Source organism: Schistocerca nitens, chromosome 12 (assembly GCF_023898315.1).
Source record: "Schistocerca nitens isolate TAMUIC-IGC-003100 chromosome 12, iqSchNite1.1, whole genome shotgun sequence".
NCBI lineage: Eukaryota > Metazoa > Arthropoda > Insecta > Orthoptera > Acrididae > Schistocerca > Schistocerca nitens.
Window position 1 is genome coordinate 85,377,476 of NC_064625.1, and position 72,089 is coordinate 85,449,564.

At 45.8% G+C, this 72,089-nt stretch overlaps 3 non-coding genes across 3 annotated transcripts; 1 reads left to right on the forward strand and 2 right to left on the reverse strand.

Annotated features, from left to right (window-relative positions):
* Positions 1–43,419: 43,419 nt before the first annotated feature.
* Positions 43,420–43,494, forward strand: Trnas-cga (transfer RNA serine (anticodon CGA)). The gene has a single exon. It is a non-coding gene; the product is annotated as a tRNA-Ser (tRNA).
* Positions 43,495–44,300: 806 nt separating this feature from the next.
* On the reverse strand, positions 44,301–44,373 carry Trnav-aac (transfer RNA valine (anticodon AAC)). The gene has a single exon. It is a non-coding gene; the product is annotated as a tRNA-Val (tRNA).
* A 389-nt stretch (positions 44,374–44,762) lies between these two features.
* Positions 44,763–44,835, reverse strand: Trnav-cac (transfer RNA valine (anticodon CAC)). Its single transcript has one exon. It is a non-coding gene; the product is annotated as a tRNA-Val (tRNA).
* Between the last annotated feature and the right edge of the window lie 27,254 nt (positions 44,836–72,089).

The window sequence follows — 72,089 nt, forward strand, 5'->3', positions numbered from 1 at the left end:
GACCCAATTCCCGGCCGGTGAGCGAGTTTTAAATATTAGATGGGCGCGCGGTCACTCGTCTCAATTAGGCCGGCATATTGCCTGCTGCCTCCGACCTGGCCCCGGGGCCCGGCCCGGTAATTGCATGCCTAAACAGTTGGACAGACGGACGCGTGCGCCGAGCTGCGAATGCGTCACTGGCGCTACCCTGGGCCGTACGCCGCTCTAGCCCTACCAGTTCACATACGCGCCACCTGACTTGCTGCGAATAGGAACACTACAACACCTTCCCTTCCTATATCCGTTCTGCTACTCCGACAGTAGCAAGTTCGCAATGTTGTCGGCTTCTCGTGCATATCCACCGACGAGCCAAAACATTTTCAGCACTTGTTTTCAGAATGAGACCATTCTGAAAACAGCCGCCCAAAATTGTGGCTAAACCATGTCCCCAGTATCCTGTCTTCCAGGAGTGCTAGTCACGCGAGCTACGCAGGACGTTTAGAGGGTAGGAGGTGAGGTCCTAGGCATGAGTCGTGCTCGGGTAACTCATTTGGGTTTGGTTGGGTTGTTCTGGGGGAGGAGACCATACAGCGAGGTCATCGGTCTCATCGGATAAGGGAAGGACGGGGATGGAAGTCGGCCGTGCCCTTTCAAAGGAACCATCCCGGCATTTGCCTGGAGCGATTTAGGGAATTCACGAAAAACATAAATCAGGATGGCCGGACGCGGGATAGAACCGTCGCCCTCCCGAGTGCGAGTCCAGTGTGCTAGCCACTGCGCCACCTCGCTCGGTAACTCATTTGGTACAGCACTCATTCGCGGAAGGCAAAGTTGCCGTTTTCGGGTCCTGGTCCGTCACACAGTTTTAATCTGCCAGAAAGTTCCATCATGACCACTGCGTACCGCGTGGTGTCGAGGAAACATGACGTGGTCAGCTGTTTGCGTGCTATCGTCGTGAGCATCCACGGAAAATGGTCGAAGGATGGCCAAACAACGAGGACGCGACAAGACACACGCCATCACATCTACATCTACGTGATTACTCTGCTATTCACAATAAAGCGCCTGGCAGAGGGTTCAATGAACTACCTTCAAGCTGTCTCTCTGCCGTTCCTCTCTCGAACGGCACGCGGGAAAAACGAGCACTTAAATTTTTCTGTGCAAGCTATGATTTATTTTATCGTGATGATCATTTCTCCCTATGTAGGTGGGTGGCAACAGAATGTTTTCTCAATCGGAGGATAAAACTGGTGATTGAAATTTCATGAGAAGATCCCGTCGCAACGAAAAACGCCTGTTTTAATGATTACCACTCCAATTCACGCAGCATGTCTGTGACACTATCTCCCCTATTTCGCGATAATACAAAACGAGCTGCCCTTCTTTGTACTTTTTCGATGACATCCGTCAGATCCACCTGATGCGGATCACACACCGCACAGCAATACTCCTGAATAGGGCTGAGAAGCGTGTTGTAAGCAGTCTCTTTAGTAGACCTGTTGCACCTTCTAAGTGTCCTGCCAATGAATCGTAATTTGCTCTAACCAGAATATTATCTATGTGATCGTTCCAATTTAGGTAATTTGTAATTGTAATCGCTAAGTATTTAGTCCGCAGCTCGTGGTCGTGCGGTAGCGTCCTCGCTTCCCACGCCCGGGTTCCCGGGTTCGATTCCCGGCGGGGTCAGAGATTTTCTCTGCCTCGTGATGACTGGGTGTTGTGTGCTGTCCTTAGGTTAGTTCGGTTTAAGTAGTTCTAAGTTCTAGGGGACTGATGACCATAGATGTTAAGTCCCATAGTGCTCAGAGCCATTTGAGCTAAGTATTTAGTTGAATTTATAGCCTTCAGATTTCTGTGACTTACGCCGTAATCGAAATTTAGCTGATTTCTTTTAGTACTCATGTGAATAAGTTCACACTTTTCTTTATTCAGGGTCAATTGCCACTTTTCGCACAATACAGATATCTTATCTAAATCATTTTGCAAGTCGTTTTGATCATGGCTTTACAAGACGGTAAACGACAGCATCAACTGCAAACGGCCTATATCGTTTATATAGATCAGGAACAATAGAGGGCATAAATGCTTCCTTGAGGAACTCCGGATATTACACAGAACATGAAGGTCGGAGGCTTGTCCGCTCTGTAAATCAGGATAGGTGGCGATCTGGCACATACTATGACAGAATGCAATGCTGGTGTACGCAAAGAAGTTTCGTAGAACATCGTCTTGCCCACATTTTTCAACATGGGGGTTCGCTGCGTGTTGATTCGGAGACATCGTGAGTTATGACTGCTGTGCGTACTAGATAGTCCAAATTGGGCTGCGGATCAATGGAAAAATGTCATCTGCTCGGATGCATCACTTTATTACATCAGGTCGATGGGCGTTCCCCGATACGCAATCGACCAGTCGTAAGTATGATCGAAACGCAGACCGCGCTTCGGTCCCAGAACGGTGAAGACAGTATTATGGTGTGGGTAACATACAGTTGAGCTTCCATGAACCAGTGGTTGTAATCGAAGGCACCATGGCAGGTGTGTACTACTTCAATATTATTGAGGACCATCTGGATACTTTCACGCTCGACGCCTTCCCAGATGGCGATGGCCGGCTGCTGTGACCGAATGGTTCTAGGCGCTTCAGTCGGAAACCGCGCTGCTGCTACGGTCGCAGGTTCGAATCCTATCTCGGGCATGGATGTGTGTGATGTCCTTAGGTTAGTTAGGTTTCAGTAATTCTAAGTCTAGGGGACTGATGACCTCAAATAGTCCCATAGTGCTCAGAGCCATTTTATTTGAACCAGATGGTGGTGCCATGAGTGCAGCTACTGTCGCGATGCGGAAACTGAGCGATTTATCTAACATCAAGCATTTCCGAAGCGGCTAATTTTGTAAACTGTTCGCATACCACTGTCGTTACAGTATAATGTGCATGGCAAAAGGGCGTTACCCAAAACCATCGCCGAGGCCATTGTGATGCATCACAACCATAGACGAAACGGGTGAACCACGGCTGCAGAGATGTGTACGAATAATCAGATGAGCAGTAGTTGAGCAACTGACCGCCCATATGAACCAAGTGGCTACCAACAGCGTTTCTTCAACGGTCGTTTGGGGACCATTGCTGGGTGTGGGCCTCCACATCAAGCGCCTGGTTCATGCACCCATACTACGGATTGAAACGTCTGAAAACAACCACCCTGTACCCAGAAGGGAGAATTATGGTTCGTGGAATGTTTTCGTGGCATTCACTAGGTAGTCTCGCTTTTCTGGAAAGCATAATGGATCAAGAAAAGTACGCATCTATCCACGGGGACCATGTCCACCGCTACATGCAGTTTGTATTTCCTCCACTCGGAGGACTCTTCCAGCAGGACAATGCAACATGTCACACAGCTCGCAGTGTACGTGAGCGGTTCGAACAGCACCAGAATGAGCCACCAAACTCCGCGGATTTAAACCCAATCCATACGCTTGTCGGTACCTTCCGTAATCGCACTGACTCTCCACCTGAAGATCACGCAGCAATCCGGCCTGCAAAATGTGGTTACTCAGGCTTTTGGCAGGTGTTCACATTAATTTGACTGGACAGTGAAACACGCATTCTCGCTTAAAATCGTAACAATTGCAACCTCTCGTTACCAGTAAGAGGGCAGTGTCACCAGTTCGATGGGTATCGACCGACTGAGCATCAGTAGAGATATCGAAATGTAAATGGTCATACTAAGTTTCGGGCTTAGCGTAACATTCAAGCCAGGAAAGATAACGTTAATGCGTTACCGACCTGTGCTGAGTTTACGATTCAATGTTGAGCTGTACATCGTCCTTCGACACGCAAGATCATTTGGGTCGTCCGTTTGAGGAAGATAAGGAAAAGCAAATTTCACATCCAGTTAAGCACCACACTGTTCGCAACATTCTGCTGCCTCTTCTCTACTTCGATCTTTTCCCCTCATAACGCAGTTAGTACACTGCGTGTCGGATATGTCTTGCATGTGACGAGAGGATGATTATTAAGTCATCGGTCTCGGATTCCTGGGGGTTCATATCCTCGCCCAGCCACCCAGATTTGAGTTTTCCGATACCTCCCAAAATCATGTCCAATGGCAGAATGGTCCCTTTGAAAAGAAGCCAATCGATTCCTTATCGCATCCTCTTCGAAGCTATGATTTGACGGCATCCCAAAACGACTTCGGCGCCAATGGTAACATAAACCAGATATTTATTTTTTACTTTCGTGTACATAGTCCGGTCTATTGTAGAGGTCGATGCTTTTCAGTCAAAACACAGTGATCCGGAAATGGAGTATTAGAATTACTAGTCAAGGCATTTCACTTAAGAATCTGCGAAAGCCGACCGAAAAATGTGTTTGGGATTAAACCCATTTTCATCTTGCCTCGGGGATAACATGATCCAATTTTTTAAAAAGAAAATGAGGACCTTGTGTTTTATGTGTAACCTCGATGACATCGTTGTGTTGCAGTGTGCCTGCAGTATACCTGGATCAGAATAACGAAGTGACTGTCAGCTTGTTGCTTACAGGACAAATTCCACAGCAACGATCAGTCGGAACACGAGTTTGGTTACACCTTCCGCAAGGTGCACCGCCGTCACATCACTCTGTCGCCTCAGCTGCCAGTCAACAATCAGCTACGGAGGAGAACAGCGGTCACTTTTGTTTCACTGTGGTGTATGTTTCTTTTACGAAATGGGTAAAGCGAAGTGTGAATTGGAACCCAGCTTACATCATTAAACCCGCGCGTGTCTTTAATGTAAGTAGGGTTGCCTGTCCTGAGGCAGATAAAGAATTTTCCGAGCCATTTTTATTTCGCCCACCCTGCATATTGCACTTGCGCGTATGCTGCGAACAAACGACATCCCTCCTTTCCGTGTTCAACTATCGGCCACGTCGTCGTTGTGATCAAGGTATAGTAAACTCAGGCTTCGTACCTTCACATGACTATAGGACTCGTTATTACTGGTTGCATGAGACGTCCGAACTGAAGGAAGAGAAGGGCTTGCGTTTTGTTCCTCTTAATAGCACTTGGTCCAAATTAAAACCCACAGGCGCTTACAAAAATAAAGAGTCGAATTAGCTTCTGTAATCCTCCTATGTATTCCGAAGCCACAATACTACTTACTATGTTGAAAATGCACAAAGTAATTGGCGGAAACCTGGCTTTTTGGCATTTTGGCACATGTCTACACTTGATTTGTTGAACAACAGTCCTTTCCTGTAGTATGCTGGTCACCACTTACGGAAGTTGTAGATATCTTCAGTTTCTGTTAGCTTTACAGTGAGCTCGCGATGTTAGGAAGCACTTGCAATGATTTCACAACTTTCTTTCACCTTCTACACTCGATGAGCTCTTCTGGTTACCCGTTTCACCATGGAACATTTCCTCTCACATACTTTATACAAATGCCCACGAACAGGAAAAAAAAACTGTTCTACATTAACATAGACAAATGTAATGTATTGCGAATACATAGAAAGAAGGATCCTTTATTGTATGATTATATGATAGCGGAACAAACACTGGTAGCAGTTACTTCTGTAAAATATCTGGGAGTATGCGTGCGGAACGATTTGAAGTGGAATGATCATATAAAATTAATTGTTGGTAAGGCGGATACCAGGTTGAGATTCATTGGGAGAGTGCTTAGAAAATGTAGTCCATCAACAAAGGAGGTGGCTTACAAAACACTCGTTCGACTTATACTTGAGTGTTGCTCATCAGTGTGGGATCCGTACCAGATCGGGTTGACGGAGGAGATAGAGAAGATCCAAAGAAGAGCGGCGCGTTTCATCACAGGGTTATTTGGTAACCGTGATAGCGTTACGGAGATGTTTAGCAAACTGAAGTGGCAGACTCTGCAAGAGAGGCGCTCTGCATCGCGGTGTAGCTTGCTCGCCAGGTTTCGAGAGGATGCGTTTCTGGATGAGGTATCGAATATATTGCTTCCCCCTACTTATACCTCCCGAGGAGATCACGAATGTAAAATTAGAGAGATTAGAGCGCGCACGGAGGCTTTCAGACAGTCGTTCTTCCCGCGAACCATACGCGACTGGAACAGGAAAGGGAGGTAATGACAGTGGCACGTAAAGTGCCCTCCGCCACACACCGTTGGGTGGCTTGCGGAGTATAAATGTAGATGTAGATGTAGATTATAAAAATGTTTGTTCACCAAAGATACACATACCAGGATCTTACAATATGTCTTTTGCCCAACGCAGCCGTCAGAAAACAAACTTAGCTCCTCGACATTTTGGAGTGCATACTCCTTTATAACATCAAATCGGAAGGAGCACACTTCATATTGTCCTTTCTCCGACTCATTGCTCTTCATGTTATGTATACAATTTAGCAGTATCTTTCAATACATGGCATATGCACTGTGTATTACGTATTCGAAAGAGGGCACGCGAAGATAATAATTTAAAAGGCATTATTCCAGCAGTAAAACCCTTTCAATGATGACGTCGCTGTAACTAATTTTGCGAAAACACATTTACAATGTCTAGAATAAAGCCCATGCCCTGCAGATAGGTGTATCTATGCGTAAAGGATTTGGTATCGCTCTTAACTAACTCTGTCTAAATTTGGAGTAAGGCCCGTCCAAAAACGTCTGTAACAGTTGTTACGGGCCGTGTACTCATACCATTAGAGTAAGGAAACTGAACGTTTCCTTCTCCTGGCTTGACCACCCCTAGCTTTCACTTTATACCTGACGTCATCAGCACCAACGAGACGTCACGCTTTTACCGTCCTTCGTTGTCCCAGCTGAACAATGGCTAGCAATGCAGTGTTATACACAAAAAACCTTGTTACTGGTGTTGGCAGCTACACTACTGGCCATTAAAATTGCTACACCACGAAGATGACGTGCTACACACGCGAAATTTAACCGACAGGAAGAAGATGCTGTGATATGCAAATGATTAGCTTTTCAGAGAGTTTAGGAAATATTTAGAAAGTATGTTTAAAGTTTGTTGGCGCCGGTGGCGCCATCTACAACGTGCTGACACGAGAAAAGTTCCAACCGATTTCTCATACACAGACAGCAGTTGACCGGCGTTGCCTGGTGAAACGTTGTTGTGATGCCCCGTGTAAGGAGGAGAAATGCGTACCGTCACGTTTCCTACTTTGATAAAGGTCGGATTCTAGCCTATTGTGATTGCGGTTTATCGTATCGCGACATTGCTGCTCGCGTGGGTCGAGATCCAATGACTGTTAGCAGAATATGGAATCAGTGGGTTCAGGAGGGTAGTACGGAACGCCGTGCTTGGTCCCAACAGCCTCATATCACTAGCAGTTCAGTTGACAGGCATCTTATCCGCATGGCTGTAACGGATCGTGCAGCCACGTCTCGATCCCTCAGTCAACAGATGGGGACGTCTGCAAGACAACAACCATCTGCACGAACAGTTCGACGACGTCTGCAGCAGCATGGACTATCAGCTCGGAGACCATGGCTGCGGTTACCCTTGACGCTGCATCACAGACAGGAGCGCCTGAGATGGTGTACTCAACGACGAATCTGGGTGCACGAATAGCAAAACGTCATTTTTTCGGATGAATCCAGACTCTGTTTACAGCATCATGATGCTCGCATCCGTGTTTGGCGACATCGCGGTGAATGCACATTGGAAGCGTGTATTCGTCATCGCCATACTGGCGTATCACCCGGCGTGATGTTATGGGGTGCCATTGGTTACCCGTCTCGGTCTCCCTGCGAAACCCTATATTTCAGCAGGATAATGCACGACCGCTTGTTGCAGGTCCCGTACGGGCCTTTCTCGATAAAGAAAATGCTCGAATGCTGCCCTGTCCAGCACATTCTCCAGATCTCTCAGCAATTGAAAACGTCTGGTCAATGGTGGCCGAACAACTGGCTCGTCACAATACGCGAGTCACTACCCTTGATGAACTGTGGTATCGTGTTGAAGCTGCATGGGCAGCTGTACCTGTACACGCCATCCAAGCTCTGTTTGACTCAATGCCCAGGCGTATCAAGGATGTTATTACGGCCAGAGGTGGTTGTTCTGGGTACTTATTTCTCACTATTTATGCACCCGAATTGCATAAAAATGTAATCACATGTCAGTTCTAGTATAATGTATTTGTCCAGTGAATAGCCGTTTATCATCTGCATTTCTTGTTGGTGTAGCAATTTTAATAACCAGTAGTGTATTTAACTGGAGCGGTCATCAGCTGCCTGGATGCCGCTCCCGGCCGCCGCTCGCCGCGCCAATTGCGAGTCAGAGCGCATGCGCGGCACAGGCGCCCTTTCGCCGCCCCTCCGTGCCTTTCTTGGCCGGTAGCACGTGCGCGCCCACGTGTCCCCGCGCGCCGCCTGGTTACCATTCCGGCGCGCGTAATCAGGCTAATTGCCCGCGGGCTCCGCTGAATGCAAACGGCAGGCGATCGTCCGCGCCTAGCGGGACCCGGCCGCACTCTGCGTGTCCACGCATATCCGCCACTCTCCGACATCAACATTCAGTGGGCCAGGAAAACGACACTTCTTAAGCAGATAAACTGCAGTAAAGAGAATGTAAGGTCAATAAAAACATTAACTCACGCTTAATAGCGTGTTGGTAAATCATCGGACCGCAATACAGCGGCGATTCTGCGCAATTCGACAAGTCCTTTGTTGACCTTCCTGGAAGATCAAAACTGTGTGCCGGATCGAGACTCGAACTCGGGACCTTTGACTTTCGCGGACAAGTGCTCTACGAACTGAGCTACCCAGGCACGACTCATACCCCGTCCTCACAGCTTCTGCCAGTACCTCGTCTCCTACCTTCCAAACTTTACAGAAGCTCTCCTGCGAACCTTGCAGAACTAGCACTCCTGAAAGAAAGGATATTGCGGAGACATGGCTTAGCCACAGCCTGGGGGATGTTTCCAGAATGAGATTTTCACTCTGCAGCGGAGTGTGCGCTGAAATGAAACTTCCTGGCAGATCAAAACTGTGTGCCGGACCGAGACGCGTGAGCTGGCCGCGGTGGTCGAGCGGTTCTAGGCGCTTCAGTCCGGAACCACGCGGCTGCTACGGTCCCAGGTTCGAATCCTGCCTCGGGCATGGATGTGTGTGATGTCCTTAGGTTAGGTTTAAGTAGTTTTAAGTCTAGGGGACTGATGACCTCAGACGTTAAGTCCCATAGTGCTCAGAGCCATTTGAACCATCTTGAACCGAGACGCGAAGTAAAGCTCTGAGGTCGGGGCACGAGTCGTACGTGGGTAGCTCAGTTGGTAGAGCACTTGCCCGCGAAAGGCAAAGGTCCCGAGTTCGAGTCTCGGTCCGGCACACGGTTTTGATCTGCCAGGAAGTTTCATATCAGCGCACACTCCGCTGCATAGCCAAAATCTCATTCTGTCCTTGGTTGGTTTCCGGAGGTACGTGGCACCAAGCTGGCACAGTTTCTGTGTAGGGCCCTACAGCGTCTCAGATCACTTCGTTCTGGTTCACACTAAGAAAATGTGGTGGCCAACACATAAGTGTAAGTTCAATGTCACGCCCCTCAAATTACTGTGCCACTGCCTGGCTTTGTGACACGGTCAATTATCCTGCTGGAAGATGCCGTCTTTGTTGAGGAACACTTCGATCACGAAGGGACGCAAGTGCTCCGCAATAATGTTCACGTATCATTCCATGTAGGCTTTCACGACCGGCGTCTTCATCAATAAACACTTCCGGGCTAAGTTGCCGTGGTCGATCTGTAGAACTTCTTCTCCCTGACGTTTCGTTCTCAACTACGGAGAACATCTTCGGAGGTGAGTCAACGACTGGCTGCTAGAAGCTGGGGCCGCCGCTTATATGGATATCGTAGAGGGCGCCACCGCACGTCACGTGGCGTCGATGTGCAGCTATCTCTGGCTATCGTCTGTTCTCTCGATTGCAGGCAATCGATTGTCACGTGATTGATGCAACGTCGACCGCCATATCTTATCCAATTTTAATCCTTCTTCTTTACGATTAAAATTGTATTGATGTTTGTGGATTTCAATTGCCTCTTTAATACATACGCGTATAATAATGTGACGTCCTCGCTAGCACGCTTGTTTCACCAAATTTTATTTCGTGATCTCCATCCTTAAAAACGTGTTCCGCTACTGCCGATTTGTCGATATGTCCCAAGCGACAGTTTCTTTTGTGCTCCGTCAACCGTGTATTGATGCTTCTTTTTGTAGTTCCTATGTAAACCCTGCCACAACTGCACGGAATTTTATATACCCCTGGGGTGGCTAGGGGGTGACGAGCATCTTTTGTTGATCTTAGGCATTCACTAATTTTCTTAGTAGGTCTGAAAATGGTCTCTACGTGAAACTTGGCTAGTACTTTCCCAATGCGATCCGTGATATTATGGATGAACGGAAGAAATACTTTTCCAGCTGATGGTTGTTGCTGTCTCTAATCGAGAGAACAGACGATAGCCAGAGATAGCTGCACATCGACGCCACGTGACGTGCGATGGCGCCCTCTACGATATCCATATAAGCGGCGGCCCCAGCTCCTAGCAGCCAGTCGTTGTCTCACCTCCGAAGATGTTCTCCGTAGTTGAGAACGAAACGTCAGGGAGAAGAAGTTCTACAGATCGACCACGGCAATTTAGCCCGGAAGTGTTTATTGATGAATGTTAACGTAGTCCGACAGCTGTTACTCTCCCAGGTTCCACGGGAGCCCAGGTTAACGTCCCTCACAACCTAACGCTGCCCCCATCGACCTGTTTCCACAAAGCGATACACGTTTTGAGAACCCATTTGCCCGAATGACAGCGTGTCCGGACTCGACCTTCGACCTGATATAACAAGACACTTATTTGATCGGAACAAACGTCGAGTTTACCATGATCCATCTAGGTCTGACGACCCCGTTCCAACTTCAATCGTCATTGACAATGTCGCTGGGTCAACATGGGAACACGTACGAACCGTCTGTTACGGATCTCTCGTCGTTGCATAGTCCCTCATGCGTTTTTCATGGATACCCACCTCAGCAGCATGAATACAGCCGACCATATTTGCTGTTTCAGAGATGTTCGTTTCCAGAAGCCAGGCATAATTAACTGCCCTTTATTAAAGTCCCTTGCGTTAGTGAATTTCTCCATTACTAGATTTTTCCCACCACGAATGCCTCTATTCCTCTCCACGTTGTTGTTGTTGTGGTCTTCAGTCGCGAGAATGGTTTGATGCAGCTCTCCATGCTACTCTATCCTGTGCAAACTTCATCATCTCCCAGTACGTACTGCAGCCTACATCCTTCTGAATCTGCGTAGTGTATTCATCTCCTGGTCTCCCTCTACGATTTTTACTCTCCACGCTGCCCTCCAGTACTGAATTGGTGATCCCTTGATGCCTCAGAACATGTCCTACCAACCGATCCCTTCTTCTAGTCAAGCTGTGCCACCAACTCCTTTTCCCCCCAATTCTATTCAATACCTCCTCATTAGTTATGCAATCTACCCATCTAATCTTCAGCATTCTTCTGTAGCACCACAATTCGAAAGCTTCTATTCTCTTCTTGTGCGAACTATTTATCGTCCACATTTCACTTCCATACATGGCTACACTCCATACAAATACTTTCAGGAACGACTTCCTGGCACTTAAATCTACACTCGATGTTAAGAAATTTCTCTTCTTCAGAAACGGTTTCCTTGCCATTGCCAGTCTACATTTTATATCCTCTCTACTTCGACCATCATCAGTTACTTTGCTCCCCAAGTAATAAAACTCATCTACTACTTTAAGCGTCACATTTCCTAATCTAATTCCCTCAGCATCACTCGACTTAACGCGAGTACATTCCATTATCCTCGTTTTGCTTTTGTTGATGTTCATCTTATATCCTGCTTTCAAGACACTGTCCATTCCGTTCAAGTGCTCTTCCAAGACCTTTACTGTCTCTGACAGAATTACAATGTCATCGGCGAATCTCAAAGGTTTTATTTCTTCTCCTTGGATTTTAATACCTACTCCCAATTTTTCTTTTGATTCCTTTATTGCTTGCTCAATATACATCGGGGAGAGGCTTCAACCCTGTCACACTCCTTTCACAACCACTACTTCCCTTTCATGCCCCTCGACTCTTATAACTGCCATCTGGTTTCTGCACAAATTGTAAATAGCCTTTCGCTCCCTGTATTTTACCCCTACCACCTTCAGAATTTGAAAGAGAGTATTCCACGTTGTATGTTTTCCAATCTCCGTTTCCCCCTACAGTTCCTATCCTCTCCAGCTCCCTCTACTACCACGGAGGTTATTCCCTCAAGTGTTAACATATCTTCTGTAACGCTGTTCCTTCTTCTTGTCAGTGTGTTCCGTATCTTCCTTTCCCCGCCGATTCTGCGATCCACCTCCACATTCCTTACCTCATCACTCTACCTAATATTCTACATTCTTATGTACAGCCACATCTCAAACGCTTCGATTCTCTTCTGACCAGTTTTACTACAGTTCATGACTCTCTGGAATCCTATGCTGTAATCCTATGCTGTAATCCAAACGTACAACAGGAACATTTCTGGGGGTAACAGCGAAATTACGATCCTTGCTCTGTACATTCAAGTTGATTGCGTTGAATTCCTTCACGCGAAGGTTGACGACCGTGGCAGCCTCCTCCATCTGCTGCGCCTTCTTTATGAGACGTTCAAACTGGACAAGTTGACAGGACGCTGATTTCTTCCTAGTGCAATCCGCTAAGGAGCAAGAAATGCCATCATCTCGCTGCAAGTCTAGTCTGGTTAGAGAGTTTGCTATAAGAAGGTATAGAGACAGCAAGTCACTGACGCACGTCACGTACTCTCTCCCTGCCCAGTGCTAAGCTAAGCTCCCTCGATGTTTAATCCTGTCGGCCGATCTGAAACTGGCGTAATTTTTAATTCTGGCGAATACTGGAACCACGTATTCTTCTCGTCATTTCAGCAAGAAACAGAGAGAACTGAGCATTCTTCCCTTTCTTTGTCGAAACTTACCCAGTTTTCTAATATTCAAGTACATATCCTCCCCGTAAAGTCTTCTAATGCAATTCTTCAGGCTCTCCCGACGAGCAGTTGTCATGTTGAAGAACCGCGTTTATGTCGTTATTTGCGTCTTTACTGCACGATATTACAACTGCGCGACTCACGGTCTTCCTCAGGTGCCGTCTGATGCTGATTCCAACGGAAACGAGTCCAGTATTTGTGCCGATGGTGTGCTGGGCGCTCCGTCTGGGGTTCGCGCCGCGTCAGGCGCTCTGGTGTGCGATCCGTGGTGTGCGCTGTCCAATAGCCAACGACTATAGTGCTTTGCCCTAGCCGCGGCTGTTCCGAAGACTGTGTGCGTACTTCGTGATTTGTGATCTGAGGTTTTCCCGGCGTACAGAAATCTTGAAAATTTCTCGGGTATTCAGCCGGGTAGCGTCGTCCAAAAGGCGCGATGTTTCTGCAAGTCCTAGCCATCTTCAGGCGTTCTTGTTGACACCAAGAACGCCTGAAGATGGCGCCTTTTGGGCGACGCTACCCGGTTGAAACCCCGAGAAATTTTCAAGAATATTTCGTGTTTATTATCCTTTGTCAGTCTTGCTGTGTGAAGTTCTGAATGACGTCCAAATCGTGCTAGACATTTTATCTTCCGACAGTCGTCATTTAAGCCCTCCTGTGTTCCTGGACATGACATCAAGAGCGTGTTCCATTCACCCACCAAGATTAGGCCTCTGTTGGGGGGGGGGGGGGGGGTGACGGGTGACCTGGGTCTGCCGAAACCTGGCGGTTACCACATACCATGTGAATGTGGTATGGCATACGACGGCCAGACGACTAGGACCGTTGACATCAGGTGCGAAGAACACCAAAGGCACACCAGACAGACTGGCGACTACGAGCATTGTTTATAACTCAGTCATTCTATGAACTACAGTGATGCCAAGATTCTAAAACGAACATTGAGATACTGGGACAACATTATAAAAGAATCTGTTGAGATTGTCGCGGAGAATCTCAGTAACCGTGACATCGGATTCCAGCTGAGCTCTGCCTGGAACCCGACAGCCGGCCGGTGTGGCCGAGCTGTTCTATGTGCTTCAGTCTGGAACCGCGAGACCGCATCGGTCGCAGGTTCGAATCGGCGTTGGGCATGGATGCGTGTGATGTCCTTAGGTTAGTTAGGTTTAAGCAGTTCTAAGTTCTAAGGGACTGCTGACCTCAGATGTTAAGCCCCACCGTGCTCAGAGCCATTTGAACCATTTGGAACCCGACACTCAATCTTCTGAAAACGCAACGAAGGCAACATTAAGACCACAGAGGACACAACTGTGAAGCTGGAGTTAGAGAAAACTGCCCAGTACCTGTAATAAACAGCTGCTCTCATCTTTTTTTTCTTTCCCCTCTTTCTGGAAGTGTGAGGGGGAGTTTGTAGCCTTGCGGCTTTTACTCCCCTGTGTACGTGTGTGTATGATTTTTTCTGTACTTTTTTCGTGTCTGTGATATGTGATGACTGTTCTGTATGTGTCTGGTATTTGCCTGAGGTTGGCGAGATGTTTGGTGTTACATGGGCAAGGAGCAGGATTTGGGATTTGATATTGGGATTTTCTCGTCAACTTAATCGTCGAAGATCGTCATAACCTGTAATAAAGGACTCACGTCAAATGGTACCTCAGACAACAGACCCAGTACCTGACGACGTTCTAACGAGTCTCGAATGGCAGTCCGAACACCAGCGGCCTGAAAATAAGACTGCAGCCGCTCCTAGCGGCTGAATAAATTTCTAGATGGAAGATTAAAACACAGATCAACCGAGAAAACAGGAAGAAGTTGTGTGGAACTATGAAAAAACTAGTAAAATATACAAACCGAGTAGTCCACGCGCAAGATGGGCAACATCAAGGAGAACGTGAGCTCAGGAGCGCCGTGGACTCGTGGTTAGTGTGAGTAGCTGCGGTACTAGAGGTTCTTGGTTCAAGTCTTCCGTCGACTGAAAATTTTACTTTCTTTATTTTTGCAAAGTTATGATCTGTCCGTTCGTCATTGACGTCTCTGTTCACTATAATAAGTTTAGTGTTTGTGTTTGTGTTTTGCGACCGCACCGCAAAACCGTGCGATTAGTAGACGAAAGGACGTGCCTCTCCAATGGGAACCGAAAACATTTGATCGCAAGGTCATAGGTCAACCGATTCCTCCACAGGAAAACACATCTGATATACACTCCTGGAAATTGAAATAAGAACACCGTGAATTCATTGTCCCAGGAAGGGGAAACTTTATTGACACATTCCTGGGGTCAGATACATCACATGATCACACTGACAGAACCACAGGCACATAGACACAGGCAACAGAGCATGCACAATGTCGGCACTAGTACAGTGTATATCCACCTTTCGAAACAATGCAGGCTGCTATTCTCCCATGGAGACGATCGTAGAGATGCTGGATGTAGTCCTGTGGAACGGCTTGCCATGCCATTTCCACCTGGCGCCTCAGTTGAACCAGCGTTCGTGCTGGACGTGCAGACCGCGTGGGACGACGCTTCATCCAGTCCCAAACATGCTCAATGGGGGACAGATCCAGGGTAGTTGACTTACACCTTCTAGAGCACGTTGGGTGGCACGGGATACATGCGGACGTGCATTGTCCTGTTGGAACAGCAAGTTCCCTTGCCGGTCTAGGAATGGTAGAACGATGGGTTCGATGACGGTTTGGATGTACCGTGCACTATTCAGTGTCCCCTCGACGATCACCAGTGGTGTACGGCCAGTGTAGGAGGTCGCTCCCCACACCATGATGCCGGGTGTTGGCCCTGTGTGCCTCGGTCGTATGCAGTCCTGATTGTGGCGCTCACCTGCACGGCGCCAAACACGCATACGACCATCATTGGCACCAAGGCAGAAGCGACTCTCATCGCTGAAGACGACACGTCTCCATTCGTCCCTCCATTCACGCCTGTCGCGACACCACTGGAGGCGGGCTGCACGATGTTGGGGCGTGAGCCGAAGACGGCCTAACGGTGTGCGGGACCGTAGCCCAGCTTCATGGAGACGGTTGCGAATGGTCCTTGCCGATACCCCAGGAGCAACAGTGTCCCTAATTTGCTGGGAAGTGGCGGTGCGGTCCCCTACGGCACTGCGTAGGATCCTACGGTCCTGGCGTGCATCCGGGCGTCGCTGCGGTCCGGTCCCAGGTCGACGGGCACGTGCACCTTCCGCCGACCACTGGCGACAACATCGATGTACTGTGGAGACCTCACGCCCCACGTGTTGAGCAATTCGGCGGTACGTCCACCCGACCTCCCGCATGCCCACTATACGCCCTCGCTCAAAGTCAGTCAACTGCACATACGGTTCACGTCCACGCTGTCGCGGCATGCTACCAGTGTTAAAGACTGCGATGGAGCTCCGTATGCCACGGCAAACTGGCTGACACTGACGGCGGCGGTGCACAAATGCTGCGCAGCTAGCGCCATTCGACGGCCAACACCGCGGTTCCTGGTGTGTCCGCTGTGCCGTGCGTGTGATCATTGCTTGTACAGCCCTCTCGCAGTGTCCGGAGCAAGTATGGTGCGTCTGACACACCGGTGTCAATGTGTTCTTTTTTCCATTTCCAGGAGTGTATTCTATACGACACTGGTGACGGCATGTGCGTCACATGACAGGAATATGTTGTCGACCCACTCGCAAAGACATCGTCACAGTGCAGCTCACAATGATATTTCGATATGCCAACACAGATCAACTGCGGAATCATAGATACAACTCGCGCATTATGTACGTCTCTGCTGCCGACCAACGCCTCTGGCGCATTTGCATCTGAGGCCGCATGCGCAGTCGTGCGGTACAACAGTATAAAGGGATGAAGCGAGCACTGGAGCGGCGAATCCAACATCACTCCTGATGTGGTCCTTGCCTCTCCCAACCTCCTTGGGCGCATCACCGCAGATGTCCTTGACCTCATTGGCAGTGACCATGCTCCTGTTCTCCTCACTATCTCTAATGGTCGCCATCCCCGCAACGCTCCTCGCCCTGACGTCCCTCCTAAACTTCTCCATGATTATTCCCTTGCCAACTGGGATGCCTACCGGGACTCCATTCACACCCAGGTTAACGGCCACGACCTTACCCTCCACTCTCATGATGACATCTCTCGCGCTGCTGCCTTCCTGCACCATACCTTGTCTGACGCCGTCGCCACCCATATCCCCACCAAAGCCATCCTCCCTCACCGCCCCGCCCTGCCTCCACAGGCCGTCCTTCTTCTCCTTAGCCTCTACCGCTCTTTTCTCCGCACTCGTGACCAGGATACACTTCCCCGCCACCGGCAATTACATCCGCAACCTGCTTACTGCGAAGAAACGCCGTGCCTGGCGCCAGACATGCACGCAACTCAACACCACGCTCCCCATAAACTCTTCCAAGTATTGGTCTGCTTTCCACCGCCTTACTGGGAACCGCCCCACCCCGCAGTACCCTCTCCTCCTTAATGACCGTCCCTTTCCTAACAACCTCAGTAAGGTCAACCACTTTGCCTCCCACCTCTCTGATGTTATTTCCATCCCAGATGATCGCCACTTTGATTATTCCCTCTTCCCTGATGTCATGGACCGTACGAATACCACTGTTCCTCCCCTTGCTCCTAGCTTCCAGTACATGGACCACACCCCACCATCTGAACTTAACACTCCCATCACTACCCAGGACATCAGCCTCACACTCCGCACTAAACGCAACACTGCTCCCGGCCACGACTGCGTTACCTACCGCCACCTCAAACACTGCCCTCCCTCGTTCCTTTCCATCCTTGACACCCTCTACAATGTCATCCTTGCCACTGGCTTCTATCCCGACCTGTGGAAAACCTCCCGTATCTTGATGTTCTCCAAACCCAACAAGCCTCCATCTGATGCCTCTTCCTATCGTCCTATCTGTCTCACATCGGTGTTCACCAAGCTCTTGGAATCCATCCTTTCCCGGCGCATCCATCACCACCTCCGCCAAAACCACCTCCTCCCACACACCCAATGTGGCTTTCGACCTTCCTTCTCTGCTGATGACCAACTCCTCCGCCTCACTCATCTCCTCTCCCTCCAGCTAAACTCCCGTCGCTCCGCCATTTTTGTCTCCCTTGACCTCGAAAAGGCCTATGACCGTGTCTGGCATCCCGGTCTCCTGTTTAAACTCCACACCTACGCCCTTCCTCTCAACTACATCCGTCTGGTGGCCTCCTTCCTCTCCCACCGCCCCTCCTATGTTACCATCCATAATGCCAATTCCCACACCTTCTACCCCTCTGCAGGTGTGCCCCAGGGCTCTGTCCTCTCCCCTCTCCTCTACCTCCTGTACACGGAAGATATGCCCCAACACCCCCTCCAGTACACCTCTTGCAATATGCTGATGACACCGCATTCCTCGCCCTTGCTCCTACCCTCCAACGGTCCCAACGCCTTCTCCAGAATCACCTTGACCTTTTTGCTGCATGGTGTAACCAGTGGCTCCTGAAACTCAACCCTTCCAAGACCCAGGCGATCATCGTAGGTTGTACCACTCGCTCCTTCTGACTCCTGGATTTCTCCCTTACTGTCTGTGCCCGTCCTGTCCGCCTCACCCCCACCCTCACCTACCTTGGCCTCACCACTGACTGTCACCTCACCTGGATCCCACATCTCCGCTCCATCCAATCCAAAGCCCACAACCACCTCCGACTCGTCAAACTCCTCTCCGACCGGACATGGGGGTTGCACCCCTCTACCATCCTCCACACCTACAAATCCTTAATCTGTCCCATCCTCTGCTATGCTAGTCCTGCCTGGATATCTGCCCCCCCCCCCAAATTCTATAAGTCCCTCCAGATCCTTGAGCGTCATGCACTCCGCCTCGCCTTCCGTATACGCCTCCCGTCCCCCACGCGGATTCTCTGTGATCTCATTCCTTTCCCCCATCTGCTCCTATTCCTCGAACATATCCGCATCCTCTACACCTCCCGCCGTCTTGAACCCCCTCACCCCCTGGTTGCTCCTCTCCTCTCCGATCCCCGCCCCCTGCCACGTCTTCCCCGTTGTGTCCCTTCTACCCTCCATCTCTACACCCTACATCTCCTTTGCCAAGGTGGCTTCCATCAACTCCCCCTCCCAGTTGATGCCCTCTCTCCCTCCATTTATCCCTCCTATCAACTCTGATCCTCACTCCCCCTCCTTTCCTCTGTCCTTTTCCCGGGCTCCCTCTCCCCCCCTTCCATCCTCTTTCTTCCACACCTCCCCTCTCTTTGCCCCCTTCTCTCCCCCGAGTCCTTTTACATTTCCCTCCCCTGCGTCCTCTCATTCCCTCTCGCATCTGCCCTTCTCCCCCTTTTATTAGTCCTCTCCCTCCTTGGTTCCCCCCCCCCTTTTTTTTCGTTTTTTCCTCTCCTCCCTCCTTGTTTTCCCCCTACTCCAGGTCCCCCCCCCTTCTGCCTTGGATCGGGAGTGCCATCTTTGTGCCGCCATTTTCGTGCAGTGTTTTACGGTGTGTTTTTCCAGTGAGTGTTCCGTTTTGTGTCTTTTGGGAAGTGTAGCGAACAGCCATCATACTGTCGCTGGGTGTGCTCTTTTTATCTCTTGCGAACAGAAACCAGACTGTCGCCATGTTTTTTAATTGTGTGTCTGTTACTTGTCAGATTCCTGTGTATTTTAACAACATTGCCAACCCCTTTTGCTTTCTGTTTTAACTTTCCGCATTTTTACGCCATTTTCCACTTTAAGTCACCATTTTATCGCCTGTTTTTTCTTGTTTCTTTCTTCTTCCTTTATTTACAAAAAAAGTCTGTAGGCTGTAGAGCAGCGTATTAAGCTGCTGCCGGCCCACCCCCTTCGAGGGGAATTGAAAATCAATAAAGAAAAAAAAATGGAGCGGCAGTCTTGCGGCTCACTTTGAAGATGACTGAACGTTATACAGCCGAAATATTAGATGAAGAAGAAGGAGATTTCTCGCGGCTGCACACCCGAAACTTAATGGAACAGCCTTTGCGCCGCCAAAACCTGAAAATTATAAAAACTGATCCTCCCAACAGTGCGGCATAGCAGCCCCCGCGTTGGCTGACTCTTCGGCGTCTTCTCCTGCCGCAGCCCACGTCCTCTGGCGGCGGGCGCTAGTTAGCGACGAGCACTGGCTCCGTTCTAATTTTCCGCGCCGTCCGACCGATAACCCGGCCCTTGGACGGCGCGGCGCGCGACGCGAGCGCCAGATAAGTTTTTCTTGTTTCTGTTCATTTCTTGCGGCGTAATTCGCTCCACCTGGCGCGACCGGGCCGCGAGACAAAGGGAACGAGACGGTGGCCGAGGGCACTTCCTTTCCTTGTGTTCTTCTTCCCCCGCACCCGCGAGGCGGGGGTGTGCGGGCAGCGTCCCTTATCTGGACGCGGCAGAAGCCGTGATTTGTGGCCACCTGCCCTGCAGTGGAGTGCGGGGAGATCTCGCGACGCTGGGGACAGCGCCGGCGCTGGGGGAACCAGATAGCCGAGACTCCAGCAGGGAGCTCCCAGCCCGCAGGACAGGGGATAGGGGACTGTTAACTAGTTCGGCGATGGCGCCGCCGCTTCCGTCATTATTGCCCCGCCGTTCTGGGCCTCTCTCTCGAGGACCTTCCGTCGCCTTCTCGGAATTCGCGACTTGGGAGGAGAACGTCCACATGTTCGACAACTATCTGGCCTGCGTCAGTGTTCTCGGTTAAGGAACGGATGCCTTGTCCGAAAGAAATCCGCCGTACAGAACCAATATTACCACACACTGTGGCAATGCCCTTTCCGCATTACTTTCTATCGCTGCCAAGAATGAAGTTATAAAATATCAGAACAACAATAAGGACATCAACGCATTTCCATTTACGTATCATGTAATAATTGCGGGTAATACAGAGGAAAAAAAATCCAAAGGCTGGCCACCTAAACTACCATCTGAGAGCATTCGGATTAAATAAACAAAAAAAAGGGGTTGCACTATTAATTAACTGGCAGAACAAGAAAGCATAAAGAAGACTGAAAGATAAAGAGCTGAAACAGTAGAACAGTATAAATATATTGTTTTGTAGGGCGGGTAACCACAGCCAATTTTCGACATTTTTTCAAAGAAGGAGGAGGAGATTAGTCTTTAACGTCCCGACGACAACGAGGTCATTAGAGACGGAGCGCAAGTTCGGGTGAGGGAAGGATGGGGGAGGAAATCGGCCGTGCCCTTTCAAAGGAACCATCCCGGCATTTGCCTGAAGCGATTTAGGGAAATCACGGAAAACCTAAATCAGGATGGCCGGAGACGGGATTGAACCGTCGTCCTCCCGAATGCGAGTCCAGTGTGCTAACCACTGCGCCACCTCACTCGGTTTTTCAAAGAAAATTTCGCACTGGCTGTATAAATGATTTGTATTAAATCTGCGACCGGTTTCGCACCACTTATCGGTGCATCCTCAGGCAATATAGGCCTACGCTATTTCTAACATAGTAAGGTTGAACATTGCCCTGTAACCACTCCCCACCATTCACGTCCAATTTATCGTCATCTGGTGAAAGTGGAAGTAAAAATTTAAAAATCTTTTTTTAATATTTTTTTCTAAATGACCGTGCAAGTTGAGAGGAGCCGCGCGGCAGCGGACACGGCACGATCATTGCTGCTCCCATCATTTAAAAAATTTTTTTTAGAAAGATGTTTAAATTTTTACTTCCGCTTTCACCAGATGACGATATATTGGACGTGAATGGTGGGGATTGGCTACAGGGCAATGTTCAACGTTACTATGTTCTAAACAGCGTATGTTGCCTGAGGATGCACCGATAAGTGGTGCGGAACCGGTCGCAGATTTAATAAAAATCATTCATACAGCCAGTGCGGAATTTTCTTTGAAAAAAAGTATAAATATAATTTCATGCGATAACAAGACACAGCAAGGAGTCAATAACCGAACTAAGGAATCAGCTCAGTCCTACCACGAAATTCTTAATCTATTACGGAAAGAAAAAGTCCCTATAAGATCACAATATTCATTCATTATCGGTATAATAATATAAGGCCTCGAAACCTGCATAACAGCCAAATTTTCTCTGCCTCGTGATGGCTGGGTGTTGTGTGATGTCCTTAGGTTAGTTAGGTTTAAGTAGTTCTAAGTTCTAGGGGACTGATGACCATCGATGTTGTCCCATAGTGCTCAGAGCCATTTGAACCATTTTTAACAGCCAAAGACGTCGACAACAAACTGCTTTCCGCACAAATGGAGTTCTTACGAATTGTGGTGCAGCAAACTAGGGAGGATAGGGTAAGAAATGGAATAAAATAAGTGAAGAAGCTGAACTGTACACACCTTTGAAAAGTCACAAGGGCCCGTGTGAGATGTTTCTACCATGTTAATCGAGTGGACGAAAGAAGGATAACAAAAGAACGGCTACACATGCGACTGGTAGAAGACGGGTACGGAGGCCAAAGAAGAGATGGCTGAACCGGCAAGAGAAGGATATGGGAACAGGATGAGACAGATGGGATACAGTCCCGACGGAAGAATGATACATGGACACACAGAAGTTGACAGCGCTCGTAAATAAAAACCTCCCAACTGGAACAGAAAACCGATGATGGTGACTGCTAATATGGGAAAGAATTAGTGGCCGCTTTCAGGAGAGGTTCTTGTACGATGCAAATTAATAAACATGCGACAAGAATATATTGCAACTTGTTCTGCTGTCTGGAAGGTACGCTGTTATTTTTTCCACAAGCGATCTAGACGTCTTCTCCTACTTGTAGCACAGGTTCGTGTCCTGTATCTTTGACGGCAAAGGTTTCCATATTGGCTTTAGCCGAGAGCATACCCAAAATATGAGGTGAGTGGGGCCGAGATTTAGGGGGGGGGGGGAGTAGCGAAATACGAAATAGTTTTGGGATTTCACGACGTACTGTTGTGCGTAAGGTTGCTATTAGTCAGTATCCACAATATGGTCTGGTTTCCTTAAGACTAATAAGTCTGTCTGTGTGGTGGGGCAGGTTACAATTCGATTTGTGTAATATGTTGACACAGAACTTGTTTGTAGCTTAATAAGCGAAAGTGTCACAGGATATTTACATGCATATATTTTCGGCAAGGCATTGTTCCATTCATAAGGTCTCAAACACTCAGTCAGTGTTAGAAAGTGAAAAAAGGCGGCTGATAGGATAAGTGAGAAGAACATACACGGCTTTGGGTTAAGGTTTGCTCAGGTGGCAGGTAAGGCAGTACCGCACTGAATCAGCACAAACAATATAAACAGTACGCGAAGCCACGTGACCGAGAGAGTAACCACGTAGGACTGGTCACGATTTCCCGCCCAATATTCATGGAATTTGAATGGAAAGGCCAGGCTAGGAATTTTCCGGACGGTCGCGAATTACGAATATGTCCGAGAATTCTTTGTAACTTTTTAGAAACCTTACTGGTGCCGTATGCTTAGGCACATACATCACACGTAAGAAGGTAAGAAGGGAAGCCTCCCATCGTCCAATACATTTATTTTGAGGACCTACCTCGAACTGGGACATAATCGGCTAGTCCCAGATGTTACTGTACAGCTCTGTTAGAGTACCAGTGTACTTAAGTATTCGAGCCTACGTAGTCCGTCAGACTTAGGTGTATTCTCCCCTCTGTGGGGGGACTGGAGTGCGGTTTGGCAGCTGTGTCCCACTTCGAAGTAGGTCCTCAAAATGTATCCACTCGACGGTATGAGGTATCCCTTATTAAACTGTGTTATACATATCAATGCACGCGGTATTAGATAGATCACTATAATGTTCCAAAAAATTCTCGGACATACTCGTAACTCGCGAAGTTCTGGAAAATTCTTCCCCTGTCTTCTTCAAATTTCGTGAACTTCGGACGCAAACTCGCGACAAATGCTACGTGGCTTTGTCGGTCACGTGGCTTCGAATAATGTTTGTGTCGATTCTCTATGTGTTGCCCATCTGGCCAAACCTTATCTCAAAGCTCTGTGTGTTTTTAGTTATCTAATCAGCCGCCTCTTTTCATCTTCTAACGTTAACTGAGATGGGATCTTGTAAATGACACAAAGCTTTGCCGAAAATGTATGCATGGTATGTCACAGTTTCTGTCACAGGCTTTAAGAGGTGTTCTGATAAGGATTAAATGTCCGGAAATGTACCGTTTGGACGTACAATAAATTTGAAGTTTGAAGATTGTATAACTTTCACACCCCAGCTTCACGGTACGCTCTGCAGGAGTACACGACACGGGAATGCTTCGAGTACTCCTCATCGGGTTGGCTCTGTGTGACGAAGGACTTCCAGCTCAAAGACGAGAGTGCGTCGCGTCCGTGAAGCAACACAGTCAACCCTCCTAATAAGTCAGATGAAAATGGTATGTGACGTCATATTACATCATCCAGAACACAGCATGTTGTTCTCAATGGAGAGACGTCTACAGACGTTAAAGTAACCTCTGGCGTGCCACAGGGGAATGTTATGGAACCATTGCTTTTCACAATACATATAAATGACCTAGTAGATAGTGTCGGAAGTTCCATGCGGCTTTTCGCGGATGATGCTGTAGTATACAGAGAAGTTGCAGCATTAGAAAATTGTAGCGAAATGCAGGAAGATCTGCACCGGATAGGCACTTGGTGCAGGGAGTGGCAACTGATCCTTAACATAGACAAATGTAATGTAATGCGAATACAGAGAAAGTAGGATCCTTTATTGTAAGATTATATGATAGCGGAACAAACACTGGTAGCAGTTACTTCTGTAAAATATCTGGGAGTATGCGTGCGGAACGATTTGAAGTGGAATGATCATCTAAAATTAATTGTTGGTAAGGCGGGTACCAGGTTTAGATTCATTGGGAGAGTGCTTAGAAAATGTAGTCCATCAACAAAGGAGGTGGCTTACAAAACACTCGTTCGACCCATACTTGAGTATTGCTCATCAGTGTGGGATCCGTACCAGGTCGGGTTGGCAGAGGAGATAGAGAAGATCCTAAGAAGAGCGGCGCGTTTCGTCACAGGGTTATTTGGTAAGCGTGATAGCGTTACGGAGATGTTTAGCAAACTCAAGTGGCAGACTCTGCAAGAGAGGCGCTCTGCATCGCGGTGTAGCTTGCTCGCCAGGTTTCGAGAGGGTGCGTTTCTGGATGAGGTATCGAATATATTGCTTCCTCCTACTTATACCTCCCGAGGAGAGGTAAAATTAGAGAGATTCGAGCGCGCACGGAGGTTTTCCGGCAGTCATCCTTCCCGCGAACCATACGTGACTGGAATAGGAAAGGGAGGTAATGACAGTGGCACGTAAAGTGCCCTCCGCCACACATCGTTGGGTAGGTTGCGGTGTATAAATGTAGATGTAGATGTAGACGACGGCGCCCTCTTCTTAGTTTGCGTGCGTGCCGTGAAGTGGCAGATTTGAAAGGGATCCGATCTTCAAAACTGTTTTACATGCAAAGGGTACATTTCCGGACATGGGTTCCTTACCAAAATCTTATCCTAAATCCCCTCTACATCCTGTAGAAGCCTATAACGGAACTTGTGAAACGCCCTATATACGTAATACTCTGTGACAGTCTTGCGATCGAGCGAGCTGACACACTGGTTAGCACAATGGATTCGCATTCGGGAGGACGACGGTTCAGACGCGCCTCCGGCCATCCTACTTTGGGTTTTCCGTGCTTTCAATAAAGTCGCTTCAGGCAAATGCCGAGATGGTTCCTCTGAAACGGTACGCCCGACTTCCTTCCAAATCCTTGCCTAATCCGATGGGACCGATGACCTCGCTGTTTGGTTCCCTCCCCCCGAATCAACCAACTCCTTTGCGCGTTAAGCTAGAAACACGGTCTATGACAGCAACGTGTGCGACATGAGTACGGCAGGTCTGAGCGCCCTCTGCCCTTCCCTTAGACGTCTCGCTGCCAGAACTCCGCTCCCACTGCGCCGCCTGAAATATTCAGCCGGCAAGCCCGCCGAGGCATAACGCGGCTATTTCCCAGGATACACTACGACGCCGCTTTGGTCCGGCTTTTTCCGATATTTCTGCCTGCCCCCTGCGGTGTCCTTTCCTCGTTTCCACTTTTATTGTGACTGCACCATCGTTCACAGCCGTGACTCACCTCCTCGCAAAGTGCTTCTGTCACGCTGCCCACGTTCCTCCTACCAGGCCCCAGCTGAGGTAGCCAGCTGCAACTAAGTCCCTCGCATCAGACATGGCGAGGCTGTCTACGCGAACATTTTATACCTTCATTTCCCATTAATACGTCACGATTTTCGATGGTATGCTTAGACAAGAACCATACAGCACAGCATAAATTACTGCTCGTTTCACTCGCAGCAGTGACCGTTATATTTTAGCTTGTCACATACATTCAGCTGTGTCTCTCGGGGCATTTTGGTTCGACTGCTATCGACTTCCGTGGTCGCATCTAGTGACAAGTCATTTTGACATCACTTTCGGTGGCCCGGAAGTGCATCCGTTCGGGACAAGGGAAGCGCGTTTTGGCTGGCCTATGTCGTTTCGTTTCGGAGACTTGCCGCCAGAGGCGCTGGAGATTCGCCGGTGCCGGGGATTCCCCGAGCGGCGCTGTCCAGGTCCGGCCGTAATTAACAGGGAGCTGGCTGGAGCCCGGATCCCGGCGCTGGAGAGAATCCCGTGGAGCCCGCCCAGGCTCCAGAGCCGGCGCGGAGTAATTAAGCGTGGGAGGCGCCGGGGCTACACGCAGTCCCAGGGGAATCCCCGGTCTCCCGGGAGCCGGCAGAGGCCGCTGCGACGAGAGCGGGCAAAACACGACAGCGGCGGCCGCGCTGCCGCTACACGGCTTGATTCACGGCCCACGAGTCCGCCGTGGCCAGCGGTGCCGCGCCGCGCCGTACCGTGCAAATTTCATTCGCACCTAATTCCGCCCTTAATATTTCACCCCAGCTGAAAGAAACCTGTGTCGCGGGCAAAACACGGTGTCGGCCGCGTTAGGACGCGGCAGCTGTATTTTGCATGTGCATTCTGTACCGACAGAAAATGAACTCTGAAGTTTTCCTTCAGATTGTGAACTACTACTCGCTCAAGATCGCTCCCTTTGCAAGTGTATGCAGGGTAACAAAGCCGTACAAAGAGCTTTGAACACTTTGCAACAATCAGAAATACAAGGTGGGCAAGCGGGCCGTAAAATTTTTTTATCCACCCTACGATAGGCAACTGCACTTACATAATTCAGCTCAGTTGCAAATGATATAAGTTGGGTTGCCTACATTAAAGTGCAATAAAGTGGCCAGTTCTGCTTTGCTCACCCTCTACAAATGGGGATAAACTTTGTTAGCCACAGTATACCGGATGCCCCCTGTAGAGTCGTTAGGCACAACTTCTTTTCTGTTTCGACATAAATTTTAACTTTCGTTTTGCGATTTGTAGCTGCTGTACTGCTCATCACGTCTTTCATGCGACACCGAGCGTCGAGGAAAATTGTCGGTTTGCTTCCTGTTACAAATAAAATGAGTGTTAAATCAGAACGCCAATCGATAGATTGGTCCGTAATTCATCTACCACGGCGATCGTTTTATCGATATATAACACTACTGGCCATTAAAATTGCTACACCTAGAAGAAATGCAGATGATAAACGGCTATTGATTGGACAAATGTATTATACAAGAACTGACATGTGATTACATTTTCATGCAATTCGGGTGCATAGATAGTGAGAAATCAGTACCCAGAACAACCACCTCTGGCCGTAATAACATCCTTGATACGCCTGGGCATTGAGTCAAACAGAGCTTGGATGGCGTGTACAGGTACAACTGCCCATGCAGCTTCAACACGATACCACAGTTCATCAAGAGTAGTGACTGGCGTATTGTGACGAGCCAGTTGCTCGGCCACCATTGACCGTACGTTTTCAGTTGGTGAGAGATCTGGACAATGTGCTGGCCAGGGCAGCAGTCGAACATTTTCTGTATCCAGAAAGGCCCGTACAGGACCTGTAACATGTAGGGTTTCGCAGGGATCGAATGAAGGGTAGAGCCACGGGTCGTAACACATCTGAAATTTAATGTCCACTGTTCAAAGTGCCGTCAATGCGAACAACAGGTGACCGAGACGTGTAACCAATGGCACCCCATACCATCACACCGGGTGATACGCCAGTATGGCGATGACGAATACACTCTCCCAATATGCGTTCACCGCGATGTCGCCAAACACGGATGCGACCATCGTGATGCTGTAAACAGAACTTGGATTCAAGCGAAAAACTGACGTTTTGCCATTCGTGCACCCAGTTTCGTCGTAGAGTACACCATCTCAGGCGCTCCTGTCTGTGATGCAGCGTCAAGGGTAACCGCAGCCATGGTCTCCGAGCTGATAGTCCATGCTGCTGCAAACGTCGTCGAACTGTTCGTGCAGATGGTTGTCGTCTTGCAAACGTCCACATCTGTTAACTCAGGGATCGAGACGTGGCTGCACGATTCGTTACAGCCATTCGGATACGATGCCTGTCATCTCGACTGCTATGATGCGAGACCGTTGGGATCCAGCACGGCGTTCCGTATTACCCTCCTGAACCCAAGGATTCCATATTTTGCTGGTAACAGTCATTGGATGTCGACCAACGCGAGCAGCAATGTCGCGATACGATAAACCGCAATCGCAATAGGCTACAATCCGATCTTTATCAAAGTCGGAAACGTGATGGTACGCATTTCTCCTCCTTAGACGGGGCATCACAACAACGTTTCACCAGACAACGCCGGTCAACTGCTGTTTGTGTATGAGAAATCGGTTGGAAATTTTCCTCGTGTCAGCACGTTGTAGGTGTCGCAACCGGCGCCAACCTTGTGTGGATGCTCTGAAAAGCTAATCATTTGCATATCACCGCATCTTCTCCCTGTCGGTTAAATTTCGCGTCTGTAGCACGTCATCTTCGTGGTGTAGCAATTTTAATGGGCAGTAGTGTATTTACAGGGATATCAAAACGAATAAACAGTACTCCAGCTACGACTGAGCAGCGCTGCTGCATGCCGGAAGCAATCACCGCGGGCCAGGGCAATGTTGTGGCTACTATTGGTTACTCTTCGTGTTTTACTGTCCCTGTTAATACACACCGATAAAACGAATCTTGAACCAGTAACATATCGAACTGGTCGTCACATGAAACACTTGATGGCACTATTCGTTTGTGTGACTCCAGCTGCAAAACCGCGTATACAAAGTTGCAGTTAAATGCCAAATTCCAGACAAAATGCGCCTAACAGCTCTTCAAAGGAGGGGTGTGTTGTAAAGCAGACACGCTAATTTGATACTAAATTTCAAATTAACTGCGCTTGTTGTTTCAACAATTTGCAATCGATTTCGAAGGGCTTCGTCTTCCGGCATTTAGGCACAGTTAACGAAATGAAATACATCTGGAAGTAGTTCTTGTCGCTATGTCACACCAGCCTCTAATGAGGTAAATATGTAGCAAAATGCGACGTCGTCCGCTTAGATGAACTTGGCAGTCTTACGCTTACTACCTTAAACGATTCCGTGGCATAGCATCAATCTCGTGACGGGCGCGCTGCTCCTAATTCTATCTCCTCCATTACTTCCGTTAGTGTGCCTGCATAATAACAGCTACAGATACATATGAGTCGGTTACCAAGCCAGTAACCCACCACCCTCGATTATTTAAAGAACCGAACGCCCACGTATAAAACACATTCAAACGCCTCATTATTCTGCAAATGAGTTAATGTAGTAAATATTTGGTGTTAAGCATGTAAAACCTTTACAGTTGGTAACGCAAAACCCTAATTTCGTTGGTTTTATTTGTTTAGGATTATTCACCCACAGACTGATGACAAAGTCAACATAAGAACTGTCTTCTATACTACATATATCATATATAATTAATTTCCTGTCCATTGTAGAAAAGTCGCAGGTTCGTATCCTGCCTCGGGCATGGATGTGTGTGATGTCCTTAGGTTAGTTAGGTTTAAGTAGTTCTAAGTTCTAGGGGACTGATGACAACAGATGTTAAGTCCCATAGTGCTCAGAGCCTTTTGAACCATTTTTTTTTGTTTTGTAGGAAACGCTGGTTTTTCACGCATCTCAATGTTTGTGACGTCATTCCTCCTGAACTATGTGTCGTATAATGATATAATTTTGCGAAGAGATTTAGTAATAAATTAAATCGTCCTGTCTAATGTTAAGGTTTTAACTGCATGAACAGCGACTATCTTTTTTTTCACCAATTTCTTGGCGTGTGAGCGAGAAAAAGTTCCGAAAAAGTTTGAAATTATGTGTAAAGTCTGTTGGAAGTTTCTAAGTGGTCTCGTTCTAAAATACAGGATGACTGTAGTTTGAGTAATTTGCACGCAGTGAGTTGGTACGTGCACAATCACTAACTTTAATACTTGTCATATGGTACTAAAATTATAACGTAAGGTTGTACCTCTTGATGAGTAGATTACGACAGGATTTTAAATTTTCAGTATTGTCTTTATTTATATTAAATACTGAAAATCGAATTTTCATTACGCTTGGTAGCTGTTAAGACAGGTAACGTGGAAAAGGGACCGTGTCACGGGTTAGCCTTTTAGTAATTCAGTTTTCTGAATGCGCATCATTTGCAGATAAACACACTCGATAGCACATAATGACCACCTTTGGCGTAACCAAAGAGACATTAAATAGACCAATACCCCCTCGTTACGGCCTCTAATGCAAAAGTTATTTATATATTTGTTTCCGTCAATAGATTACTCAAGTCTGATTGCTCAACATATTTTTTTCCGTTTCAGGTAAGACGTCTGAACGCTAGTGGGACCAGGCTTTCACTGCAGTAGTGACTCCCGTTGCAGTCCTAGGTATCTTCAGCGTCGTAAGTACACTATCTCCTACTAAATTATTGCTTGTTTTACATTGTTACCGCTGCTGAAAAAATACTTGCATATGATTTTATTTTATACGAGAGCTCACAAAACTAGGCAAGATTAACTTTCTACTGCATGATGAGCATTTTAACTTTCAGATTAGCATAGGGACGGTATAAAACAAATCAGTAACTGCTGAGCCGAACGTCAGCACTACAATATGTAACGCAAACAAAACTGTATTCTTAACCTACATTCAAGTATGTGATGCCAGCATATCTGCAATTAACTTGTGCCGATGGCGAAATGTAGGTATAGCTATATAAAAAAAATACACAAGCATTCAGACTAAGATCACGTTAAGTATTATTGCTACACCAGGAATCGCTTATGGGCGTTCTGAGAAAGGACGTCGAGAAAGCAGTCAAGTTGACTGTAACGAGATCTAGACAAACACGTTCAAAAATAGTTTACTTTCAACATATCGGTTATGTTTGGTGTGTCAAATGTTCACCTCAATCTCCTGGGAGATTTTTTTTTTAAAAAAAAGACCAATGACTTGAGAATGCAATATATTTACACCCGTAAGAACCCTTCGATATGTCCTCACAACATTTGTTGGTTAGAATTTTGGTCTTTTCTAAGACTGACATTTTGTTTTCATATAACTTGAACTGACATTGTAAACAATATCTTCATATTCTGCGAGTGCGTTTTCGACTAAAAGGTGGTTTAATTCATTGCACCAGTTGTCATACGGTGGCAGAATTTCAATACTTAACTTTTTTGTTTGACACAATGTGTTCACATTTAGTTTAAAGACAGTTGTAGACTCGGAAAATACGAGCTCGTACTTCACTGCCCTGTCAATCACTTTTAAATGAGAAAAGGTTCTTTCGTGTTAAATTTCAATTAATTTTTAGAACACTCTTTTTTTCCAACCTTGTATGCTTCGTTTATAGTTCTGTAGCATTATTAATGTTAGCAAATATAAATCTTGTACCAGTTCTGAAAAAAAGGGATTTCGAATATGATCTGTTCGACACGAGAATTTCTTCCTTTCGAGAAACTTCTTGAAGGCTCAGGGGCCTTGTTATGAGAAAGTATATCGTAATTTGATAGTTTTAGTAATGCAGATCTGGTAGCGTGTGCTTTCTACTATGAAGGAAAATCATGTTCTTCGCTACGTGGGATTGCTTTTCCTGCTACTTTTTATGAAAATTTATCCAATAAAAGCATTGAGTCCAATTTCCAAGTAGGTGTTGGATATTGCACTACGAGAATCTTAAACAGTAAACATGTTGCTGTCAACATCACTTTCGCAACTAATGGAACGTCTCTCGCTTTGTTCTGGAGCACATTAGCAAGGCGTAGTTATTCGATGCCCTCAAATTGGAAATAATGTATAGATTTCGTCAACGATGGCGTGTATTTTGAAAATCTCATAGTTACTGTCTGTAAGCACAACTGAGAAATGTGTGTCGACTCGACTCCGAGATAATGCAAACAACTGCTTCCTCATACCCAAATCTTCAAATGTTCAAATGTGTGTGAATTTCTAAGGGGCCAAATTGCTGAGGTCATCGGTCCCTAGACGTACGCGCTACTTAAGCTAACTTATACGAAGTAGAACACTCACACCCATGCCTGAGGGAGGACTCGAGTCTCCGGAGGCAGAGGCCGTGCAATCCGTGACATGACGCCTTGGCCGCGCGGCCCCAAATCTTCGTATAGGATATTATACGTGCAGTTGAGACCTGACAGCTTGCAGCATCATCTGGACGATCACCTAGTCATTTCCCGACACAACATCGTTGATTTTCCTTGCTATTTGTTCAGTTGTGACCTCCAGAACACATGTCTAACGCTCAGTGTCTCTAGTCTTTTTATGATAAAAAAAAAATCAGTCAAGCATTCTGAGGGCAAATACTACTCAAAAAGGAGGGCCGCCCCCAATACTTTCTCAATTTATCCCCGTTCTTTCACTCATTTTGTTTCAATAAAGTAACCACTTTCCGATATTTTATCACAAACTCTTAACGGAGACTTAATGACAGTCAATTTTATCATCCACAAATTGCCACTGTATATACTCCTGAGCGTCTGAATCTCTGCGGAGAAAAACTTCTTAACATTTTCCCTCCTTTGTCTTCTAAGACAACAGTTTAGTTCGTAGAAAAACACAAATTTATTTGTGCTCATCAGACAATGGACGCCTCCTACACAGCTCTTGCGTGTTCCACCACATCATTTTTCAGAAAACGTATCAAGATAAAATTTAACTTTGTTCTCTGAAATGTAGAACAGAGAACTGTGCAAAAGTAAACTTGCACGTAGCTTTTGAGTCACAGATTAAGCCATTCAATAAGCTAGGAGTGCAAGTTTTCACATATGCACATTTCAAGCGTGACAAAATTTGAAAGAACTGAGTGTTTGTTATTGAAAACCAGTGTTCCTACGTCTTAATAAACAGTGACCTTCTCCGAAAGAGTTCTAAAAAGTAGTTCGCTGAATAAATAAATATTTTGTCACAGGTATACGATAAGCTGAATAAACTTCTAATTTTGTTTTATTGTCACAGGTATACGATAAGCTGAATAAACTTCTAATTTTGTTTTATTGACACTTGTCCTACTCTAATTCCGTATTAATGAAATGTTAGATAACCTACTTACCAACAACGATAATCTTATGGTTCCGTAACGAGAATCTTGTAGTTCCGTAACGAGAAGTTCTTAAACTCAACACAGTTTCTTCAGTGCGGAAACTGTAGAACCTGTAACACAATGACCGCAGCATTACAGACTAACATAGATAATCTTCAGAACGCTACACGCCCTAGTTACTGAAACATTCACCGACAAGAGGGAATGAATACGCCAGTTCTTAAGCTAAATATATGATAGCGTAAATTTTTCGTACATATCTCTTTTCTTGTGGATTGCTCAAACTCCAACAAAACCAAAATGATTATTATTAACCGGAGCCCGTAGTTACTAAACGTATCCAATCTAGAAGATTGTTTCCGCAATCTTAAGAATTTTTTATCTTGCGCATCAACAATAATGAAAGAGCGTAAGTTCACTATCGTGTAAATCGATACACTGTCAAAGAACTTATGTCAACCCCGCGATGGAACGCGTATCGCTCGGAATAAGAACCCGATAGGCGTAGAACAACTGGGCTGCGTAATTTATGAAATAAAGGCATCGTTTCGCGGTACCCCGTCGCGTTGCGTACAATTATTCCAAGAATTCTGTTCAAAAAATCGCTGTCTTCGTCGTATGTTGCGCATAGGTGTGACGAGAATAAGATAACAACCATTAGAAAGCCTTCTTTCTCTTTTTAGAACGTGTGTTCATCGGTCTTCTGGCTGAGTGACTTTGTAAGGCCGTCCGCCATAAATTCCACTCGGCGCCAAATATTTCATCTCAGAGTAACAGTCACACCCCACGTCCTCAATTATTTGCGGGATATTTTGTAATCTCTGCCTTCCCCTACAGTTTTGCAATCTACGGCCCTTTTAGTACCAAGGAAGTTAATCTGTGCTATCTAAATATGTCTCATCATCCAGTCCCTCCTTCTGAAGAGTTTTTCCCGAATATTCCTTTCTTCTCCAGTTTCATTGAGTCCACTAACTTTTCTGAATTCCAAGCTCCTATGCCATTAATCTGGCATTAGGATAAGCCCCAGAAATGTCTGTCCCCACAACTACGTCTTCTGCTTTCACATTCGCTGGCTTCGCCAACCAATGAAGTGTCTGTTTCCAACCTACCCTACACCTAGAACTAAGCTGGAGAAAGTCTTTAACGAAAATCAGGAGCCGGCCGGAGTGGCCGAGCGGTTATAGGCGCTACGGTCGCAGGTTCTAATCCTGCCTTGGGCATGGATGTGTGTGATGTCCTTAGGTTAGTTAGCTTTTTAGTAGTTCTAAGTTCTGGGGGACTGATGACCTCAGCAGTTGAGCCCCATAGTGCACAGAGCCATTTGAACCATTTTTGACAATCAGGATTTTCCCCAAGTAACGTTCAGACTGTCACATTCAGACCTAACCTAGATTTCGGGATAAGCTGTAGCTCAGTCTGTCCCTACATTTCACATTAATTCCACATTAACTGAGGTCGGAAACTCTCAAAGAGACTGTCTTCTTGCAACTTAACCTACACACTGGGAGAAGTTACATACCAGTCTGTCAATGGAACAGTTTTTTTTCCTTCGACTTTCGTTGGCTTTGCCAAGTCACAGTCAAACTGTTACACTCCATATTAACGTAGACCTCGTCTGAAAATGGGCAAACAGGCCTGAAGCAGGTAAACGGGAAAGAAAATTGTTATAATAATATGACTCATGGCAAGTTTTTCAACATTTTAACGTAAGGTAAAACCAATTCCTACAGTTAGAGTAGAATTATTTGATAGTTGACACTTCTGATATTGGAGCTGGTTTCCTCCAATCAGAGCGCTCTGCGTCACTCCCTAACTGTTCGCAATTGCCGAAGTGGCACAACAATACGTCAGTTAACTCCCCGTTTCTTTTGCGGCTTTCTTTCTTGATGTGTTTGGATCCCGAATCCTGGGCCTGGCTCTTTTATTTAGTGTTTCATATCACACACACACACACACACACACACACACACACACACACACACACACACACACACAACGATGCTAACGAAATTCCGGTGTTTCATACACAGGCATCTCATGCGCACCACTAACCAAACACTACTACAAACGCGCGATTCAGCATCACATAGACTTATTATTATCACAGAGATGGGATTACGTTAGATAATCTTTGTTGCGTGAAACCTAATTTTTTTCAAGGCTGCAGTTCATCGTTGCAGCTGGGTGACAAGTCATAAACGTTATGCTTCATCGCATGATAGAGCCATAGCACAGTAATAGCGTGCTAACCTGATGTGTAGCACAACGCCGGTTCGAAAAGCTTTCGACGCAGCTATTTTCTTTTTTTTTTTTTTCATTAAAAAAAAAATGGCTCTGAGCACTATGGGACTCAACTGCTGAGGTCATAGGTCCCCTAGAACTTAGAACTACTTAAACCTAACTAACCTAAGGACATCTCACACATCCATGCCCGAGTCAGGATTCGAACCTGCGACCGTAGCGGTCGCGCGGTTCCAGACTGTAGCGCCAGAACCGCTCGGCCACCAGCGGCCGGCTTTTTTCATTTCAAAATCTAATCAAAAGACTTATTTGTAGTATTTTTCCGTGTCTTTTTCATCATTGTATTAAGTTTCTTATTTGCTCGTATTTTTCTTCCGAACATTCTTCTCCCGTTTGGAATCTGCCTGTGTCGCCTATAAACTGCAACCATGTGCCAATCAATCAGGATTGCTCATCGGTCCGTAGCACGGCAGCTCGTGTAAGGATAGTTTCTGAGGAAGAGTGTTACCGAGAAATTCGTTTGCCTTTAGCGCTGAAACTGAAATATTCTCTGGCGTGTTCGCTCGTAGAGGTTAACTTTAATCGCCGTGAAAAAAGCGATCATAATTTCAGTTCTGGCGCCGATTGTTGAGCACCGTTTTCTCGGAACACTGCACGTCACGAGGTTGTGGTTAGGTTAGGACATGAGGTTAAATTCAAAGCTACAGAATGCGTCGTCTGCCGAAGTTGTCACTGGTCACTCACTATCAGCTGTCGGTAGAGTATATCGGGCCGGCTGTGTGGCCGAACGGTTCTAGGCGCTCCAGTCCGGAACCGCGCGACCGCTACGGTCGTAGGTTCGAATCCTGCCTCGGGCATGGATGTGTGTGATGTCCTTGGTTTAGTTAGGTTTAAATAGTTCTAAGTCTAGGGGACTGATGACCTCAGATGTTAAGTCCCATAGTGCTCAGAGTCATTGGAACCATTTGTTGTATAAAGGATTTCCGTCATATCTCGCGACGACCACTTCCGACATCGCTCCGCGTTACACTTTATAACCATTTGTGAAGTGACTCGACGCGTTTGTGTGTCGCCTATAAGCAAGCGGTAGCCGGCAACGGATGTGGCAAGATTGTAGCGGCAAGTGACAGACGTCAGCTGTCTGGTAATTTTAATCGAACTATAGTAACACGTGTCGTAGACTACCGCACACTGTGTTACGCTGCTGGACAGGAATCCAACCCTTAGCGCCGGCCGGGTCGACCGAGCGGTTCTAGGCGCTACAGCCTCGAACCGCGCGACTGCTACGGTCGCAGGTTCGAATCCTGCGTCGGGCATGGATGTGTGTGATGTCCTTAGGTTAGTTAGGTTTAAGTAGTTCTAAGTTGTAGGGGACTGATGACCTCAGAAGTTAAGTCCCATAGTGCTCAGAGCCAACCCTTAGCGAGCTAATATCCCAGCTAGAAAAGCCGCTTGTCCCAGCAAGAGTGTCAGGACCCACAGAAACGACTCTTCGCAAAAGTGTCACTCAGTAAAACTGCTGCAATCCGCAGAAATACTGCGCCCTATTGAGCCTGACTGATAGGGAAATTGGAGTGGCGTAATAAACCCGAGGAGGGTCAAGTCGATCGGGACGTCAAATACAGGCGAATTTACGGCAGCCATTGTCGGACCGAGACAAGATCGCGTCACGGCGAGTGCGGAGACAGCACTGTAGGAGCGCGCGGGGCAGGCGAACAGAAAAAGGTGTATGCGGAGCCCACGCAAGAAGAATGGTGCCGCGCCTCGCCTTACGGCGGCCGGCGCGCAATTTAAGCGGACAATGGCGTTTAATCTGCGAGCCGCGCTTCCCGCCGCAGTAAATACTTCAGCCGTCCGTCGGCCGAGGCGCCCACACCTGCCTTTGTTTCTTTTTCCGTCATTGTGCCTCACCTCGGCTCCCCTAGCAAGGGCGGCAGTACCAGGCCCGGGGGACAGCTGCTTATCTCGCCCGCAAGTGCCACTCTTGTCTGCCTGCTCCCCAGCATACGGAAACACTTGACAGGCTCCGAGACTCTCGAGAGACAGAACCCAATACTTTGTCCTGGGTGCACGGAGATCGTGAGAGAAAGGTGTCGTCAGGACCTTTCTTGTTATCCGTATCCAAAAACGATCTCAACGGCATTGATTACGCTGTGAAAGCCGCAGTCGCAGTGGGCGTTTCTGACAAAACTAAAAAGAGTGAAATGAATGGAAAAAGTAGTAATAAACCCCGTCTACTGTGTCAACTTTCTTTCATTCGCTTGTGCCTTTTCCTGCAGTTAGGCAGGGTCGGCATGGGCAATGTTAGTGGAAGGGGTGGCCCGATGCCCTTCCTGCCCCCCCCCCCCCGTACCCCCTGGGACTGAGTTAGTGTACCCCAACTGTCTGCGACTAGTGTAATCTATGGAATAGTACGAGGCGGGATGTAGGGGCCAGCCCGGCATTCACCTAGGGGGATGTGGAAAACCGCCTAAAAACCACATCCAGGCTGGCCTGCACACCGGCCGTCGTCGTTAATCCGCCGGGCGGATTTGCTCCGGGGCAGACGCGCCTACCCGTGTCCAGGAAGCAGCGCGTTAGCGCTCTCGGCTAACCTGTCGGGTAGCGTTTACACTGTGTCAACGTACATTTAAAAGTCACAGCTGCATCATCGGACCTTAGTAGAGTTGTAGACTGTCTAAAGTAAGTGTAAAACTACGGCTGTTTTCCTACTAGGTTTGGTGAGTTAAGATCGTACCCACATTATCTGAACGTTAAGGTCTGTTCCGTACCGAATGGGCGTTACCTCATTTCGATCGCTTGCTGCCTCTGGATCCCGGGGTCCCGGTTCGATTCCCGGCCACGTTGGGGATTTTCTCTGCCCGAGGACTGGGTGTTTCTGTTGTCCTCATCATTTTACACCACCACCACCACCATCATCATCATCATCATCATCATCATCATCATCATCATCATCGTCATCGTCATCATTCGTGACAGTCGCTAGACTGCACTGAGAAAAAAATTGGACTGTGTAAAAATTGTGACCATCTTTAATGTCAGTACCGCCATTAGACTTTTTCTATTTGCAGTGTTACACTTACACGTTCATGATTTCGCCTTCAAATGCCATTATCAAGTGTTTTAATGTAATACAATGCCTAAGATGGCACTCTGTCGTATTTAAAATACACTATTAAACACATTGTCTAAGGCTCAATATTTCTGGTAAAACCCTACTGCTTTGTTTTATCAAAAAATCTTTTAAAGTGAGATAGCTCGGTAGATTCAAATATCTTCTTATCGGCGCGTAGCCTTCACCTTATGATGGCTGGATGATACAGCAACCAGTGATAAATGCTTTGAAGAGATAAACACTCTCGGTTGCAAAACAAGTTTCACTATTTTACACACACACACACACACACACACACACACATATATATATATATATATATATATATATATATATATATATATATATATATATATATATATAACATCTTTCGCAGCCAAGACTGCTTATCTCTTCAAAAAATTACTTGTGTTTGACATCTTGGCTCGCAAAAACTAATTTATTGAATATGCTTTGTGATTTGGGCACCTACTTATTACAATTTGATTTCGTTATGTTTACGATTAAACATACCTAGAAAATGGCAGATTCCTTCTCAGTACACTAGAACAGCTAAAATGCTGAGGACTGTGCGATCATGGTGGAGACTTGCAGCAGGTCGATGACATCCGGCTTGAGTTATTCTTTGGAAACTCCTTCCGAAGGTGAGGCACGACGTAACTGTGATCGAGAGCGTCTTACATTATATTGCTCTTCACCACATATGATAAGTCCTCCGGCCCTAAATAAAGTAAGGAACCCTCATATCGTCCCCGCTCCTAATTACGTACCCCCTGGGAATTTTCGGTTTCGCCAGTTGTTACAAATGTTCAGCTGTGTGCACATTGTACGGTTGAGAGGGTTTGTGTGGAGCACATGTAGTTTGCGTGTACGAAGGAATTCATTTTTTTATATTGTGATGAGTTGGAGTGTCAGTCAAATTAACAGCCTGCAAATTTGTAATGTGAGCACTCATTTGTGTTCAAATATTGGGCTGTATTTCAGTCGTGTGGTGTAGTTCCTGATGTGTAATCGTTATAGTCAAGGATATGGCCGACGTTACTGTAGCGGTCAATATAGTAAATCTGTGCTTATTCGCAAGTTCGCTCCCGGCGCAGTTCCTATTTTTGTCCTGGAGACGAAATTTGGAATTGGTATTACACACTGATTTTATTTGCTATTTATAAAGATCATTATATTTTCCGATATGGGAAAACGGAAGGGGAGATACGGACTCGCTGCATCAAATGGTTAGTTTGTTATCCCGAAACGTGCTGTTTACCTACACAAACATACAAATTCATATGGTACCTATCTTTGGAAGGCTGAAAACACCTAAAAACATCGTTCACGTATGACATTCAAGTGAGTGGAACTGCCTGACAATGTTAGAAAGGAAAAATACATTTAAATGGATTGTAATTTCGAGAATTTTTTGCGGTGGACGAAAATACGAATACTTTTTTGTATCTCTGTTTTTGCAGTGTTAACGTTTCTGTCAAATATTGGCTATAGCATGTTACAATAATTTAACTGAGCTTGGTCTTTAAGTGGAAATCTCCCCCCCCCCCCCCCTACTTCCTTCTTCCGTCTATTATCCACATTAAACAATGCCTAGTCCAAGTAATTAACATCGAAAGTCTTTTATGAAGATTTGAGAGGAGCGAAGATTACAGTAAACTTTCAAGGTTACTTAGCTTGTCATATTGACAAGGCTCTAGTTCTTCTTGTCCAGGGGTCTGATTCTTGAAGCTGAAAATCTAACATCAGGTCCTCACGGTTGGTTTGAACTAAATAAATTGGAAGACTGTTGTTACAGAAATTTTTACATAAATATATTTTCCACTGATTTTATCACATTTTAGTATATCACACAGTATTTTGGTTTCTCATATTAACACAGACGAAATTACTTTGTTCGCACCTATTGTAGAAAAATACGTTCGATGACATAGAAGGCCAGCTTACGACTCTCACACTCTGCGGAAATAACAATATTGCAAAGGATTTACAATTTCTCTTAATAAATGAATTCCTACTAGTTTTCGTTACATCATTAATTTCGGTTATTATTTCATAAATGAATCCAGAAATAAGCATAGTAAACATTATATGACTGCATAATGAATAATATAAAGTTTAAGTGTGCAAATGATTGGTAATTTCAAATGTTTTTAAAAAAAAAGTTAATTTTAACTGTACATTCAGAACTAGTAGCTGTCGATTATAACATCGAAACTAAAATATTTTGTAAAGTAATTCCTTTTCATAAATTTTAGCTTGAAATATAGCATACTGCGTATAAAATTATCTGAAGGGTATCAGACGGATGCCATATTCCTTGACTTCCGGAAAGCGTTTTACTTGGTGCCCCACTGCAGACTCCTAACTAAGGTACGAGCATATGGGATTGGTTCCCAAATATGTGAGTGGCTCGAAGACTTCTTAAGTAATAGAACCCAGTACGTTGTCCTCGATGGTGAGTGTTCATCGAAGGTGAGGGTATGATCTGGAGGGCCCCAGGGAAGTGTGGTAGGTCCGACGTTGTTTTCTATCTACATAAATGATCTTTTGGATAGGGTGGATAGCAATGTGCGGCTGTTAGCTGATGATGCTGTGGTGTACGGGAAGGTGTCGTCGTTGAGTGACTGTAGGAGGATACAAGATGACTTGGACAGGATTTGTGATTGGTGTAAAGAATGGCAGCTAACTCTAAATATAGACAAACGTAAATTAATATAGATGAATAGGAAAAGGAATCCCGTAATGTTTTGAATACTCCATTAGTAGTGTAGCGCTTGACACATTCACGTCGATTAAATATTTGGGCGTAACATTGCAGAGCCATATGAAGTGGGACAAGCATGTAATGACAGTTGTCGGGAAGGCCGATAGTCGTCTTCGGTTCATTGGTAGAATTTTGGGAAGATGTGGTTCATCTGTAAAGGAGACCGTTTATAAAACACTAATACGACCTATTCTTGAGTACTGCTCGAGTGTTTGGGATCCCTATCAGGTCGGATTGAGGGAGGTCATAGAAGCAATTCAGAGGCGGCCTGCTAGATTTGTTACTGGTAGGTTTGATCATCACGCGAGTGTTACGGAAATGCTTCAGGAACTCGGGTGGGAGTCTCTAGAGGAAAGGAGCCGTTCTTTTCGTGAATCGCTACTGAGGAAATGTAGAGAACCAGCATTTGAGGCTGACTGCAGTACAATTTTACTGTCGCCAACTTACATTTCGCGGAAAGATGAGAAAGATAAGATAAGAGAGATTAGGGCTCATACAGAGGCATATAGGCAGTCATTTTTCCGTCGTTCTGTTTGGGAGTGGAACAGGGAGAGAAGATGCTAGTTTTGGTACGAGGTACCCTCCGCCACGCACCGTATGTTGGATTGCGGAGTATGTATGTAGATGTAGATGTAGAAAGTTTTCAGAAAAGCAACTGAGATAATACTGACCTGTCCAAAAGTCGACAAGTAGTACTGCTATCGACAACTACCGTTGAGGAAAAGTAATGCTAGAGGAGAATGTTCCGTTACAAAGTGGAGCATGAATTCAGGAATATATACACCAATTTGTAGCCTTTTATGTAACCTTTCAGGGTTTACACAGGTCGTAAGGTACTAAGGTGACGAAATTAGGACCTTCCGTGTGAAGCCAGGCCGTGTCGCTAGTCTGTAATAATGTTTATCTGTGAGTGGCATAGATTTGTAATCGTTAACTGCCCCGTGTATTGAGAAGGCTGGGTGGTGGGCGCGGAGCCTCGTGGAATCCACCTGCGCCTTACTGCACAGAGGGACGCGCCTACACGCCGGCGGGGTTGAGCAACACCGGAAGCAGTATGGCGAGGCGTTGGTAGGCTGGGCAGGGCGCCGCCTCGGTGGTCCCTGGGCGCCTGTGTGGTCCCGCCTCGCCACGCCGCGACGCTGCCAAACGACGGCGATTCGCATGCGGACGCTGGCACCCGCTGGCCGCAGCAAGCGACGCGCTTCCTCCGGCGCCGCTGGACTGCTGGACGACTCACGGCAGCGCTCCGAACTTCACGCTGCGCTCTCTGCGCCAAGGCGACGAGTATGGGCCACACTGCAGATTCTTAAACAAACTTCCAGTGTACACAATATGTTCGCAGATATATGAGTTGCTCCAGGACGTTTCAGGAAATACACCGCACCTAGCAGAATCACAGAAAAGCCAAAGAAACTGCTACACCTGTCATGTAGGGCCCCCGCGAGCACGCACAAGTGCCGCAACACGACGTGGCGTGGACTCGACTACTGTCTGAAGCAGTGTTGGAAGGAACACGTATTATCAGAATGAGATTTTCACTCTGCAGCGGAGTGTGCGCTGATATGAAACTTCCTGGCAGATCAAAACTGTGTGCCGGACCGAGACTCCAACTCGGGCCCTTTGCCTTTCGCGGGCAAGTGCTCTACTAACTGAGCTACCCAAGCACGACTCACGCCCCGTCCTCACATTCTGGAAACATCCCCCAGGCTGTGGCTAAGCCATGTCTCCGCAATATCCTTTCTTTCAGGAGTGCTTGTCCTGCTAGGTTCACAGGAGAGCTTCTGTTAAGTTTGGAAGGTAGGAGACGAGGTACTGGCAGAAGTAAAGCTGTGAGTACCGGGCGTGAGTCGTGCTTCGGTAGCTCAGTTGGTAGAGCACTTGCCCGCGAAAGGCAAAGGTCCCGAGTTCGAGTCTCGGTCGGGCATACAGTTTTAATCTGCCAGGAAGTTTCATATCAGCGCACACTCCGCTGCAGAGTGAAAATCTCATTCTGGAAACATCCCCCAGGCTGTGGCTAAGCCATGTCTCCGCAATATCCTTTCTTTCAGGAGTGCTAGTTCTGCAAGGTTCGCAGGAGAGCTTCTGTAAAGTTTGGAAGGTAGGAGACGAGGTACTGGCAGAAGTAAACCTGTGAGGACGGGGCGTGAGTCGTGCTTGGGTAGCTCAGTTGGTAGAGCACTTGCCTGCGAAAGGCAAAGGTCCCGAGTTGGAGTCTCGGTCTGGCACACAGTTTTAGTCTGCCAGGAAGTTTCAACACGTATTATGTTCAATGACTTTTCTGGAGACAAGAAATCTACACTGTAGGAATCAGCAGGGTTTCGAAAAGATCGTGTGAAACCAACACCGACTCAAAGGAAGGCCTCGGCGCTTGTTGGTGACGTCACGTCAGCTAGGCACGGGGAACGCCAAGTCTGTTGCAGGCAGAAACGCCTGGGCGTGCTCATCACTATAACTCTCTTATTTTTGGACAAAATGTTTGGTACTGTTTTGGATTCTGCAGTGTTATTTAGATGAAAGATTTTCTTACTATCGTAAAGCTTTTGTTTTGTGCAAACTGGTCGCACGTCGGTTGCTGAGTCAGCGCGAAAAGCTGCCCGTCGATATAAAATGAATTTCATATTTGCTGTAAGCAACTGACTCTCTGGTCCGACACATGAAGGTGATAACGAAGATTTCGGTACAGATCGTAGCAAATGCTTGTCGGTATGTCTTGTTTAAAGTGATGAAAAAGTGTTTCCGCCCGGAATCGAAACGGGGACCTTTCGCGTGTTAGGCAGACGTGATAACCGCTACACCACGGAAACGGCTGCTGTGATTCATACTTCACAGAGAACTTGTAACAAGGTTGCCATCGCCCGCATCTCGTGGTCGTGCGGTAGCGTTCTCGCTTCCCACGCCCGGGTTCCCGGGTTCGATTCCCGGCGGGGTCAGGGATTTTCTCTGCCTCCTGATGGCTGGGTGTTGTGTGCTGTCCTTAGGTTAGTTAGGTTTAAGTAGTTCTAAGTTCTAGGGGACTGATGACCATAGATGTTAAGTCCCATAGTGCTCAGAGCCATTTGAACCATTTGAACCAAGGTTGCCATCGTAACTTGAAAATTCGATAAATGCGGCACTCGCATAACGAAGGTACTTGCAGCAGATCCACACATGACGGGGCCCACTGGAGTAGAATGCGACACAGGCAGGAAAATACTGTTCCCGCCCGGGATCGAACCGGGGACCTTCTGCGTGTGAAGCAGACGTGATAACCGCTACACTACGGAAACGACGGACACGATGAGTCCATCCTTGTGCACTCGAAGACACCTCAGCCTTTCTCTCGTCCGCGCATGCACACACCATAGTTCTTTTGACAGCCTGAAACCCATCACAGCCGAGGGCTCAAGAAGTCTTCGGGGTGCTCGAGAGGGTGTCTGCAGCAGCATCCCGAACGAGATAGCGGCGTTTCGCGCAGTCGTTATTGCAAGTCATATCAGCAAAAACAATCATTTTCTTAGCAGCAGGCAGTGCGAGCCCAGCGGTAGTTCTGTATTACTGAATCCTATCGAAACAAACGTACATCAATGTGAGATGATGCTTTACCCCATTGCAAGCTTCGGAAATTTTACATTCAAGTAACTATGTTTACTTGATCCATTTTGCTATCGAAACTTACCCCAACCCCCTTGCAATGAACTCGTTTCTTTTATTTATTTATTTATTTTCGTTTCACATCGTCACTGGTTTACATGTGTAAATGTGCAACTGTTGCCAGCCATTAGATTACAGTCGTTTTCAACGAAAGGAATTCTAAACAGGATACAAAATAGCTCCATACATCGAAAATACTGCTGAGCTTAAACTTTTTTAAACATGCACATTAGAAAAGATAAATATTCCCCTCTTGCAACTGAAAGGGGAAACTTTATGAGATAAAAAAATTTTATTTGATAAAACAAGTATCTCTCTTTTGCCTCTTCTTCTATCCCCCACCCCCTCCCCCAACGTATACAATCGCAAGATATTTCATTAACATTCAATGCTCCTCACCCCATAGGCAACCAAGATACCTAAATAAGAGCACCAATATGTTCACAGTTTCATGTAAAAGCAACCCAGTACAAACGTAACTTCCTCAGAATTACAAATAAGGTAGAGAAGCAGGAATTCTGTTGCTGCTGTACCATGAAGTTGTTTTTGTATGTCAATCCTTAAAACAGGTGAAAATTTAAGTTCAGGAGTACACTATTTGTTAAAAAGTGTAATAAACTGCACAATTAATTGATTGCAGAAATCTCTCAGAACAACGTGTGTTGGTCAACTATCGCCAATAGTTTCACATATTCCTGTGTGAGAGAGGGTGACATGAGTATGCCTGGAACAGACCTGGCGTTCGCCATGCCTAGCTGAAGTGACGTGCCGAGGCCTTACTTTGAGTCGGTGTTGGTGAAACCCAGCTCGCGCTATTCGTCCACGAGACTCAGAGGGCCATAGACACGGTTTCCCAGGTAGATGCCCAGTTTCTTGACTTCCGCAAGGCGTTCGATACAGTTGCCCACAGTCGTTTAATGAACAAAGTAAGAGCATATGGACTATCAGACCAATTGTGTGATTGGATCGGAGAGTTCCTAGATAACAGAACGCAGCATGTCATTCTCAATGGAGAGAAGTCCTCCGAAGTAAGTGTGATTTCAGGTGTGCTGCAGGGGAGTATCGTAGGACCGATACTGTTTACAATATATATAAATGACCTTGTGGAAAACATCGGAAGGCTTTTTGCGGATAATGCTGTAGTATATCGAGAGGTTGTAACAATGGAAAATTGTGCTGAAATGCAGGTGGATTTGCAACGAATTGACGCATGGTGCAGGGAATGTCAATTGAATCTCAATGTAGACAAGTGTCATGTGCTGCGAATACATAGAAAGAAACATCCCTTATTATTTAGCTACAAAATAGCAGGTCAGCAACTGGAAGCAGTTAATTCCATAAATTATCTGGGAGTACGCATTAGGAGTGATTTAAAAGGGAATGATCATATGAAGTTAATTGTTGGTAAAGCAGATGCCAGACAGATAGATTCATTGGAAGAATCCTAAGGAAATGCAATCCGAAAACAAATGAAGTAGGTTACAGTACACTTCTTCGCCCACTGCTTGAATATTTCTCACCAGTGTGGGATGTAAGGATCATTTAGTAATCGCGAAAGCGTTACGGAGATGATAGCCAAACTCCAGTGGGAGACTCTGCAGGAGAGACGCTCAGTAGCACGGTACGGGCTTTTGCTGAAGTTTCGAGAACATACCTTCACCGAGGAGTCAAGCAGTATATTGCTCCCTCCTAGGTATATCTCGCGAAGAGGCCACGAGGACAAAATCAGAGAGATTAGAGCCCACACAGAGGCATACCGACAATCTTTCTTTCCACGAACAGTACGAGACTGGAATAGAAGGGAGAAACGATAGAGGTACTCAAAGTACCCTCCGCCACACACCGTCAGCTGGCTTGCGGACTATGGATGTAGATGTAGAATTGTCACCATGAATACTGCAGGGCTGCCCATAAATCCGTAAGAGGGGATGGAGATATCTAATGAACAGCACGTAGCGAGGCATCCTACATATGATTAGTAATGTTCATGCCTGAGTAGTTTGGTGCCCAGCAGAAGTGTTCCTGGAGCAACTCTGTAGCAATTACGGACGTGTGGGGTGTCGCATTGTCCTGCTGGAATTGCCCAAATCTGTCGGAATGCGAATTGGACATCAGTGCATGCAGGTGATCAGACAGGATGCTTCCGTACGTGTCACCTGTCAGAGTAGTAGCTATACGTTCTAGCCGCTTCAGTCCGGAACCGCGCGACTGCTACGGTCGCAGGTTCGAATCCTGCCTCGGGCATGGATGTGTGTGATGTCCTTAAGTTAGCTAGGTTTAAGCAGTTCTAAGTCTGGGGGACTGATGACCTCAGATGTTAAGTCCCATAGTGCTCAGAGCCATTTGAACCATTTTTTGCACACCCCACACCATTACAGAGCCTCCACCAGCTTGAACAGTCGCCTGTTGACACGCAAGGTCCATGGATTCATGAGGTTGTGTCCATACTTGTACACGTCCATTTGAAGTGAGAATCGTCCGACCACGCAACATGTTTCCAGTCACAAACAGTCCAATGTCGATGATGACGGGCCCATTCGAGGCGTAAAGCTTTGTGTCGTGCAGCCGTCAAGGGTACTCGAGTGGGCCTTCGGCTCTGAAAGCCTGATGTTTCGTTGAATGGTTCACCTGCTGACAGTTGCTGATGGTCCAGCATTAAAATCTGCAGCAATCTGCGGAAGGGTTGCACTTCTGTCATGTTGAACGATTCTCTTCATTTGTCGTTGGTCCCGTTCTTGCAGGGTCTTTTTCCGGCCGCAGCGATGTCGGAGATTTAATGTTTTACCGAATTCCTGAGATTTACGGTACACTCGTAAAATGGTCGTAAGGGAAAATCCCCACTTCATCGCTACCTCGGAGATGCTGTTTCCCATCGCCCGTGCGCCGACTGTAACACCACGTTCAAACTCACTTAAATCTTGATCGCCTGCCATTGTAGCAGCAGTAACCGATCTGACAACTGCGCGACGTTTGTTGTCTTCTATAGGCTTCCGACCGCAGTGCCGTATTCTGCCTAATTACATATGCCTGTACCTGTTTCTTTGGCGCTTCGGTGTGGAAGGCGAAGGTCCATCACTATCGTCACTAGTGCCCCACTTAAGCCTGATCCTAATGAGAGAGAACAGGGGACAATGAAACAGGCACGCAATTCTAGTATACGTAAGTCCGGAATCCAATGGTTTCCCCGGTATGACATACTCGTATTACGATTGAGTACATGAACACCTCAGAAGAGTGTCTCCGAAGACACAAACTTAAGATATTCACTTGAGGACAAACACATTACAAAAGTATTGTAACTATTCGTGTGAAGTCCGGCCTTAGGACGTATTTTCCTCACATTTTACCAGGCGTGTTCCAAATGCATTCATAACCATCCACAATTCAAATGCAGAGTTAATCGACGCTATCAGCAGTGCTCGATAACACCAAAGCGAGCGTTCAAGTGCCACCACAGAAGAAAAAAAAATTCCAACGGGTTCAAGTCGAGGAACCTGGGAGATCATAGTAACTGCGACCCTGGACAAACACGTTTGTTGCTAACTCCTGTATCCGAAGTCATGAGAAGAACTAACAAGGACATTTCATCACTTTGTACCATATGCTTCAGTTGCGGTGATTCGGAAAGTACGTAGCCTTAGACATCTACAGTGACATGACTGTATTTGTGCATACGTTGTATCGGGAAAACCATTGGTTTCCAGACCTATGTTCATTAGGTTCATTTGCTTGTTTCATTATCCTGTATTCGCCCCTTTCATTTACACCTCTGTACTCAAAAAATCTGAGACTCCTAATGACGCTGTAATGTGCAGAATAAGCGCCTTTGAGGAATTTCAGGAAGATACGGTGTGACTTCGAGAGAATTTGCATTTGGTACCATGAATGACAGGTTGCTCTAAATGTGGGGTAATGCAAGTTAATGCAAATGAATTGGAGAAACAAACTGTAACGTTAGAATGCAGATCAGTGCCGTGGTGCTTGTCACAGTCACCTGTGTTACACATACATGTGTAACACTGCAAAGCGACGTGAAACGGAACGTGCTCGTACGATCGGTTGTTGGGAACGCAAATGGTCGTCTTCGGCTTAATGGGAGAGTTCTAGGACACCCCGTACAGAACACCAGAGTCACCAGTTCTTGAGTACTGATAGAGTATTTGGGATCACCGCAAGTTGGCTTGGAGGAAGACATCGAAGCAGTTCCAAGGCGCGCTAGTAGATTTGTCACCGTTAAGTTTGAGCAACAGACGAGCGTTACAGAAATGCTCCGTGAACTCAAATAAAATGCTTGGAAGGATGAAGACCGCGAAATAATGTTGGTAGTGAACGAGAGGAGAGCTTCTGTAAAGTTTGGACGGTAGGAGACGATATACTGACAGAAGTAAAGCTGTGAGGACGGGGCGTGAGTCGTGCTTGGCTAGCTCAGTTGGCAGAGCATTTGCCCGCGAAAGGCAAAGGTCCCTGAAGTGTCGGCAGAAGTGCCAACACCGTGTTGTTTGAGAAAGCCGAAATGCACGCTATAAGCTCACGCAGGATGGCGTGAGGTCTGAAACAGGATACTTAATGAATGCTATAAAGAAAAGTACGTAGCTGCTGGAATACTTAACTTTAATCAACAATTGGTGAACATTGGTCTTGTTACTGCACATGCTTCATTAGATACATAGCAAAGGATAAATGGCGCCTTGCTAGGTCGTAGCAATTGACTAAGCTGAAGGCTATGCTAACTATCGTCTCGGCTAATGAGAGCGTAATTCTCAGAGAACCTTTCCTAGCAACGTCGGCTGTACAACTGGGGCGAGTGCTAGGACGTCTCTCTAGACCTGCCGTGTGGCGGCGCTCGGTCTGCAATTACTGACAGTGGCGACACGCGGGTCCGACGTATACTAATGGACCGCGGCCGATTTAAAAGCTACCACCTAGCAAGTGTGGTGTCTGGCGGTGACACCACAGTCCCGAGTTCGAATCTCGGTCCGGCACAAAGTTTTAATCTGCCGGGAAAGTTTCAGTGTTGCTAGTGTTGACAAAGTGATCCCCCGTTTACGACGGACTGCAAAACGATTCTACTCCAGTCAGAGTACATCTCACATGAGGATCGCGAATACAACAGAAATCGGGGCTCGTACTCAAGCATATAGACATTTTCCTGTCTGCGAGTGCAACAGGAAATTGAATGATTGGCAATGGTATGCTGCCAGAATGAGATTTTCACTCTGCAGCGGAGTGTGCGCTGATATGAAACTTCCTGGCGGTTCGCAGGAGACCTTCTGTAAAGTTTGGAAGGTAGGAGACGAGGTACTGGCAGAAGCTAAGCTGTGAGTACCGGGCGTGAGTCGTGCTTCGGTAGCTCAGTTGGTAGAGCACTTGCCCGCGAAAGGCAAAGGTCCCGAGTTCGAGTCTCGGTCGGGCACACACTTTTAATCTGCCAGGAAGTTTCAATGGTATGCTGGCTTGCGGAGTATGTATGTTGATGTAGATTGACGTAAACACGGGAATGGTGTCGCGTCGGATGATAAAGTGACTGTCACTGAATAACACAAACGTCTCAGCCACGGCTGCTGCTGCGTCCCTCTGCATCTACACTCCATTACATTTCGTTATCACCACTGAGCATGACGTTACGTCCCAATTATAAAACCGTTTATATTACTGGTCTCCTGCTGTCGAAAGAGTGAAGAATTTATTACTTTCCTTATCTCTGATGAAAGAAGCGAATGTCTGCTGTTGTGTACTGCCTCTCGCAGTAATAGTCATATTTGGTGTGGATTTCTATTTTTCCTCTCTGGTAGCCCTCGCGTCTCTAGTTGCCTGTCGTCCACTTAAGCTCTGATTGTTGGCATCCGTGATAGCGCAGGCTTGTAGCCATCCTCCCTATTCGTACTGCTAGGATATTTTAATATTTTATCGGCGTCCCTTACCTTGCGCTCCACCGCCCTTGGCTGCTTGGCAAGCACGCAAGTTTCGTTGAATATTATTTTCTTGCGTAGTCTTTCTGTTCTTCAGCCACCGCCAGTTTTTCTGCTGCCCGCAACGCATCTGATACCGCGAGCGTGTCGCTGCTGGCCTTCCACAACAGGAGAACAATCAAATCACAGTTTTTTTTTAATTATGATAGTCTCAAAAGAGGGTCATGACGAAATTTGGTGACAACAAAGTACACCAGCAGACGCAGAAGAAGGCCGTTGCAACCGTCACGAAATGGTCGGTTTGGTTCAGTAATACGAATTTTGAAATATGAGACAGCATCACATCCAGAAAACTCTTATGTTAACTGACTGGCCGTGAAAGCCTACGAAATTAAACGTTGATGTTTTACCGCGTCAACTCCAAATGGCCCTGAGCACTATGGGACTTAACATCTGAGGTCATCAGTCACCTAGAAATTAGAACTGCTTAAACCTAAGTAACCTAAGGACATCACACACATCCATGCCCGAGGCAGGATTCGAACCTGCGACCGTAGCGGTCGTGCACGTCAACTCCATTTCGGTCGTCAAGGAATACTGCATCCACGTAATTTTGTTGACCCCCGACTTTCAGGATGTCACATGACAAAAGAACAAGTTGGATTTCGGATGTCTTCGGAATCCATGTTGTTTGGCATCGAAGTGGTCACTCTGTTCGAAATACCCTGTTACGTTTTAGCTCAGAATATTTTCTAGGAATCTACCACAGATGGATGTCAAAAGACATTAGACGGTAATTTTGGGATCACTTCTGTTACCCTTACTGCAGGCGGGGTCTGAGCCGTGCGTTTTCCTAAGAAGATCGAAAGAACAGCAGTGCGTTTCGTTGGGTGTACGTTTAGCAAAGCTCATCAAAAATCAGAGGCAGACGTTGCAAGAGGAGAGTCATGTTTCTTTTATTATAATTCCAGTCTTGGATCACTATGTTTCTTTGTAATCAGGTTATTAATTTCGGTCGGCAATGATCATCTCCAGACCTGAATAGAATCTTTTTGCGTTATACCGGGTGATCAAAAAGTCAGTACAAATTTGAAAACTGAATAAATCACGGAATAATGTAGATAGAGGGGTACAAATTGACACACATGCTTGGAATGACATGGGGTTTTATTAGAACAAAAAAAAATACAAAAGTTCAAAAAATGTCCGACAGATGGCGTTTCATCTGATCAGAATAGCAGTAATTAGCATAACAAAGTAAGACAAAGCAAAGGTGATGTTCTTTACAGGAAATGCTCAATATGTCGACCATCATTCCTCAACAATAGCTGTAGTCGAGGAATAATGTTGTGAACAACACTGTTAAGCATGTCCGGAGTCATGGTGAGGCAATGGCGTCGGATGTTGTCTTTCAGCATCCCTAGAGATGTCGGTCGACCACGATACACTTGCGACTTCAGGTAACCCCAAAGCCAATAATCGCACGGACTGAGGTCTGGGGACAAGGGAGGCCAAGCATGACGAAATTGGCTGCTGAGCACACGATCATCACCGAACGACGCGCGCAAGAGATCTTTCACGCGTCTAGCAATATGGGGTGGTTCTAATGAAACCCCATGTCATTCCAAGCATGTGTGTCAATTTTTACCTCTCTATCTACATTATTTAGTGGTTTATTAAGTTTTCCAATTTATACTGACTTTTTGATCACCCGGTACATAGCACGCCATTACGAACGAAAGTGCAGTCAAAATCATTAGCCATTTGGGCTTCGTCGAACAAACAAGATTGTATTTTTTCGTGACTGTGTCAGAACTTGTAAAGAAGAGTAATGGTTGACGTGGAGCTTGTCTGTTAAAACTCCAAGATCTTACTTTCCGAGACTCTAGCAGTCTGCCGTTCAATGATACAGTTTTGCGACTTAATTAAATGATATACGTGGATACAGTGTGAAAAATAGGTTGCGGATAGAGCCAATAGTGAAGAAATAATAAATTAAAACGTCACGCTTGACGCAGGGGAGTGGGGAGGGATGTTGGCGAGAAGTAGTTTCGAAAGCTTTTAAATTATTTATGAAGTTTGTTGTAAGTAGCTAACTGCTCTCATTATCAAATACTACGCTCATTGATTTACGCTGCATGAAGACATGTATCCCGTTTCTAACTTCACTCTCTTACAAAATGGTTCAAATGGCTCTGAGCACTGTGGGACTTAACATCTGAGGTCATCAGTGGCCTAGAACTTAGAACTACTTAAACCTGACTAACCTAAGGACATCACACACATCCATGTGCCGCGTCCGGCCATCCGTGATTTCCCTAAATCGCTTCAGGCCACTGCCGGGATGGTTCCTTTGAAAGGGCACGGCCGACTTCCTTCCCCGTCCTTCCCTAACCCGATGAGACCGATGACCTCGCTGTCTGGCCTCCTCCCCCCAAAAACCCAACAACACACCCATGCCCGAGGCAGGATTCGAACCAGCGACCGTAGCAGCAGCGCGGTTCCGGACTGAAGCGCCTAGAACCACTCGGCCACAGCGGCCGGCTACTCTTTTACACCTTGAACATGATACTATACTTCTTAATGAAGAGAAGAGATTGTAACAGCATTTTATATTTTTAAATTCGGCCAGTGATCATAAGAAATATAGAAAACATAATTTTAGTGGCTCCTAGGAGTCTTTAAATGGGTAACCCGCAACCAAAATGCGCCGCACTTCGCGATACCCGTGTTGTCGTGTACAAACGTTGCTGTGTCTATGAGGACTCACGAAGAGGAACGAATTCCAAAATCTAGAGCGCTGGTAGCGATATATCCACCCAAGTCGAATGCCACTCACGGGCTATGAAACGGCTGTATTTGCATACAGACGCGGACACACGCAGAGCCATTACACGAGCGCCTGACGTCAACACGCCAGTTCGGAGAAAGCAGGCGTAGCCCCGCTGGTGACCTCGTAAATTCCTGTCTGCGCCGAGCCGTCACGTTGGCAGCCCTGGAGAGCAGGCAGCTGTGAAGGGAAGGGGACGCAGTGCTCCCTAGCCAGCAGGTGCTATCGCCGTCGTTCGCTTAGGCCCAGAAACTATTCCGTACCACGAAACGTTCCTTCCAGACTCTTAATCACGGAAGCACTGCGCCAGATCACTTCTCACGCGATAGCACGGGAGTAGCTTCTAGCAGGTGGCTATAATTAAAGTGCAGGTACTCACAGAGGTCCAGTTTGGGCCGCAATTGTCGTGTGGTAGCGAAACTTTGGTAGATATGCTAATGCGTTAATGCAGAAACGATTTACGCTGGAAAAAAATAGTACCGATTTTGGCCACCAAATGCAAATCTGGCGCTGTACAGCATCTCGTCGACATCTCTGGTGCTCACAGTGCAGGAAACGTGAAAGTGGCGGTTAATAATAAAAATTAACATTCTGCCCTTCTCACTTGTTAAACCTTTTCTGCCCCTGTCGTGTTCCTAAACCGTTACATATGGCAACATTTCTATACATATCTCTTGCATTCACAGCGCCAGATTTGCACCTGGTAGTCAAAATTCGAACTAATTTTATTCAGTCTAATTCGGTCCCTCATTAACGTATCCATCAAGTTTCTCTGTCTTACGAAAATAACAGTCCATACCGGACCTTTGCGAGTAGCTGCATTTTAATAATAACCACTCAGTACAACAGCGACCAGTATACACTGCAAGCAATTGAAGTATTGCGATAGAGTAGAGCAAGTTTCCTCATATCTACATATAGACTCCGGAAGCCAGCATATGGTGCATGCGGGAAAAAGGCCAGAAAAATTGTTAGCTGTTTTAAAACAAGTTGCAATGCTAATGAAAAACTCCATGAGATCCAGGATCTAATGAAAAAATCCTGTTCATAAATTGATTCAGGATACCGAAACCCAATGGAACAGTACGTTTTATATGCTACAACGTGTAGTGGAGCAAAAGAAATGCATTGCAGCCTGTATATCATCTTTGTATTCAGGTGTAGAGAACCCATTCTCTTTCCTGTTCCGCTCGGAAATGTAGCGAGAGAAAAACGACTGTCTACATGACTACATGTTGTTGTTGTTGTTGTTGTTGTTGTTGCTGTGGTCTTCAGTCCTGAGACTGGTTTGATGCAGCTCTCCATGCTACTCTATCCTGTGCAAGCTTCATCATCTCCCAGTATCTACTGCAACCTACATCCTTCTGAATCTGCTTAATGTATTCATCTCTACGATTTTTACCCTCCACGCTGCCCTCCAGCACTAAATTGGTGATCCCTTGATGCATCAGAACATGTCCTACCAATATCACTACATACGAGGCCTAATTTCTCTTCCTTTGCCTTGGTGCCTTTACGCGAAATTTATGTTGGCAGCAGTGGGCTGCAGTCAGAAGAAGTTCCTGTTCTCGAAATTTTCTCAGTACTGTTTCACAAATAAACGTCGTCTTTCCTCTGAGGATTCTCATTTGCCTTCACGAAGCATGTCCGTAAGTCTCGCGTGTTCATCGAACCTACTGCAACAAGTCTAGGAAGAATTGCTTCTACGTTTTTCGTTAACCTGACCTAATGAGATCCGAAACACTCATGCAGTCCTCCAAAAGCGGCCTCCTTTGCAGATGAGCTACAGTTTACTAGAACTCACCCAATAAACCGAAGTCGACCATTCCCATTCCCCTTTTAGCAACTTTACATGTTCGTTCCATTTCATATCACTTTACAGCGTTCCATCTAGATAGTTGATCGAACTTTACAGCATCGCTTTTCCACTCATTTGTTTTGGTTCAAATGGCTCTGAGCACTATGGGACTTAACTTCTGAGGTCATCAGTCCCCTACAACTTAGAACTACTTAAACCTAACCAACCTAAGGACATAACACACATCCATGCCCGAGGCAGGATTCGAACCTGCGACCGTAACGGTCGCGCGCTTCCTGACTGTTGCGCCTAGAACCGCTCGGCCACTCTGGCCGGCTCATTTGTTTCCACTTACATTTTTCTACATTTAGAGGGAGCTGCCATTCAGCACACCAAATAATAACTCCAACTCGTCCCTGTACTCTCCTACCGTTACTTGACACCACTTTCGCACGCATACAGCGTCACCAGCAAACAGTCGCAGACCTCATCCGTCAGATTGTTAAGGGTATAGAGAATAAAAGCCCTAGCACACTTCCCTGGCCACACCTGACGATACTCTTACCTCTAATGAATGGGTTCTGTTACTTGTGCACGCTGATTATATCCGTCAGTGCTCCTTTTGGTTAGGGCTAAAATGGAAGTGTACGCTATCTTGCGAACGTACTAATGAGCTTTTCTGTGCACTTCACTTGAAAATTACGCTATTTTGCGTCCTATAGTGAGAATACGTTTCGTCATAGCGAATTACTTCTACCTGCAGACAACTTCCCCGTCATCGCCTTTCATCTACTGAAGCAATTATCTATTACAAAAAAGTATGTTGCATCAAAACTAGACATGGTTGTCTCAATGGGAGTTCCGCGCTCGTTCATTAAATAAAATATGGCGTTTCAGTCTTCGATCGCTATTCTTTATTTTCAATTACCGGTTTCGGGCTAGCTGCCCATCTTCAGATCATATGTTGTAGTTACAGAGTAACTTGTCCGTACAGAACACACGGTTCACTGTCATAATTATTATGACAGTGAACAGTGTGTACTGTACGGACAAGTTACTCTGTAACTACAACATATGATCTGAAGATGGGCTACTAGCCCGAAACCGGTAATTGAAAATAAAGAATAGCGATCGAAGACTGAAACGCCATATTTTAGTATGTTGCATATCAACAAATTCCTTAACACAACAATAACCTCCATGTTTCGTGGACGAGAATGAAGTTGGCAGTATACACGGATACACAGGAAAACAAGGAGATTAGGTTCAAACAGAGAAAAAAGTGTGAGAGCGCATTCTAAACTTCGGTCTGGGGAGAAGAACATAACTACGATACCGAATATAGGCGAACTGCTAATCTGTCACTGATAATTCTGTACATGGAATGAAACATCCAGGCTCGCGGTTCGTTTATTTATTCCACTCTCTGGCGTACCGTCTGGCTGGCAAGATACGAGTACAAAGTGGTATTAGCAGTCGTAAAAAAAAAATCTGCTTTTTAGGGAAAAACAGGACGGTCCCGTGAATAATAAATGCAGAATTACGGCCGGACAAACACGCATTCTTTTTGCCTAGCTTAAGCCGTTTGCATTAGAAATCATCCCTTTAATATATACGGCGAGCTGAAGATTTTTCACCAGAGCCCCGCCACCAGTTCGCGGGGACCCAGTGGAAACACGCATGTATCTGAAGCTCCCTAAAGAAGAAGGGGGTGAGCGGGAGCATCAGTGTGTGAGAAAGAGAGAGGGAGAGAATGCGGCATAATTCTCTCCCACGATAAATCTAACTTAAACGCCGACGGCAGCGTAGGTGCCCGTAAACACGTACGTACGCGCGCACACACAGACGCAAACACATACGCGAACGAGGCAACAACTTAATACCGAACGCGCGGATTCGCCGGGGAGAGTTTGCGCGATATTTTCGGATCTGGTTTTAAATCTAGAGCTCTCCGCCCACCATCCTAGTAGTAATAAATGTGTTCCTTTGCTCCACCCCTACACGGGCCTCTGCTCACACACACACACACACACACACACACACACACACACACACACACACACACACCAAGCTGTGACACTTGCGCCATACCACATCTGCGAAGCATATACTAACACCCTCTTCCCTTCTTTAACTCCAAAGCCTACCAGCGCCCTTAGCACACTGTTCCAATCTATATAATAACACCCCCCCCCCCCCCCCGCCATCGTCTCTAACATTCTCCAAATACAGGTATGGAATACGTCTTTATCTACAGTATCTGATCAAAATTATCCGGACACCCGTATGTAATCTAGAATTCACCACTACATGTCACCAGAGGTGAACCCAGCATAGAGAGCCTGTATAGGGAGAGTGTGGCCAATCGGACGATACGGAGGCCATTTTTCTACCAAATTGCGGCCGGGACTTTTGAATGGCCAGTACATCTACATCTACATTTATACTCCGCAAGCCACCCAAAGGTGTGTGGCGGAGGGCACTTTACGTGCCACTGTCATTACCTCCCTTTTCTGTTCCAGTCACGTATGGTTCGCGGGAAGAACGACTGTCTGAAAGCCTCCGTGCGCGCTCGAATCTCTCTAATTTACATTCGTGATCTCCTCGGGAGGTATAAGTAGGGGGAAGCAATATATTCGATACCTCATCCACAAACGCACCCTCTCGAAACCTCGCGAGCAAGCTACACCGCGATGCAGAGCGCCTCTCTTGCAGAATCTGCCACTTGAGTTTGCTAAACATCTCCGTAACGCTATCACGGTTACCAAATAACCCTGTGACGAAACGCGCCGCTCTTCTTTGGATCTTCTCTATCTCCTCTGTCAATCCAACCTGGTACGGATCCCACACTGATGAGCAATACTCAAAAAGTATAGCTCGAACGAGTGTTTTGTAAGCCACCTACTTTGTTGATGGACTACATTTTCTAAGGACTCTCCCAATGAATCTCTACCTGGCACCCTCCTTACCAACAATTAATTTTATATGATCATTCCACTTCAAATCGTTCCGCACGCATACTCCCAGATATTTTACAGAAGTAACTGCTACCAGTGTTTGTTCCGCTATCATATAATCATACAATACAGGATCCTTCTTTCTATGTATTCGCATTACATTACATTTGTCTATGTTAAGGGACAGTTGCCACTCCCTGCACCAAGTGCCTATCCGCTGCAGATCTTCTTGCATTTCGCTACAATTTTCTAATGCTGCAACTTCTCTGTATACTACAGCATCATCCGCGAAAAGCCGCATGGAACTTCCGACACTATCTACTAGGTCATTTATATATATCGTGAAAAGACCATAACACTCCCCTGTGGCACGCCAGAGGTTACTTTAGCGTCTGTAGACGTCTCTCCATTGATAACAACATGCTGTGTTCTGTTTGCTAAAAACTCTTCAATCCATCCACACAGCTGGTCTGATATTCCGTAGGCTCTTACTTTGTTTATCAGGCGACAGTGCGGAACTGTATCGAACGCCTTCCGGAAGTCAAGAAAAATAGCATCTGCCAGTGGAGTACACACTCACCGAATCAGAACCACAAGACAATATGGCGAAATAATTCGTTAAATGCCTTTCTTTACAGCTATAATATACTCATAGTACAGCACAGGAAATTTTGATACAGTGACTGTAAAAATTATTCGTTACTTGCATTTATCTCCTTTAAAGTTCGTTTACGAGACATATTACAATGAAAGTAACGTAAATAAAAATATATAGTGTATAGCATTTGTTTTGTATCGGAATTGCATAACGCTAAAGATTTAACGTACCTGTATTACGTCAGATGAAAGAAAGTCGTAAGCAGATGTTTACTTGTAACATGCAGAACGTGTGAGACGTATTAGTACTTCTTGTCACGTCTTCAAAAATTTTGCATGTCATAAGTAAAGAACTGCTTACGACTTTCTTTCATACTGAATACCTCTCGAAGATAACAAACGAGAAAGATTACAAAAATCAGGTAATGTTAAATATAGGCTACTGTAATAACGACCAAATATAACAAGAAAAATACCGTATTCCTTCTACCCCACAGCACGTAGGCCTATTAAAAACTGTCTTCAAGATTACCTACAATTATTTACTACGAATAATGTTTCAGAAACCATTGCGTGGAAATGCTAACATGCGAAATCCACCTTCGCCTCTATTGGAACAACCAAATGCAGCACAACCTGGTATCGTTCACGAACGTCTGCAGAACGAATTACAGATGTCAAAAACAATACTGTACAATTACTAACGTGTTTACTTCAAACATGTAGGCCTACCGACTTCATCACAAAACGCTTCATTATTTCAACTGGGATTTAAGATAGCAAACGCTAATTACGTACTAAAAACGATATACACCTAAATCGAACATGCATGCACAACGCATAACAAGTCTCTCAGTAATTCAAATACCTTTTAATCGTTTGCAAAAGTCCCCTGAACTTCAATTCAACTCAAAACCACGGCGAACATAGGAAATGCGAGAGACGTTTGGCAGAAAAATGGCGCCAAAGCTAATCAACCAATCACGGGCAACTTCACCTATGGCCACTCCCTCTGTATACGGGCTCTCTAACCCGGCAGTACGAAAGGAGGCGGGGCACATGTGTTGTCGCTAGAGAAACAGTGACGGCAGAATGGGTCGGTTAGGAGAGCTCAGTCACTTCGAACGTGGACTAGTCACTGGAGTAACAAGTCCATCAAGGACACTTCAGCCATTCTAAAACTCCTGATGATGGAATTGTGATGTGGAAACGCGAATGAACAACTACAGCGCACATGTACCTAGGCGACCTCACGTACTGACGGAGAGCGTCCGTCCGAGCATTTAAGACGCTGGTCGTAACGGGTCGCATAAAATAAGCGGAAAGAATCATTCGTGAATTCGGAACTGCCACCAGCAGTCGTGCTAGCACAGTGATGTGCGTAGTGACTTAAAACGGATGTGTTACAGTGGTTTGATAACTCCCCGTGAGTCAGACATTTCAGAAGTCAGTGCTAAGCGGCGCTTGGGGTGGTGCAGAGAATGACGCCATTGGACAGTGTATGACTAGATACTATTCTGAGTAATGAATTATGCTATACCCTCTGTCAAGCCGACTGAAGGGTTTGAGTTTCGCGAATGGCTGGAGAATATTATCGGCCATCATGCGTAATGCCAACAGTGAAATAAGTGTTGTTGAGCTGTATATTTGTTTTCCTTGGTTAGGGTGTGGTCTCCGTATGACACTTAGTGAAGCAATATGTTGTTGTTGTGGTCTTCAGTCCAGAGACTGGTTTGCTGCAGCTCTCCATGCTACTCTAACCTGTATAAGCTTCATCATCTCCCAGTACCTATTGCAGCCTACCTCCTTCTCAATCTGCTTAGTGTATTCATCTCTTGGTCTCCCTCTACGATTTTTACCCTCCACGCTGCCCTCCAATACTAAATTGGTGATTCCTTGATGCCTCAGAAAATGTCCTACCAACCGGTCCCTTCTTCTTGTCAAGTTGTGCCACAAACTCCTCTTCTCCCCAATTCTATTCAATACCTCCTCATTAGTTATGTGATCTACCCATCTAGTCTTCAGCATTCTTCTGTAGTACCACATTTCGAAAGATTCTATCCTCTTCTTGCCTTATCGTCCATGTTTCACTTCCATACTAGGCTACACTCCATACAAACACTTTCAGAAACGACTTATGACACTTAAATCTACTCGATGTTGACAAATTTCTCTTCTTCAGAAACGCTTTCCTTGCCATTGCCAGTCTACATTTTATATCCTCTCTACTTCGACCATCATCAGTTATTTTGCTCCCCAAATAGCAAAACTCCTTTACTACTTTAAGTGTCTCATTTCCTAATGTAATACCCTCAACATCACCCGACTTAATTCGACTACATTCCATTGTCCTCGTTTTGCTTTTGTTGATGTTCATCTTATATCCTCCCTTCAAGACACCATCCAATCCGTTCAACTGCTCTTCCAAGTCCTTTGCTGTCTCTGGCAGAATTACAATGTCATCGGCGAACCTCAAAGTTTTTATTTCTTCTCCATGGATTTTAATACCTACTCCGAATTTTTCTTTTTTTTTTCCTTTACTACTTGCTCAATATACATATTGAATAACATCGGGGAGAGGCTACAACCCTGTCTTACTCCCTTTCCAACCACTGCTTCCTTTTCATGTCCCTCGACTCTTATAACTGCCATCTGGTTTCTGTACAAATTGTAAATAGCCTTTCGCTCCCTGTATTTTTCCCCTGCCACCCTCAGAATTTGAAAGAGAGTATTCCAGTCAACATTGTAAAAAGCTTTCTCTAAGTCTACAAATGCTAGAAACGTAGGTTTGCCTTTCCCTAAACTATTTTCTAAGATAAGTCGTAGGGAATCCAAACTGATCTTCCCCGAGGTCGGCTTCTTCCAGTTTCTTCCATTCGTCTTTAAAGAATTCGTGTTAGTATTTTGCAGCCGTGGCTTATTAAACTGGTAGTTCGGTAATTTTCATATCTGTCAACACCTGATTTCTTTGGGATTGGAATTATTATGTTGTTCTTGAAGTCTCAAGGTATATACAATATATGCTGAACGATATGGACGTTTCTTTTACCATTATCGCGTACAGTAGAGGAACAGTTCGCAGGCGATGATTGATTGATTCAGGATTATACTGCACCCTGTTATAAAGCTGCATCGTTGTGGCAATGGTTTGTGAAAAATAACATTCCTGAAACGGAATGATACTTCCTGAGCCGCAACATGAACGTAATGTAACATCTATAATACCATATAGACTTTTCCCCAGCGTCCAACAGCACCATCTACTTTGACGTAGACGCTAGGGATGGAATTGGCTGCCATTCCTCCACAGACATTCCCACATCTCTTTAGAAGTGTCGCCAGGAGAGTTAAAGCCGACGTAAAGGCGAAGTGCACACATGCCCCATATTAATGAATGGTTCCCACACATTTTGCGACGATCTCCGTTCAATGACATCAGGTATGTACCAGTATTCCCAGAAATGTTCAGCATCTAACTAAGCATGATTCTGGAAAAAATTACTTTCCCAATTCTGGAGCACAGAACAATGTTTTTTGAGTAAAGTTCTTCTGAGAGCCTACCCGTGTCATGATCTGACGAACTTTGACATCTCGGCAAGTAGTAGTGTTTGCAGCTCCTGGCAGCGCTGATTAAATTATCCACCAATATCTAATGTCCCGTTTATTACACAATCTCACAATGTGCATCCGTATTTCATTTCATGCTCTTCTCTTAATCAAAGTGTTTCAAATGGCTCTAAGCACTATCGGACTCAACATCTGAGGTCATCAGTCCCCTAGACTTAGAACTACTTAAACCTAACCAACCTAAGGACATCACACACATCCATTACCGAGGCAGGATTCGAACCTGCGACCGTAGATGCAGCGCAGTTCCATACTGAAACGCCTAGAACCGCTCAGCCACAACGGTCGGATTCTCGTAATCGTCCTCCACGAATTCCACTTGTGCCAACGTCTTCAACTAAGAGTAGCAGTTGCACGCTGTGCCCTCAGTTATTTGTCTCCCGCTACAATTTTTACCCCCTTCAGCTCCCTCTAATACGATGGAAGCTATTCCCTAATGTCTTAAGACATCGCCTATTATTCTGTCCTTTCCTTTAGTCAGTTTTCTTCATGTCTTCTTTTCCACTCAGGACGTCCTCAAAACGTATGTTAACAGTCCACCCAACCTCAAACATCCGTCTATAGCACCACATATCAAATGCCCCTTTCGTGATTTTCTCACAGCCGATGACTCACAGCTGTACAATGTTGTGCTCCAAACGTACATTCTCAGTAATTTCTTCCTCAGATGAATGCTGATATTTGATACAAGCAGCTGTTTCTCTTGGCCAGAAATGTTACATTTGCCTGTGCTAATCTACTTTTCTGTACCCATCTTCCTTCGTCAGTATGAGCTACTTTGTTTCCAAGGTAGCAGAATTTCTTAAGTTTGCCCGGTTAGTAATCTCCAATTTTGATACTAAATTTATCGCTAATTTCGTTTCTGCTACTCCTGATTACTTTCGTGTTACTTCGGTTTATTCTAAATTCATATTCGCTGCCCGTTAGACAAAATTTTACAGCTCAGTCGAAATCTGAAGTTGAATACCGTCGTTTTAATGAGACAGCAGTGGAGTGTGTACCACTTCTGTTTCGGCCACTTTGGCGAGTTGACGTTACGAATGTGTACTCGCAAAATTGATCCGCAATTCTTGACTTTACTCAGGGGTTTTCAGACTGCAAGTCGTGATTCCCAGAACCGTTGCGGCCTTAGCAATCGGGGCGCCGCTGTTGTTTCATAAAACTAATTATTTGGGTGTTGGCTTTCTGAGTAACGGAACAACATTTGCGCTAGAAGTGATATCTAGCGGGCCGCAAAATTAAGTGTTGCATGAATCATTTGTTTTTATTCAATAACAGTCAGTTCGAAGGTTCCATTTTCCGAATGTAGGTCTGTTTTAATTGTTTTCTTTGTTCTGTGATTTGTGTGTCACTGGCAGCATGAAAAAAATTTTAAATCTAGGTCGAAAACGTGAAATTTCAAATAATCAGGCAGTTCTAAAGACACAAATACACGACTATTCAGGAAATATGACGACAGTTACATGAATATCGGTTTCATGTACTGCTAGATGTTGCACAGTAGGTTCGCGTTCGTGTTTGGGAAATCTGAAAATCCGCCACGCTGCTTCGTTACTGTTTATGTATCTTCCCATTTGTACATGGGATGCTCGTCGTTTCTGTTTTGTTCGCTGGCTTTGGCTGTTTGATATACTGCCACGTCATTGCCTTTGTTCTCATACTTAGACATATTTGATGAATTTCACTGAATTGGAGCATTCTACTTTTATATGTGCTTGGAACATTTTGGAAAGCAGTGTGTTACACGGTATTACCCACTGATTATCTATTACCAGTTCACCGTTGCCTCATATTCGTATTTTTGTTGTGAAGTCACGGTTTTTGGGTGATCGTCTTCTGTATTTGGGATAGCAATCAACCCCGGTTTGTTTGTCGTCCATATATGGTTTCGGGTATTTTTTGTACATTTACCATCACTCATAGAAGACGAAATGGGGTTTAATGACCCGCATGGTCCTTAAGCCATGTTTTTCACTACTGTGTCATGCAGTTCCGGATCTTCGTGTGGATTGGGAAATTCTGCTTGGATGATTTTGTCGACATTTGTGGGATGAATTATGTCGTGTAGCTATAAGAGATTGTTTGAGTGAGGCAGCCCTGGTTTTTGCCATTCGATTGTGTACATCCAGCACCTAAAGGTTCCAGAGATGTGATAGTTTGTGATGACTTCAACAAATCTCATTTGTTTTTGTCAGAGAACTTGAGCTGTTATTTCGTGTCTATGCATGGGGGTTTGTCCGTGTTTTAGTTGTTCTTTGATTTCTGGCCACGACAGGTTGCATGCAAATGTTATCAAGAGGTCAGGTCGTTCACATTTTCTTATGTAGGTTGTGGCATCTTGAATGTATTAGTGTATGTGTCCCGGACTTTCCTATGTATGGTCCAATGTCGTCAATGTTTCCGTCATATATGAATGCGTCTCGAAAGTGTTCTTCCGAGCGTAGTTTCTTCTGATTGAGTCTTAAGTAAAGCATCCGTTCTGCTTCTATTGTTGCACACATATTTACCAGGAATTGTTGAAATAAACGGCTAGTGTTAAGAATGTGATTGTATGTTTCATTGCGTCTGATTGTTAAGCGGTAAGCATAGAATTCTTCGGTTAAATTTCGCGTCTGTAGCACGTCATCTTCGTGGTGTAGCAATTTTAATGGCCAGTAGTGTATGTGGGCGAAATGGGCAGAGAGGGAACAGAAGGAGATGGACAGAGAGGGAACAGAAGGAGATGGATGGAGAGGAGGATCGGAAGGACGAGATGGACAGGGACTGAGGGGTGGAGTTGGTGGACATATAGGATATGAAGGAGGATACGGAGAGAGAGAAGGAGGAGATGGAGAGAGAGAAGGAAATGGAGGAGATGGTATAATTGAAAAATGAACTAAATACATACCCGGCCAACGCCGGGTACTCAGCTAGCATTATGTAAATATAAATCTAAAATTGCCGCATCAGCATCCTGCATGCATAAGGAGACAACGTCCGTATGTTTCCCCGAATTATTGCTAAGTTTGGCTTTTTTCTCCCACCTGTATTGATGGAAACAAGTGTTTGAAACTGGAGAAATCAAGACTGTGTCACTCCCTTGATTACAGCTGTAGTACATATTAACCCGCGGTGCGGCTTTAAGCGGGTCCCAGAGGCGGGTGCTATTAGCCTTGTCGCAAACATCGATTACTCGCGCCCTGCGGCACAGTACCGGTACACGCTCCCTGCTGGGGGATCCCCGGCGCCGATGATCGATACTGCCGGCGCGACGGCCTTCCGCGATCGAGGAAAACGAGAGGAGGCCCGCCGTGATTTACCGGCCAATCTTTGCCTTACCGGGAGCCCACACCAAATTGAGTTATTACCGGGGCAGCGGCCGGCATGCAGGCTGCAATTTGGCTGCAACCTCCGCGCCCTTGCCGGCATTCCCAGCTCCGACGAGAATCTGTGTTTTCCTGCCCTGCGATAGCCGACTGTGCGGCCAAGCTATTTTATCTCAAATTACCTTCGTTTTGTAGTGCCGCAGGGCTCGTTTTAAGTGCCAGTTCAATCGCGAAAGAATGTGAGACTAAACAACAATAAGCCAGCATATTATCTCTGTATTGTATTCCTCATTATCGCCGATGTCATTGTAATTCTGTCAGAGACAGCAAAGGACTTGGAAGAGCAGTTGAACGGAACGGACAGTGTCTTGAAAGGAGGGTATAAGATGAACATCAACAAAAGCAAAACGAGGATAATGGAATGTAGTCGAATTAAGTCGGGTGATGCTGCGGGAATTGGGTTAGGGAATGAGACACTTAAAGTAGTAAAGGAGTTTTGCTATTTGGGGAGCAAAATAACTGATAATGGTCGAAGTAGAGAGGATGTAAAATGTAGACTGGCAATGGCAAGGAAAGCGTTTCTGAAAAAGAGAAATTTGTTAACATCGGGTATTGGTTTAAGTGTCAGGAAGTCGTTTCTGAAAGTATTTGTATGGGGTGTAGCCATGTATGGAAGTGAAACGTGGACGATAAATACTTTAGACAAGAAGAGAATAGAAGCTTTCGAAATGTGGTGCTACAGAAGAATGCTGAAGATTAGATGGGTAGATCACATAACTAATGAGGAGGTATTGAATAGAATTGGGGAGAAGAGGAGTTTGTGGCACAACTTGACTAGAAGAAAGGATCGGTTGGTAGGACATGTTCTGAGGCATCAAGGCATCACCAATTTAGTACTGGAGGGCAGCGCGGAGGGTAAAAATCGTAGAGGGAGACCAAGAGATGAATACACTAAACAGATTCAGAAGGATGTAGGCTCCAGTAGGTGCTGGGAGATGAAGAGGCTTGCACAGAATAGAGTAGCATGGAGAGCTGCATCAAACCAGTCTCAGGACTGAAGACCACAACAACAACAAAGTTCATCTGAAACGTTTCGGTCAAAATTTCATCCTCATATACGGTCACAGTACATCAGTTTTCCTATTGGAAGACGGCTGTTACTGCAGGGGGTGGACAAGAAAATATGGAAACCCCAAAAACATAACGCATTATCATGCCTAATGTAGTACAGGAGACCCGTTGGCGTTAATAACAGCTTCCACTGATAACGACTGATCCTGCAAGGTTTTCATGGTAATCTTATACCATTCTTCCTGCAAAAATAGTGCGAAGTTCAGGTAACGATGAAAGAGGTTGATAGCGATGAGCACGCTTGTCCCCAACGGAGACGATCAATAATATTGTGGTGACTGCGGTAAAAATGGTCGTATGGCATTGTTGGCCGGGAGGCCCCATCCGGGGAAGTTCGGCTGCCGTATTGCAGTGACGAGATGCAACAATTCATCCTCGTGCTGACAAAACGAATCTTGGATGCCGCCTGCTGCGTCAACAGACGCCGTGTCGCGTTGGAACATAGCATTCCTACTGGACAATGAATACTGTACCATGCGATGGATCGGATCAGCCAAAATGGTCATATAATCGTTGATAGTAATAAGACATTGCAGAACAACCATGGGCTCCGTGAAATACCATAATATGGCTGGCCGAATCATCCTCCAATCCTGTCCTGTTTGACTCTTTGGACGTAAACTCGGTCAGAAGTTGGAAACGGTTTGCAACAAGACTCATCCGACCAAATGACATTGTTCCATTCCTCCACATTCCAGGTTGTATGGCACCAGTACAACATTTTCCCGTTAAAGGTATTTGGGTCATCTGACGGATGCTTTTAGAATTCCAGCTTGCCCTGCATTTCCCAGCTTATTGAGCTCCTTCCGTGTGGTTTTCGTACTGAAAGAGTTCACGATTCCGACTTTCAGTTATGCAGTGATTTTTACTGCCGTTGTCCTGTTTTAGTTTTAGTTATGTCATGTTCCGTAGATAATTTTCCCGATTATTTTATCGATATGATGTGGACAAGTCAGATTTCAAGATATGTATACACACATGAATAGTGCTAATATTAATATTACTTTTTTAGCTCTACACATGCTACTATATTTAGAGGTACATTTTTTTTACCATTTCTGAAACAGAAACTCGTCCATCGAGTAGAAGGAGTTGTCCAAAAGAAATGATTTTAAGCTAGATTTAAAACTTGATCTGCTACCTGCCAGACTCTTTATGTTCTTGGGCAAATGATCGAAGATTTTTGTTGCTGAATAATGTACTCTTTTTGAGCGACTGACAGCTTCAATTACGGATAGGAAAGGTCAATTTTCCTCTAGTATTGTTCGTATGAACAGCACTGTTCTTCGCGAATTGAGATGGATTATTTGTAACGAATTTCATTAGCGAATATATGTACTCTGATGGTGCAGTCAAAATACCCAGCTCCTTGAAAAGGTGCCTACATGACGTCCTAATTATTCTCACTGCTCTCTTTTGTGCAATCAATACTTTGTCTAAGTGGTGAGTTACCCCAGAAAACTATTCCGTAAGACATTATTGAGTGGAAATATGCAAAGTACGTTCGGAGACTGATCTGTTTATTATCAAGACTAGCGATTATTCGGAGAGCGAAAGAAGCTGAACTTAGCTGTTTGAGAAGCTCAGTAATATGCTTCTTCCAGTTTAAGTTGTCATCAATGTGAACACCCAAACATTTGGAGAAATCTACCCTGTTAACTGAGCCCAGTTCATATGTTACATCAATTGTCGGCATGACTTTACTCATTGTACAGAACTGGATCTAGTGATTTTTTTCAAAATTAAGGGAGAGTCCATTTTCTGAGAACCACTTAATAATTCTTTGAAAGACATCCTTAGCACCCGGGTTCCCGGGTTCGATTCCCGGCGAGGTCAGGGACTTTCTCTGCCTCGTGATGACAGGGTGTTGTGTGATGTCAGGTTAGTTAGGTTTAAGTAGTTCTAAGTTCTAGGGGACTGATGACCATATATGTTAAGTCCCATAGTGCTCAGAGCCATCCGCCCTGATATATACCCGCCCTATAAGACCTATCGTCAGGGCTCCCTTCCCCTCCAATCCTCTACACTCATTTCCTTAGCAATATCTTCAGCTGCTTTTTCTGGAATGGGATTTATTATAATACTCATGTCATCTGCAAACGGCCGGCCGAAGTGGCCGTGCGGTTAAAGGCGCTGCAGTCTGGAACCGCAAGACCGCTACGGTCGCAGGTTCGAATCCTGCCTCGGGCATGGTTGTTTGTGATGTCCTTAGGTTAGTTAGGTTTAACTAGTTCTAAGTTCTAGGGGACTAATGACCTCAGCAGTTGAGTCCCATAGTGCTCAGAGCCATTTGAACCATTTTTTTCATCTGCAAAAAGTACTAGTTCCGCTTGCTGAACGTTAAGTGGGGGTCATTCACATGAATAATGAACAGCAGAGGACCTAAAATTGCACCCTGTGGGAGTCCCTTTATGATAACTCCCCATACACTACAATTTACAACCCTTCCAACATTATTTCTGTTATTCAGCACAACTTTTCGCTTTCTGTTCATTAAGTATGATTCAAACCAGCTGTGTGTATAGTCTTCAGTTCCATAAAACCTTAGTATTTCTGAGAGTGTGACATGATCCACACAGTCAAATGCCTTGGAGAGATCACAAAAAATACCATGTTATATTATTCCCTACAATCTTCTTCAAAGACCGTCACTCAAGATACACTTCTTTCGCGTTGTGACTTAGGGAATGAAGTGTTTCTGCTTTCCTTGTATGTGGACATGAATGGTCGAAACGGTGCCTCTTAAAACACAAAACATTCGGCTACCTTGGCTACGGAACCAGTCACCATACGAGCGCCAACAGTTTTCCCACATTTGAAATCACTTAGCTCCGAGAAAATACACTCACAACTACACACAACACTTTTCTGATCACGATCGACACTTGCAACGTATTGAGCAGATGACACAGGAGTACTTCGTGGACAAATACTACAGCGCAACCTGCAGACTTCGCTAGCATCTGTGTTTGTGTTCAAGGATGCTTTTCCCGCGGTGTTTTCCATATTTAAGTAATACGGATGAAACTTCTACAGGTCTTATTTTATTACGCAATCTTCTTCGGAGTTTCATTACGCCGTGTTCAGGCCCCTTTATGTGGATGTGGATTCTGGATAATCATAGAGGGTACAAAAAAAAATCGACGTCTGCTGTGCTTCACACCATAACCGTGAAACAATAGTGAGAACATGTTCTTACAGTAAGTACCTATTAATCCACAGGCTGACCAGATTGATGAGGGCTGAAACATGGCTACGTATTTAAATGAACAGTTGTTTGCATAACAGAGAGACCTGAATTCCGATAATTTAACGTGCAAAGATGGCCGCTGTTGGAGCTTCAAAACCAAATGTTGGTCCGCCGGTGTGTCCAAGCGGTTCTAGGCGCTTCAGTCTAGAACCGCGCGACCACTACGTCACAGGTTCGAATCCTGCATCGAGCATGGTTGTGTGTGATGTCCTTAGGTTAGTTAGGTTTCAGTAGTTCTAGGGGTCTGATGACCTCAGATGTTAAGTCCCATGGTGCTCAGAGCCATTTGAACCAAATTTTGGTCCTAGATGTTTTACATTTTATGCTGAGATATGATTTAGGGCACGAAGACCATTCTCATCATAAGATCCGCCGAGGTTCTTCGGTCGCTCAGCAGGTACGACAATATTTACTATAAATCCGGGACCAGTAAGAAATATCCTCGCTTTTCTTGGAATCCAGAGAAGTGTCAAGTTTTTGGTGTCTCAGACTGTCCACTTCCTGAGCGATTCAAAATTCATGAGGCACATTCGTCGGGCTAATCTTATTCGACGCCTCGGCGCGTATGACCTATCATCGGCTCCAGCGTACGTAATGCGGCGCTAAAAATAAGGACCTGGACTTTCGTTTCCGGCCGCTAGATGGTGCGCGTGTGGCCTTGGTGCTCCGCCGCAGCTGGAATAAGACATCCGTTGTGCTACAGCAGTTCGAGAAACAAGCCGCGTGGGCAGGGTTCAGTCACGGCAGCGTCTAGCGTCGCTCTGTTTTTCGTGGCCCGCAACGGACCAGTACGTACCTGTGGCTACCTTCTGTCAACGGCTGCGCCGTAAATATTTTTATCATACGGCGCTTTATGCTAGCTGAAGTTACCTGTTCGAAAAAATACGTAACAGGAGTAAATTCGTAATACCATCTTTTCTTGCGCTAACGTGACAAATGCAATACCTAGCACACTTACGTCGTTACTTACGTACACACACATATAAAGTGTTATAAAGTGTATCTCCGTTGAGGGTCACCAGGCGCTTTTTCTCTGGTGTTTCGCCAGAAATTCGGAATTGCGTTTTACATTGTGTAATTGGAGTTAGCCCCCAAAAAATAGGTTACTGCTCATCACGTCTTTTATTGGACGTCCGGTGTTGACGGAAAGCGTCAGTTTGTTTCAAGTTACCAGAGAAATTTCCCGTATATACACGTGTACACAAACATATGCAGGTACATAAAATTTTTATTTTTATTTGGCACAACAGAGAACATTGTTGCAGACTTAAATAAAATAAAAAACTCTGAAGAGAAGTTAGTCGAATGTTTTGTGAAATGATTTGTCTAAAAGTAAGAAATAGGTTATAGAAATATTTGACGAACGTAATTTGCTGTACATTATTTCGGACATCATTCAAAGCCGCGCGTCCAATGTTTCTCTAATCTATTTCATTTTTTACTTGCGGACAAATCATATCACAAGATATTTCAGCGATTTTTAAAG